This window comes from Telmatherina bonti (genome assembly GCF_933228915.1).
Source record: "Telmatherina bonti genome assembly, chromosome: 14".
NCBI lineage: Eukaryota > Metazoa > Chordata > Actinopteri > Atheriniformes > Telmatherinidae > Telmatherina > Telmatherina bonti.
This window is the reverse complement of record NC_136612.1, coordinates 28,286,605-28,347,552: the sequence shown is the minus strand read 5'-3', so window position 1 is coordinate 28,347,552 and position 60,948 is coordinate 28,286,605. Positions and strand designations below refer to the sequence as shown.

General features: G+C 40.7%; 7 protein-coding genes across 7 annotated transcripts in view; 1 reads left to right on the top strand and 6 right to left on the bottom strand.

Moving 5' to 3' along the window:
* Positions 1–2,855: 2,855 nt before the first annotated feature.
* p3h4 (prolyl 3-hydroxylase family member 4 (inactive)) lies at positions 2,856–10,585 on the bottom strand. The gene is made up of 7 exons (XM_079253586.1): positions 10,097–10,585; positions 9,288–9,437; positions 9,040–9,211; positions 8,833–8,961; positions 8,602–8,747; positions 8,050–8,133; positions 2,856–3,350 (listed from the first exon to the last, which is right to left on the bottom strand). Exons 1-7 carry the CDS (start codon positions 10,538–10,540, stop codon positions 3,201–3,203), a joined length of 1,275 nt encoding a protein of 424 aa, XP_079109712.1. The 5' UTR covers positions 10,541–10,585; the 3' UTR covers positions 2,856–3,200.
* Positions 10,586–12,806: 2,221 nt separating this feature from the next.
* LOC306766009 (peptidyl-prolyl cis-trans isomerase FKBP10-like) lies at positions 12,807–17,313 on the top strand. The gene is made up of 10 exons (XM_079253583.1): positions 12,807–13,066; positions 13,445–13,590; positions 13,680–13,869; positions 13,954–14,099; positions 15,036–15,225; positions 15,308–15,453; positions 15,553–15,742; positions 15,989–16,131; positions 16,221–16,384; positions 16,492–17,313. The coding sequence occupies exons 1-10, from the start codon at positions 12,873–12,875 to the stop codon at positions 16,678–16,680; spliced, it is 1,698 nt and encodes a 565-aa protein (XP_079109709.1). The 5' UTR covers positions 12,807–12,872; the 3' UTR covers positions 16,681–17,313.
* A 107-nt stretch (positions 17,314–17,420) lies between these two features.
* Positions 17,421–21,604, bottom strand: LOC306766016 (cytosolic 5'-nucleotidase 3-like). The gene is made up of 9 exons (XM_079253590.1): positions 21,503–21,604; positions 21,139–21,237; positions 20,982–21,051; positions 20,412–20,458; positions 19,066–19,151; positions 18,869–18,958; positions 18,599–18,761; positions 18,318–18,518; positions 17,421–18,242 (listed from the first exon to the last, which is right to left on the bottom strand). Exons 1-9 carry the CDS (start codon positions 21,503–21,505, stop codon positions 18,132–18,134), a joined length of 870 nt encoding a protein of 289 aa, XP_079109716.1. The 5' UTR covers positions 21,506–21,604; the 3' UTR covers positions 17,421–18,131.
* A 2,159-nt stretch (positions 21,605–23,763) lies between these two features.
* LOC306765804 (kelch-like protein 11) lies at positions 23,764–27,684 on the bottom strand (the record flags this gene model as incomplete). Its single annotated transcript, XM_079253310.1, has 2 exons — positions 23,764–26,929; positions 27,128–27,684. The coding sequence occupies 2 exons, from the start codon at positions 27,682–27,684 to the stop codon at positions 25,345–25,347; spliced, it is 2,142 nt and encodes a 713-aa protein (XP_079109436.1). The 3' UTR covers positions 23,764–25,344.
* A 2,408-nt stretch (positions 27,685–30,092) lies between these two features.
* On the bottom strand, positions 30,093–52,207 carry aclya (ATP citrate lyase a). The gene is made up of 28 exons (XM_079253476.1): positions 52,169–52,207; positions 49,022–49,201; positions 47,060–47,182; positions 45,636–45,698; positions 45,356–45,546; positions 41,223–41,302; positions 40,575–40,705; positions 36,668–36,786; positions 36,050–36,186; positions 35,895–35,956; positions 35,685–35,802; positions 35,411–35,565; positions 34,870–34,963; positions 34,385–34,526; positions 34,132–34,300; positions 33,943–34,047; positions 33,543–33,739; positions 33,385–33,466; positions 33,186–33,296; positions 32,954–33,081; positions 32,743–32,836; positions 31,623–31,777; positions 31,374–31,524; positions 31,114–31,257; positions 30,909–31,022; positions 30,722–30,804; positions 30,320–30,396; positions 30,093–30,223 (listed from the first exon to the last, which is right to left on the bottom strand). The coding sequence occupies exons 2-28, from the start codon at positions 49,178–49,180 to the stop codon at positions 30,129–30,131; spliced, it is 3,279 nt and encodes a 1,092-aa protein (XP_079109602.1). The 5' UTR covers positions 49,181–49,201; positions 52,169–52,207; the 3' UTR covers positions 30,093–30,128.
* Positions 52,208–53,980: 1,773 nt separating this feature from the next.
* On the bottom strand, positions 53,981–58,276 carry cnp (2'',3''-cyclic nucleotide 3'' phosphodiesterase). The gene is made up of 4 exons (XM_079252394.1): positions 58,192–58,276; positions 55,565–57,060; positions 55,351–55,478; positions 53,981–55,264 (listed from the first exon to the last, which is right to left on the bottom strand). Exons 2-4 carry the CDS (start codon positions 57,027–57,029, stop codon positions 54,800–54,802), a joined length of 2,058 nt encoding a protein of 685 aa, XP_079108520.1. The 5' UTR covers positions 57,030–57,060; positions 58,192–58,276; the 3' UTR covers positions 53,981–54,799.
* The window catches only part of odad4 (outer dynein arm docking complex subunit 4), a gene marked incomplete at both ends in the record, with an annotated part of 4,333 nt that continues 1,579 nt past the window's right edge, over positions 58,195–60,948 (bottom strand). The window contains 6 exons of the mRNA XM_079253113.1: positions 58,195–58,266; positions 59,596–59,696; positions 59,855–60,051; positions 60,219–60,305; positions 60,384–60,591; positions 60,671–60,880. Of these exons, the coding sequence (XP_079109239.1) occupies positions 58,195–58,266; positions 59,596–59,696; positions 59,855–60,051; positions 60,219–60,305; positions 60,384–60,591; positions 60,671–60,880 (875 nt within the window). The remainder of the gene's footprint in view (positions 58,267–59,595; positions 59,697–59,854; positions 60,052–60,218; positions 60,306–60,383; positions 60,592–60,670; positions 60,881–60,948) is intronic.

Here is a 60,948-nt window from a genome sequence, read left to right as displayed (position 1 = left end):
TGACACTCCTATCAGTGGTCGATAGGCAGGTTTTTACCTCTAGAGGATCGTCTCTTTCTACTGTCTGCTGCAGCCATGGCTCTGTGAAGGCAGCACGTTCGACACGCATTCAGAACTGTTTTTATGTCGGGTATCTCCAAAAAATGAGCACTTGCCCACTGTATGCACACCTGTTTGTAAATATGTGCAAAAAATATTCTGAATGTTAAATGCAATCTATGAAGATTTATTCAAAGCTATGTAAAAACAAGTTTCATCTGGTTTCTGCAAACATATAGCTCCCTGTCTTACACCACCTGCATCTGCAAACCTCCCCTCTGTAGACGGCGCCCTCCATTGTCTCTCACTGAAAAGAAAATCTTTTGTACATTTGTTGATAGTCCTGAGCGCCGGGTGAACGCCTCGGCCCAGAAACTTTCTACTGACCCTCGCTGTAAATGAGATTAAAAAGATCTGGTTTTGGGGTCCAAGAGGCAGCTCGTCAGAGGTCAGTTTGGTTGGTTTGAGCTTTGCACTGTGGCAAATGCACTATTGTTATTATTACAGTTTGTACAGAGCGGGTATCCAATACAATCGCAAAGACATAAGAGAAAGTGAGATGCATCTTACCCCATATTTTTAGACAGTATCTTTTTGAAGCGAAACAATGTAAAAAAAAAAAAAAGAACTGATGCCTGTCGATGGATTGAAATGAAGGGAAAATAAAACATGAAACCACAAATCTCTCTTGCTCTTGCTCTCGAACCACACTGTCTTGTTTTTATTAGAGCTTAAGGGTTGGACCAGAGACTTTCATAGTTAGGGTCATGAAAGGAAAAACTGTAAGCAAACTAAAATTAGCTCATGCATAGCTATATGTGTTTTATAATATGTTAAAAAGCAGAATGCGGATGTGAAATGTATGTTGAATATGACACCAGAAACACATTTGAAAGGCACTGGTAAGGGTAGAACGAAGACCAGAAAGCTAAAAATGCATAGCTATAATAGATAATGTAAATAAAATAGCTGAGGGTCAAATAAGCATCCTAGAAAGTCTTTTAGAAACTCAAATGAGAAAACTAGAAACTAGAACATTGTAAGAATCAAATTTTACAATATAAATTTTAGCAAATTTGAGGATTTAATGGATTTTGTTCAAGAGACATCTATGTTTATAAGGAGGAAAAACACCAAATAGTCACAGTCTTTAGGTGCTGCATGCATTAAAACTCAAGTAAAACTAATTGCATCTGCTAGGAAAAACATCATAAAATCACTACTAGTGGACACAATCTTTCACTGAGTAAGGAAAACTACCAAACAACATATGGAATAGATCTCTTCTGGGACTGGCTGCATTGCAGATAATACAGTAAAAAGGAAAACTAGAAAAACTTACTCTGTGTACTCCAGGATGGAGAGAATAATCATCCAATTTAATAGCGGACGGCTCAAAAACCAACATCTATGACAGTATGAAAAAGCTTTGGTGAAAGTGGTAACAAAACCAAAACAGGTGAAGAAAACACATCTTTGAAGGCATCGCTGACACTGAACAGCTTATTGAGATTTTGGAAAGACATGCTGCTGTCCTGGTGGAGTTATTACCAATGAAGGCATTGCTGATTTCAGCAAGACATTGTCAGACCACAATTTTAGTCACACAGCTCTGAAACCTGCCTAACCAGATCTGTCACCCCTAAAAGATCCTTTGTAGCACGATAAAATGTCACAGCGCAAACTCATCTTCTTATTTCCAAATATCTAACCCAGGGGGGCCCAAAGTGGGGCCTGCAGGCCAAAATCGGCCCGCCAGTACTTTGCTTTTGCCCTGCTAGTGGTTGTTTATATCGATACCCCACAGAGCTTCATGAAAAGACAATAACAAGTGTCATGAACCTCGATAAGTCCAGACTCAGAGGGACCCTGACTGACTCACCTCAATGACATCCTCACCTTGTCAGGGAGGCAGGTGCAACCCAACATCGAGAAACTGGTGATGTCCACAGACCAACTTCATGTGTCCCACTAAGTATCGGCACCTTGCCTTGTTTCACACACACTGTTTCTTCTTGTCGACTTGTTGCAGTTTAGTGGCTGTAATGATGGTTTCTTGCCCATTTAACTGTGGCTTTATTGTTCTTTTGCCACATTGATTTTTTTATGCAACATTTTATTTGCCCAAATAGGAAAAATACACTCTATTAGCTATTGAACAATAACTAAAATAACTTCATACATTTACTTGTGTTTCATCCTTAAAGCTGAAGTGTTTGGCCTGTGGTTCACTGGATCACTTTCATTTTGGCCCTTGGAAGCCAAAAGTTTGGGCACCCCTGATCTAACCAGACGAGGTTATACAGCAGAGGTCAAAACATGCTCCTGTTTCTTTTTTTTTTTTTTTTTTAAATCTGCTGCTGTATATATTTCAAAATAACTGTATTAAACAATAAGTGGATAAATTAATTAATTATTTGACATATTATGTCATAAGTACTTTCAATTAATTAAATGGTTTTATAAATTTCCATAATCATTGCATTTAATTTTAGTCATACCACCAAAGTAGTATCATCTTCCACCAGTAGCAGACAGCAAATATTCTCTGCTCATCCAATAATTACCCATTTATTTGATAATATCGACTAACCCGTATGATAAACTGAAAATTTTTTTTTTTGCAGCCCTGTTTAGACACACACACACACACACAAACACACACACAAAATGAATAAACTGATCAACGTTACTGTGATCAAATCTTCCTGTCAATATTTTTATGATCCTACAGAGATGACACAAGAAAAGTTATATTAAAATATTATTTTAATTATGAGCAACTCCTCCCAAAAACCACACATTCGTTGGTGGATGACTCATTTCGCATAAGTAAAGCTGTCACCTTCCTTATGCTGCAGGACAGAAGCACTCAGCTTTTATTAAATAAAAAAAGCAAATAAAAACTCTAGAAAAAGTCACTGACATGCATCAGCGTACGAGCCAATGTCTGACTATAGAAGGCTGATGGCAGCCAAGACTGGATATGTCAATCTCCAATTCTGATCGACATGATGCGCACGGCGGGGAGAAAGAAAACAGGAATGAGTCAGTTGTGCTTTTTCTGCTTAACACTGCTGGGAACAAGGAGGTCTGATCAAAAGTCTTTGGTATGTACGAGTCGGAAGAGGATGCTTTCTGCTAAGAGATGAGGACTGATGTCAATCTGCAACCTCTCCAGTGTCCCACTTAGTTTTGGGTTCCTGCCACCATTCAGCCAGGAAGGACTCCTCGTAGTCCCCCATACCTTCAAACTCGGCATCAGGATGTTCTGAGTGAGAGGCGCCCATTTCCTCTGGACTTACCACGTCCTAAAATGTGGAAGAAAATGAATATGATCAACAGAAAGCAAGCAGTTTAGTCTGATGTTCATTCTATCTGGAAAAAATTGGATTTATTTCTTTTCTTTTGCCTGTAAATCTGTAGCTTGTGTACCCTGTAATTCAGCCTGAACGTTCACATTCCTCCCCCCCTCAGGTCCAGGCAGTGTGTATTGCAAGGGAGGGGCTGACCTGAGTTAAATGGATGTGGCACAGTCTCAGTGGCCAACACCTCTCAGCCACATACCACACTGTGCTGGCGGAAAATACAGCCCCCCTCCTCCAACTTCCTCCAGAGGTTTCACCCCTCTTTCTCCCTTTTATCCTCATTCTTCTCTCTCTACATAAACAGCAGCTTGTGTTTAATCTGCAAGTCCTTCTTCTTGCGTTGTTTTTAAGGGTAATTTCATCTTGTCTGGTCATGCAGAGAGCAGATTTTATCCGCCGGGGCGCTGAGACATCTGACTCGGAAACTCCCGCCACCCCAACGCCGTAGAGGTGACTGAAAGTCTGTGTAGTTTTAAAAGAAAATCTCAGGAATGAAATCACTCGAGATGATCAGATGGGCACTGCTTGATACTGCTACTTGGAAAAAATTCATTCAGTAATTCTGTCACTCGGACATAAAAACATTTAAAAAAAAAAAAAAAAAAAAAAACAGCAAAAACACCAACAAACCAAACAGTTAATTTAAGATTTTTTTCCCCTCATTTAACAGAATAAGAGACTTCTAACATGAGTACCAGACCCAGGAAGCTTAAAACAAACAAAAACAATCACATCAGCAAGTGGAACCAGTGAATACACAGTGGCGAATCAGAGCTGCATGTTGGGACTGTCTCCTGTAAGCATTATCATACTATCTATGTGAAAAGGGTTGAAAACCTTCAGATAAGCTACAGAAGCACATTATTTCCTCCATCTAGCTGATGTTACCTTGTTTCATGCAGCTTAAATAAACACGAGAGGCAGGTAAATGTATTCCTTCATTGTCAGCGTTGGTAAAAGTAAGTAAACCTTCGGCGTGAGGTAGACAACCACCTCACCAAAGCAGAAGACCAGGAGAAAGAAAGGAAAGACCTGAAGGAGACTCCGAAATATCGCGGCTACTTTAATAACTGCTTACATTCTGAACTGTGTCAGGTCTGCTGTCAATGTTTTAAAACTTGAGTTTTTAGTAGAGCTTATGTCTCACAGTGTCCTTCAGCTGGAACTCTCCAAGTCCAAACAGGGACAGAAAATAACCAGGTTTAGCTAAGAATCGTTGGTTAAATATCAGTCAGCTCAGTTGCATTACATACATGCATCAATCCAGCATTAACACACTGAACAGCACTTCCCAATCTATCACGTGAGCAGTGTGTGAAGAATGCTTGCCTCTGTCAGCAGCTGGAATCATTGACACCCACTCAAAAGACTCCAATTCAAAGTCTTTATTTTTTTTTGCAGGGGTAAGTATTGGACCAGGGGTTCACCAAACTGTTGTGGATCAGCCTCACCTCCACCAGCAGCCCTCGCCAATGAGCCAAATGGCCCCATTTTAAACCTTCTGCTGCTGATTGGGCCATACCACCTTCCATCCAACAGAGGTGCTTCCCACACAACAAACTACATTCTGAAACAACTCCCTAAATGAATTTTATAAATATATCTAAAATACTTATCCACAGATAGCATAAATTTACATAACTAAACCTAAAACCATTTCCCCAACCTAAAACCCAAGTGTCCTTGGCCTAAGCCCCAACCCATCTGCTTCATGGCCTCTCCTGGAACCTTTAAAAAGTGCTCAGGCCCTTGGGGAAACATTTGCCTGACAACCCATGAAGAGGACACCAGCCAGGTGAGCTAAAGGCCATTACTATCTACCACATCTGCACATTTACACATATCTGCTATTAATCATCAATTCTTTTCCTCCACAGCTATCTGCAAGATAAATTACATCAGTAAATATTAAACAAACATTTGCATGATTTCATAAATATTTACTGTAAAAAAAAAAAAAAAAAAAAAGGGAATAAAGTGCAAATGTGCCTAAACCACAAAACCCAAATGTGCCACCATTATTTACTTTAAATTTTTATTATTTTTCTTTCATTACTTAAAACACTTTAGGTAATGGGCAACTGCTTTGTTACACAGTGGTTGGGCTGCTTGCGTCAGTGATAACTGGCCAGTTAAAATCACTTGCATGTCAATCCAGCCCTTGATTCTCCCAACCTAAGAAGATAAAATGTGTTGGACTGGATTGTTCTCAGGCTTCCGATACAAGAACCACATCAACACTAGCCAGACTGGACCAGACTGTACCCAGGAGCATCATTGACACAGGGAGCCGGGGTGAGAAACAAAGGTAATGGGAAGGCAGTGACACCCCTTTATGTGGCTGAAACATCTAAAAATCACAGGAGGGCTTTTAATAACAGCTACCAGTGCTTTTCAAACCAAGCCACACCACCAGACAGAAACTGGTGCATCCCAAGGGCCCGACTCCACACTAAAAACACAACATAATGTAGGCTGTTCAGAGCTGTGAGGACGCTAATGAGCTGTACAACCATAGACTGCATATAAAGAGATGGATGGAGCCTCCATGACCTCACCCAAAGGTTTCTGAAGAGCTGAATTGAAGCTCAGTGGGCAGTTCTGACCATAGCCATCTTGGCAGAGGCATGCGCGGCGTCTTACCCGGAAAATACAAATATGAGCAAAGAGGTGGAGCTGAGAGGGGGGCTGTGAGCGTGATGGTGGATGATTGACATCAAGTGAACTCCAAGCTTTCTGTAGCTAAAAGCTAACCAAGCTAACCCGGAGATAACAGGAGCTAACCAGCTAATGGAGGTAAACGGACTAAAGCTAAGTCATGTTGTTAACCGGCTAAAAACCACGGTTGTTCTACATTCTTCTGACTTGAAGTGGGAGATCAGGTACCTGTCAATCAAAAGGACACGCCCCTAAATATGCCGAACTTCGACATTAAATTACGTTTAAATGAGTTAGAAAAAAATTCACTCCCCCCCACAGTTGTCATGAAAGTAAACCTGACCTATTAAACTTAAAATGGATTTTTGAACCAGTCTGTAAACATGTTTATTTCTGCTGTGAAGTTGGCCTTTTTAACATGGGAGTCTATGGGAATTAGCTCAGTTTTGCAGCCCCTAGCGGATGAAGGGGGAACTGCAGTTTTATACATTTCCACATAGGCTTCACTTTTTACCGCCGGAGGTTGCTGCTTGTGTACAACACGGAAACCAAACAACAACACAACGGATGGATGGATCAACATCAGAGAACCAACTGATCAGAGTAGGACTCAGTCCTTCATCTGCATCTTAATGATGAAACGTGCTCCAGTGGTTGGTGAGGATTGAGGAAACTGAAAGAAGCTTAAAGTAGAGGTGGGATAGAAGAACCAAGCAACAAGTGCCTTTGCGATGCAGTGGAAAATGCAAATCATGCAGATTACCAGGAATTCTTTCACCCTTATAAATTGCTTTCAGATAATTTTAAAAAAAACACCTTCCGGACAGCGATGGTGGAAAACACCCTTATGTCTAACTAGAGACGTCCTCGCTTCACAGCGGAGAAGGACTGAGACATCACCTTTCCTGCACCATCATGAGCCTCCTTTTAGCTGCCGACAGCTATTCATACCAGCGTAAAGTGAAACTTGGACAATAGTAACTCTAATGAGGTGTCAAGAGGAGCCATAACTTTCATTGATAGATGTTTCACAGGCTACTTAAGTGAAATTTCCCACTATGTCCATCAGAACTGAAGAAGCTCTTCTAGATGAAAGTGAAACCTCATCCAGTTTACTTAACCACTGTTGGAAAGAAAATGTACAGAAAGTTAAAAAAAAACAAAAAAACCCTGTCTTCAGATTAAACATGTTTGATTACACTTACATATGTCGATAAAAGTTAGTGTAGTTATATGACAAGCAAGTCTTTGATTTGATCTGAATCCTGTGAGGAATCGTGTACGATAATATTATCTACTCTCCTTTAGTTCGATGATGGTCTAATCATTTCTTTGTACAATTGTACAAACAAATGCACATTTCTTTGTAAAGTACGACATCTAATCATTTCTTTCTTCTAAATAAGATAAAGGAAATACAGGAGCTCATTTGCTTCACATTGACAAAATTAAACAAGACCTCAGGACTTGATTTGGAGGAACTTTGGAAGTAGCATTAAACCTGAGAAGACTGTTGGATGATGTCAGCTCGTGAGGCTCGTTTTAGTTAAGCCATCTCCACTGGGAGACAACGGGATACCTTTCCCTGACATTTCATAATGGAGGAATTGTGTACCAAAGACAAGGTTATGTTCACATACACTGCCATATTCAGATAATTGATCTTGTCCTAATTAAGACTCCAGTTATGGTGTTTCTACAAGATATTTCATTGATATTGCAGTTTAAATGAACGGCTCACACACACACATTGTATCCCTCTCCATCTTTCAAAACACAAAGCATTACTTACATTCACCTTTAACCCAAAAGTGTCTTTTTTCCCTTTGGTTTAACTGCCACCATCCTTAATGTGCAACAGCACAAACATATACACCATTGTATCTAAACTAGATCTTTACTGTTTGCACAAAACATCTTAGTCAGACTGAGATCTTACAGGACCTTCAGGATGTGTTTGTAAAACCCAACAGTAGGAACGTACCTCATCGTCTGTTTGTAGGTAGCTCAGTGCAAACTTCAGCATCTCTTTCTGTTTGGTTGTTTGGTTGAAATACCTCAGAGACTCCTGAAAAAATGAGAAACATCAGCGCTTGTGTTAGCTGGAGCAGCCGGTAAAAACAAACCGAGAGTTTTACGACACAGCGCTAAAGCTACAAATTTGCCTGCTGCTGGTTGTTTGTTTGTTTGCCGTTTCCCCCCCCGCCTTTGCTCAGTTTTGGGAGCCTTGAAGTATTTACAGCAGCGCCAACTTTATTTTAGGAGGCAAAGGAGTTGATGTGGCTCTCCAGCTCTGTACGCAACTGCTTTACTGAAGTTTCTGCCAAATTTACACTGTGCAAGAAAAGGGAAAACAAGTATGTCTTTACATGACTATATGGGTTTCTAATTACCACCCTGAGATTGTGTTAATGTTCACGCCAGGGTTGCTTTACGTTCTGCTTGAGTTTAACCACTTCCTGCTGCGTCTGTTTCACTTAGAGAAGCCCTGGAGGATCAGATGGGTCAGGATTGATGAAGCTGTAGATTTACTTACAATACGTGGCTGAAAATCTTCTTCCTTAAGGCCCCACTGCTCTTGGTAGAAACGATAGTAGGCCACGTTTTGCTGCATGACCTGGTCGTTGGGGTCAAACAGCATGTAACTGGCTGCACAGGGAGCAGCGTTCTTTACATCATTCACTGGAGAATGTGACAAAATAGTGCATATGTGAGCAACAGTATGCAGAATCTTAGAAAAAAAAACCATTTCCTTCATGTTTCTTACATTTATAATATGAAAACTGGAGATAGTGATACATGGTGGCGACAAACTTTTCCACAAAGAAGCCTCCAACATTCGGTGTCAGGTTCTCCTCACATTTCACTTTACATTTGAGCACATCAATAAAAAGATCTGAGGGAAGCAGGACAGAGGAGCGTTATTTTCTGCCTGAAACATACTGTAAGTGCTCCTCAGCTTCTCTCTTCTTACCTGCCAGGGTTGGATAGAAGTCTTTGAACTCTAAAATCTCATACGAGCCTTCGCAGCCAGCTAAACAGAGGCTGTAAACTTCAAAGAACTCTGTGATGGCCAGCTCCATGTTTCTGGCACTGCTGCTGAAGTCTCCGTTGTTGTAGAGCATTACGCTCTTGAGGAACAGACTCTGCAAAGCAATGATAATGAAGGGACGAAACAGCATGGCTTGTATTGATGCACTGTGGATATGTGGAGCTACCAACCTCGTATGGCTGCTCCTCATGGTCGATAAGATACTCCTCCACGTCAAACAGTGTCTTGTAGTAGTTCATGTTTTTGGTCAGCGATGGATCGTTTGGGTTCTTCTTTAAGAAAGTGTGAGCAGCGGCCACTGCCTTTTCCAAGTTGTTAAGCTGAGAAGAATACACAGCATATGACATAAATATTCCAATAAAAACAAACTTATAAAGTGTTTTAATTTCCAAATACCATTAATCATTCATTTAATGAAACAAATGGGTTAAAGTTAGAATTAAAGAAATTTCTTAAATGTTACCAATGTGGATCTCGTCTGCATTTTGTCTAATGTAATTCTACTTTATTTCAATATTTCTTTTTAAAAAAAAAATAAAAAAAAAAAATAAAAAAGTTTGGTTATTGTCAAGTAAAACCTAGCAGTACTCAGTCTGCAGGCAGAGAAGAACAGGGGGATTGTTTTCAGGGGAACACTGGAGGAAGAGACGTGGCACATGCTCAACTTGCTCTGCAGGAGGGTGCAACAAAGCAGCATGGAAACTTCACTCTTCATCTCACAGACTACAAGTTTCCTAATGTTATGTCAAAGCCCCTCTACCTGCCTACAAGAACCAACACCATTATTACATGAATGCAACAGTTACGCAGTTTTCTGCCAAGGGTTCCCCGGGCCAAATCCCACTTGTAGACTAGTCTACGTCTTCTGGACTCCTAATATCGGATTTATTAAGTTAGGATTTCATGACTTCTATATTTAAGGCCCGGAACTATATTGGGACAGTTTGGCGCAACAGCACATCAAAAGCGTTGCTCTCACCTGGTAGTACGCATACTGAATGTACCGATACGGTATCCTTTCGCCAAATGTGTCCAGTAAATCTCTCCGCGGGTACGAAAGTTTAAACACTGGAAAATCTGCCTTGCACTTTTTAAGGCACGCAGCCCTCAACAGGATGTGGCGCACGACCCGGAGGCTGTTGTCGGGGACCACGGTGTCGTTGTCCCGACTGACGGAGCTGCAGTTGCGGCTGCAGAACGCCTCGCTGTCCCGCAGCAGCCGGTGGAGGCGCAGGCTCAGCTCCAGGTACTTGACGCTCTCTGCCCAGTTCTGAGCCGAGTACTGCTCCAGTGCGTACCCGTACGCGGACTCCAGCGGCATGATGTCCTTCTGAGGGAAACTTTTGAAGCTGTATTTCTCATACTGAGCCTCCGCCAGGGTGAGGGCGAGAAAGGCCACGCACAAGTTTCTCAGGAGCATCATCACCTCCGCCGGCTGCGACGGGAATCTGTCCTTATTTTGAAGACTTCCCCCTTTTCTTTTAGTAGGGATTGCTCATGTCTGGCTGCACGTAGGCTGTGAAACATGTAGAAAGAGATCCTGAGAACAAGGATGCGTGGCTCCGACTGTCAGAGTAAAGAGTTTCCAGAGCTATAGACTTAGAAAAATGTCACAGAGTTTCCTGAATTTCCTCAGATTTTCTGGTCCATTCTTTCTAAGCTCCAAATATAAAGTGTAAGCTAATCAGTATAAAGTGTAGGATATTTGTCAATTGAAACCCTGTCACTGACTAATAGAGTTCTTGGGAACTATTTTGAAGGTAGAGCTCTTTATTTCCGGTGTGAATTTGCGTCTTTTTAGTTGACTTGACACAGGCGTCACAATTTGGACCTCAAGGAAGAAAATGTCCAATTTGCTTTTTTGCATCTTCATCTGTTTTTTCACTTTCAGTATATTCATCAGACCAAAATCCAAATTACTATTATTATTATTATTATTATTATTATTGTTAGTATTACTATTATTATGTTTTAATCAAACCTGTAAGATAGACATTTCTTAAATGATCTGACGTCTTTTATTTTATTCAGACTCAAAAAAGAAGAGGAAGAAAGGGTATATATATATATGTATATGTGTGTGTATGTATATATATATATGTGTATGTATATATATATATATATATATATATATATATATATATATATATATATATATATATATATGTATATATATATGTATATATATATGTATATATACATATATATATACACAGACTCTGAATCTGCAATATCTGATGCTGCAGGTTTAATTTTTAATGCCCTGCTAGAGGAATGTGATAATTGGATGGTTATTAGGACTCATTGGATAACAACACATCTGTCTCAAAAGACAGATATGTGTTAGAAAGAGACTATACTTAAATCTTTAAGCATTTTTTTTTCATATTTATTTAAAGAAATCCAATCAGCTTGTCACTATCGTATGTAATGTGACGTATTTTGTGTTTCCTGAATGCAAACATGGGGTCCGGCCTCTGAGCCAGGCTTTACACGTTTGCAGAATTCCATTAAATAGTAGGTGGGGGCCAGGGGCCACTCCTCCTCTACCTCTCTGGAGAAAGAAAGCGAGTTACACAGAGGCGGAATGAGACCGGAAGTTAGGCTTGTTGCTCAGATACAGTAAAAGCACGAAATAATAGTCTAGTGCATCTTTTTCTCATGTTTGGATTGAACAGTCTCTATAAAAATCATCTGACTGAATTGGATTATTGAAGCTGCGTGACTTTGATAATATTTTTTATTTATTTTAAACAGCAGTGTCACTGGGCAGCTGAGTAGTTTTCTAATTTTCCATGTAGTTTATTTGTCTTTTCACTTATTTTGGAATGTTTTTTTTTTTTTTTATCTATCCACATCTAATAAGATTCATTCATTCATTTTATACGACACTTATTCCAATTCAGAGTCAATTTAATTTAATTTAATTTAATTTAATTTAATTTAATTTAATTTAATTTTTTCTTCTAAATTTTTCAGCAAGGTCAGATTAAGTTCACAATCAGAAAATAAATCTCATTTAAAAATTTTAGTTAATTTTCTTTTTTTTTTTTTTTTTTTTTTTTGGCTTTTAAGTTCACTGCATGACACCAGGAGGATTTCTTTTAAAGCTTAACTCTTAAAATTTACTCACTTTTATTTAAAGATAGTTTATCAAAGACAATTAAAGATACATAAATGTGGCTGGGATTCTTACAGGCATGTAATAAAACAAGCATAATGGTATGCAAAGAGAGGAGAGTCAATAAGCTGAAGGCATTTTGAAACTTTCACATACATAAGAAGCATAAAACAAAGAGGATGAAACCATTCTACCCAGTTACACGTACATTCCACAATATTATGTAAAATTTCTCGTCGTAAACATTGTTTATTGATAAACGACTAGATATGTAACAATGCAAATACCCAACAATGTATTTTTGTAATTTTATTGCTTATTGTCACATGATATATAAATTACATTTTAGAATTGGATGTTTCTTCGCATGTATTTTTGTATATTGTTGCAAAATCCCTGACATAGGCCATGAGTCATACTAAAACATATTTTATTTTATTTTATTGACAGACTATTATTTTGAACTCTTAGACCGGAAGTTGCGTTAGTTATTTCAGGCTACTTCACGTCCGGACCGTTTCAGACTTGTTGCAGCGCTTTACTCCCAGTTTCCACTGCAGGAACCACATCTCCCTGCTGGCTGGCAGCTGCTGCTAGTCTCTCTTCTCTGCACTGCTGTCTTCCTGGTTTCCGGATGGATTTATGGAAATCCTTCGAGCTGCTGTTTTTCTTCCATGTCGTAATTTGCAGTCCTGGGCCGCTGGTGGATGTTGTTGTGGATCGCTACGACATTCCCAAAGTTTGTCCCCGAGAAGTACAAACAGAGGACTTTATTCGGTATCACTTTAACGGTACCTTTTACGAGGACGGGAAGAAGTTTGACTCCAGGTGAAGCTTGAATGAAATGCAAAACTTTAAACGAGCCAAGTTGTTGGTGTTTCAGTGACCACACCAGAAACAGCAGCTTGTGATGTTTGCTCTGACTGACGGACATGATCCAAAATGGGGATTGTGGCTCTCCAGCAGTTTTCTTCTGCTAAGATAATAACTGCAGACGTGTCAGCCTAACAGCGTAATCACATGCATCTCAACAAACACCATTGTTTCATTGTGATTTAGTTTCCACAAAGTAACTGTCGTCCATTTTGATGCTTGTTGCCATGGAGATGGTTGGACTTTACATATGAAAGTACCGCATCCTAACGCTGTAACTAATTTCACATTGCTGCCCATACTTCTGTGTCATCCTACTTTCTGCATCTGCAGCCATGACCGAGGCAAAGCCTTCATCAGCCAGGTGGGCCTGGGCAGACTGATCACAGGGATGGACCGGGGTCTTCAGGGCATGTGTGTCAACGAGCGCAGGAGGATCACAATCCCGCCACACCTGGCATATGGGAGCATTGGAACAGGTGCAGACCTACAACAGCATACCTGCGGCACTTTTGCTGGCGACTACACGATCATAGTTTTGTGCCATCCTTTGCTGCTGATCCCTCAGGTGGAATAATTCCTCCGGATGCTGTCCTGGTGTATGATGTTCTTCTGCTGGACATCTGGAGCTCAGAGGACAAAGTCCAGATCCGGACACTCAGCAAGCCAGCAGGCTGCAGACGCACCGCTGCGGCAGCAGATTATGTCCGTTACCACTATAACGGCACCCTGCTGTCCGGTGAAGCCTTTGACTCCAGGTGAAGCTGCGCTGTAGCCCACTTCTGTCTTGTGCAAAGCATCTCATTTGTTCCATGAAATTTAACCTTTTTTTCTTTATTCAGTTACTCAAAAAATTCAACCTACGATACCTATCTGGGACAAGGCGACCTCATCAAAGGCTTGGATGAGGGTCTTTTGGGAATGTGTGTTGGAGAGAGACGGATCATTATCATCCCACCCTTCCTGGCATATGGAGAGAAGGGCCACGGTACAGACTTGCCTCCAAGATAAACCCTCTGATTGATTTAAGAATATTTTTTTTGGCTATAATCATTGAGACTTGGAAATTTATCATGGTTGGAAATGCTTTTATAGATCCATATTTTCCATTATTAATGCCATAGAGTGTTTCTGTAGCAATGTTTCAGAGATAATAACTATTTGAATTGATTAGATACCTGACACCAATCTGTTAGTATACTTTACACTTTTTGTGGGTGTGCACTGATCCACCCACTTTTACTTCTTAGTATCCAAGCCAAATGGGCTTTGGAACTAAACCACGAATGGTCTGTATTTAAAGTTAGTTGGCAGAGAAACTTGTTGATCAAAATTAGACTTATCTGGGTCTTAGAATACTTCCTGTGTTGTTATGTTATAAAGATATGAAGAAAGGCCATGCTGGAAGTGATCAATAAGGATTGCAAACATCCTCCAATATTCTCAGTTGCTGCAAGTTTCCTGTGAGAGTAAAATGAGTAATCTGCCAGGAAAGACACAAACGAACTTTGGGTTTTGTGTAAAGTCGATCATGTTTGGACAGTAACATTTTGCAACAATGCATTACATTTTAGTGAGATTACGTTTGATAATGTTGAAGGTCCTGGATCATAAGGGGACATTTACTCCCGAGTTGCATCGTTTCATGTTTGAGAGCCGTGTGCTTTCACTGTTGCTATGGATGGCTGCAGGATGGTTTGTGAATCTCTTTTAAATTATAGGGCCTCCTACGTATTTAACCTCAGTGTCTCAGTTTTTGTTTCTAGACTTGTGAGTGGAGAGGATTTTAAAAATCTTTGAAGTGAATATTGATTACCATGCTTAGTAAAAGAAAAGTTATATCATTTCTGCTTCTGTTGAGTTATTGAATCTTTTAATATGCTGTAAATTCTTAATACAGATTAACATGCCTTTGTCCCAACAGGAACTATGATCCCCCCTCAGGCCACGCTGGTGTTCGAGGTGCTGCTGGTTGATGTTTTTAACCCTAAAGATGATCTGATCGTGGAGGTGAAGGAGGTGCCTACAGTCTGCACTCGTAGGACGGTGGCTGGAGATTACATCCGCTACCACTACAACGGGACCTTCCAGGACGGCACACCCTTCGATTCGAGGTAAACCTCATGTTTTTCACATTTAGAAAGGTAAATAAAACAAATTTAATCTGAATCCTCAACGTCACTCTTACTTTAACAGCTATCAGCGAAACAGCACGTACAACACGTATGTTGGCATGGGATATGTGATCAGAGGGATGGACAAAGCTCTGCAGGGCCTTTGCATGGGAGAGAAAAGGAGGATCACCATTCCTCCCCACATGGCCTATGGTGAAGACGGAGTTGGTGAGTTTCGTGGGTGTAAAACATTAAAGTGAGGCAACAGACCACAAGTACTTGTTAATGTTTGTAATGCTGTGTGTTTATTTTCCCGTCTGGCTGCAGGAGACCTCATTCCTGGCTCTGCTGTGCTGGTCTTTGACATTCACGTCATTGACTTCCACAATCCCAAAGATGCAGTGGAGATTAAAGTTACCCACAAGCCTCAGGAATGTAATTTGACCAGCGAAGCTGACGATTTGCTTCAGTATCGCTACAACTGCTCATTGATGGACGGGACCCTGCTGTACTCCTCGTGAGCGCCCTCTGCTGTTCACTTTGCTACACTGCATCCTCCGACTTCATGCATGTAAATCATTGCTGGCTCCTTGTCTGACAGATTTCACTTGGCTTTGGAACTAGACACATAACCATTTATGTATCCATGGCAACAGCACGTATGCTTGCATGGCTCAAGGTTTTGGTACAAGGATGGTTTTCAATCAGCTTATGTCAATTTCTTTCATTAAAAAGTGACAGCAGCTTAATTGTTGCATTGCAGGGACCAGTTTGACTCACCCTCAGTCACAACTCTGGGAGCCAATAAGGTGATCTTGGGTCTGGAAGAAGGTTTGGAAGGCATGTGTGTGGGTGAGAAGCGAGAAGTGGTCATCCCTCCCCACTGGGCGCATGGTGAAAATGGAGGTCAGCTTTTGGGACATGTTCAGATGTGCATAATTTCCTTTTAGCTCATGTTTGATTCATATTTTGTCTCCTCTGATTGATGCCTTTAGCTGGAGTAGTTCCCAGAAGTGCAGTTCTCCTTTTTGAACTGGAGTTGGTGGAGTTGCAGAAAGGTGTGCCTGAAGGTTACATGTTTGTATGGCTTGGAGACACCCCCGATCCTCTCTTTGATGCCATGGACCTCAATCAAGACAAAGAGGTTCCTCTGGAGGAGGTATGTAGACAAGGAAATTCTGCTCCAATTATTCTGCCAAATGCAGGTTTTTAGAGGAGGAAATGTGAAAGCAAGCGGCAAAATGCCGTCTGTGTTTTGTGCTTCAGTTTTCTAGCTTCATCAGGCTTCAAGTTAAAGAAGGCAAAGGTCGACTTCGGCCAGGGGTCGATGCAGAGAGCATTATTAAGGATATGTTTGATCACCAGGACCAGAACAGAGATGGAAAGATTGTGGAAAATGAACTGAACGTGAAGGTGGAGGAGGACTCTAAGGAAATGAGACGAGATGAGTTATGAAGCAAATGTGTTTATGCGACAATAAACGGGCAAATTCAGGTTGTAGTTACGTTGCCATTTCGGCAACTGTCTTGATATTGTTCTGAAAATGTTTCAAAAGTTGCTGAGCCTTTTATTTTTAAAGTTACAGTTTGCTGCTAAATTCGGTACCATTTCACATCTACAGACACATTACGGGGAGACCATGACATCTATAAATCATTAAACATGTCTGTTTTCTTTAAATGTGAGCCATTAAAAGGGCTTTAGCCATCAGTAATTGTATTTTCAAAATTAAATTTTTCTTGTCAGCAATGGCAAAATACCAAGGATGAAAAATCCACATGCATAAAGCTTTAAAAGGAAGCATCAGTTTTCATCACTGCATCAGTGTGGCATACAGGCAGATCCATAATCACATTAATGATCTTGCAAAGCATTTGGGCTTCAACTTCCTGAATAATCCAGCTATTAATAAGTCAAATGACTGCTTAATGGTGTATAGTCTATGTTTTGCCTCTGAATTTCCTCTTCTGACTAAAAACCACTGGTTGTAAAGTATCTTCAGTTGTAGAAAATGATGTAATTCTTATGGAAAAAAAGAAAACTTGTATAATAAAAAGTTGTGATAAACTTCCATTTCATTCTTCCTGTACAAACACAACCTAAAACTGGCAGAGTTTAATAAAATACGCATGAAACCTACATTTTATGATCAAGAGCAACAGAGCTTGAAAGTAAAAGAAAGAAAATCCTCTCCGTAACAGGACAGACAAAACAAAATGAGGTTTATTGGAACCTTTGTTGCAGTGTAGAAAATGACGCTTGGTGACCAACAACTCATTTGAATGACAAACATCAATCTTTTTTTCTTTGTAAAACCTTCACACCTCTGAGGTCGCGGTCTCAACAAATATTACAGCCTCTTTGATATTTTTCCTTTTTTTTTAATCCCTGAATTTAAAAACAGTTGTTAAGGTACAGAGTAATAATCATACAGTGGTGTTACCCAACAGAAACCTAAGCTGAAACATGTTTTAGGTATAGGATGATAATAGACAGAGAGGAGCTTCATTGTTCATAAAGAAGCTGGAAACTGCTTTTAAACTAAAGGCCAAATCAAGGTGTGGCTTCTCCATTGTGCATTTTCCTTTCCCATCATTACATCTTACCAATCAGACATGAAAAGTATGTGTTAGATAATGCATACCCTGTTTGCATAAAATCCAATGTGGTCCAAACCCACTTTTGTTAATGAACACATAGTACAGAGGTGATGTGTGAGGGAGCTGTGTCTTTGAACTGGTGTTAAAGAATCATGTGCCGAAAAGGTGTGAACGTTTTAGTAAAATAGAAAATGATCATGTAACATTCCTAGCTGGTTAATAAAGAATCCCACTGGCTCCATCTGAAAAGTAGTCTCCGTAGCTGAAGGTCCTGGAGTGTGTGCCGACATGGGGAGAATCAGCAGTTCACTTGTTGCCAGTGAGATAGAGGAGAACAGCATTAGGGACATCCAAGGTTTCATCCTCTACTAGCACAATGTCATATGAGTCCAAGTACGACTGTTTCCTCTCTTCAACCTGAAGACAAAATGAGAGTACTATGAGTGTTGCTATGCAAACTAATGAGTAACAGAATGCATGCTTTTTACTTACCTTATCATTGAGGAACCCAATCTTGAGGATGTTTTCCATATTCTGCACTCCATCAGCCATGGCCAGATCCCCAAGGGAGTCTCCCATCAGCAGTACATTGGGCCGTGTCCGTAGCTCCTGGAAATGGCCTGTGTTGAGCAGTGCACCTTCCCTTTTATTGTAGATATGAATCAACTCTCCCTTAAAGGCCCTCAACACTCCCTGCCCAAACAGAAAGATCTCTGTTATTTTTTTAAAACTCTACTATTGCGGTAAAACAGTTTGTGAAGATGGGAACTCACAGACTCGTCAAAGTCCATGTAGTTGGAGAAGACGTTGACATTGGGGTGAAAGACACCATTCTGCCGAATCACCTCCTCCAGGATGTCTCCTATTCCAGCAGAGAAGATGAGCAGAGGGATGCTGTGCTGGTGCAAGTGGTCAAAGAACAGCTGGAAGCCATCTCTGTTAAAACATTCACTCATTATTCAAATATCACATAAAATATTCTAAAAAAAAAAAAAAAACCACTCCAAACTACAATGTAAACTTCAGCTTTGTGATGTTCTTACCTCAGTTTGGCTTCAGACTCATGAACTGCTTTGGCCAGCAGGTCTTTCCTGATCTTCTGCGCCACCAGGAGTTCATGAGCTTTGGTCCACCTGTATATAAGAGCAGCACAATTTTTCAACATGGTGAAGTAGATAAATACCACCTCAAAACTACAAACTCAAAGCAGTGATGAACATAGTTTGTGACGGATACTCACCACTCCACCATTAAAGGTAGCTTCTGCTCTACAGACAGTGAACTGTCAATCTCGATGGGGTAGTAAGTCTTAAGAAGTTCATCCAGCTGAGGAAAACAAAACAATATTCTGAGAACTTACCAACTTGGTGCAGTCTGATCATAGTCATGCTTACTGTCTGAATGCTTGTACCTTTCTTTTCATCCACTAGATGGCAAAGTGGGTCACTGCTAGTGGATGAATGACTGATTTTATGTATGTTTAATAATTTAAAAATATAAATGGTAAATCTACAAAATGTAAAACGCATTGTTCTTTTATATTTCAACAGTGACTTATACATGGAAGAGCAATTCCAACTTTAAACCCTTTGTCTTTTTTTAATAAGATAAACTTTATATATACATTTATACATTTTTTCAAGGTCACAAAGTTCTTCACAACAATAAAAACAGAAAACCTGCAACATGTGGAGGAAAAAAAACAAAAAACAAAAAACAGTATAAATACACAGCAGTGTCACTGAGTCTTTTTGGAGCTAAAATGCCTGAACAAAGATGTTTTTAAGAGATTTTTAAAAGCATCTACTGAATCCAGAGATCCTGGTGAAGCTCATTCGAGAGACGGGGAGCAACAGATTTAAAATGAACGGTCTCCCTGGGTTTTAAAATGGGTTTGTGGGACCATCAACAGGTGTTCCCCGGTCGACCTTAGACTTCGAGCCGGACTGTAGGGCTTAACTAAGTCCTCAGTGTAACTAGGGCCCTGTCCATTTATGGCTCGGAAAGTAAGTACCAGGATTTAAAACGAATACGATATTCAACAGGAAGCCAGTGAAGAGACTTTAACACGGGTGTGATGTGGGCTCTTCTGCTGGTTCTAGTCAGAAGCCTCACTGCTGAGTTTTGCATTGTCTGAAGACGAGCCAGTGCTTCCGTGTTAAGGCATGTCAATAAGCTGTTGCAATAGTCTAATCGTGAGGACACAAATGCGTGTATAATCATTTCGAGCTCTTGCGTAGACATCATTGGTCTCACCTTTGCAATATTACGTAGTTGGAAAAAAAAGCTATTTTTAGCCAACTGTCTTGAATGATGGTCTAATGACATGGATTCATAGAATATTACCCCAAGGTTTCTCAGTTTAGGCTTGGCTGAAGAGATCAGGTTGCCTAGATGTTGCTTTATGTCGGGGATTTCACTGTCTGGAGCAATAATAAGTGTCTTGGTCTTTTTGGAGTTAAGTTGGAGACTGTTATTGCTTAAACACTGTTTTACTTTTGAAAGACAGGACAGTTAGATTATCTGTGACAAATCAATGATCCAACTGATGCTAAACCTGTTTCTGTTCGAAAGTAGCTTTCCAACCTTTTGTCTGCAGTCTTCTGAGATGACGTTGCTGTTGTCAAGAATATCTGCAATTGAAACACACATTGACAAGCTGTAAAACACTGAGTCAAAAATCAACTTTCATGTTTAGTTACAGAGAGAGCATCTCTGAATTAATCCTAAATTTAAAGTGTGGCATGTTCTGGAAGTATATTCTTTGGAAATTAAGATCAACCTGTAGTAGAAAATAAATTAAATAAGCACACAATATCATCTGGAAAACATGCGGGCAGTGAGATGGCATGGTCATGAATGGCTGTCAGTGGCTGTGAATCACTGGTGGTTGTGAATTCAAAATGTGCTCAGATTCAGTCATATAATTAAAAAGAAACCCAAGACTTTTTTCACATGAAGGAGTTAAATGTTCTGCAGTAGCCAAGTCAAGGCCATCATCTAAACTCATGCAAGCCTGCATGGTAAAGTCAGTACTAAAGGCAGCGAAGTCCACAAATAATAGCAACTGGAGACAATTGCATATAAAGCTATTTTTGCAGCAAAAGATGAAGAAGAGAGACAATATAACAGAATGTGACATAAGAAAGCACTCACTGTGACAGGTAGGGCACCTTTTCCCGTTGAATGAAAATCTTGTTAGGGTCATGTCAAAATCTGAGATAATCTGGAAACGTCAAGAATATTGCATCAACCCTATAATATTTTTTCTTATCAGTTTGATCGTTTTAATTGTGGTTGTGAGGGAGGATACCTGCAGGGTATTGGAGCCAGCCTTCAACATAGACTCTATGGTCTTCTCGACCCCCTGGGGGTCTTTCATACACACAGAGGGCTTTGACAGCTCTGGAATCTGTGTAGACAGTGTTAAAATGACAGGGAATTAAACAGCACAGTATGCTAAAATAAGACAGGCAACCAAACAAGATTGCAGCTGTGCTAAAACAAAACTAATAAAACCCCATTATTAGACTCTTATTTAACCTGACCGGTTTAGCTAGCCAGAGTACAGCAGTAAGTTAGCGATAGCCACAGTTTGCTTTAGCAGGGGAGTATGCTAGTTCATTTGTGTTTAGTCTTTATGTGCTGACTGTTTCTGTCAAAGTTTGCTGTATTACCATTTCGGGGGGTGGGGGAGAAATACTGCCGAGTCGTTTAGGTTATTTAGGTAAAAGCCGTGTGGTAGCTGCCCTTGCTGGAATACAAACCCGTGCTATGCTAGAACGGCACTGCTGCTTTCAGGGTCTGTCGAAAGTGTCGGAATTTTTGAGTGAAAGTGTTGGCATCAAATGATAAAGATGTTAACTGCGCGTGCTCATCATATTTGAGTGACTAAAACATAAAGGTTTATCAACTTATACATATTAGCAATTAAAGTCCCTAACTCTAATACATTTATGAGCAGTTTTGATCTGAAATTTCTTTTATCACAAAATGGTAACGGACACTTTAAAGCAACACTTGTGTAACTAGAGGCGCACGGTGTGCAACCTTCCCCCGAAAGCAAAAGCACTAATTTAGGGTTCCTACCCACCACTCAGGACTGTTCTACTAACATCCCACATTCAAAATGAACCATCGATCCAGGAAATACACTGCTCAAAAAATAAAGGGAACACTTAAACAACACAATGTAACTCCAAGTCAACCACTTTTCTGTGAAATCGAACTGTCCACTTAAGAAGCAACACTGATTGACAATCAATTTCACATACTGTTGTACAAATGGAATAGACAACATGTGGAAATTATAGGCAATTGGCAAGACACACCCAATAAAGGAGTGGTTCTGCAGGTGGTGACCACAGACCACATCTCAGTTCCGATGCTTTCTGGCTGATGTTTTGGTCACTTTTGAGTGCTGGAGGTGCTTTCACTCTAGTGGTAGCATGAGACGGAGTCTACAACCCACACAAGTGGCTCAGGTAGTGCAGCTCATCCAGGATGGCACATCAATGCGAGCTGTGGCAAGAAGGTTTGCTGTGTCTTTCAGTAGTGTCCAGAGCATGGAGGCGCTACCAGGAGACAGGCAAGTACATCAGGAGACGTGGATGAGGCTGTGGGAGGGCAACAACCCAGCAGCAGGACCGCTACCTCCTTCTTTGTGCAAGGAGGAGCACTGCCAGAGCCCTGCAAAATGAGCTCCAGCAGGCCACAAATGTGCATGTGTCTGCTCAAACAAACAGTCAGAAACATCTGACTCCATCAGGGTGGTATGAGGGCCCGACGTCCACAGGTGGGGGTTGTGCTTACAGCCCAGCACCTTGCAGGACTTTTGGCATTTGACAGAGAACACCAAGATTGGCAAATTCGCCACTGGCACCCTGTGCTCTTCACAGAGGAAAGCAGGTTTACACTGAGCACATGTGACAGACGTGACAGAGTCTGGAGACGCCGTGGAGAACGTTCTGCTGCCTGCAACATCCTCCAGCATGACCAGTTTGGCAGTGGGTCAGTAATGGTGTGGGGTGGCATTTCTTTGGAGGGCGCACAGACCTCCATGTGCTCGCCAGAAGTAGCCTGACTGCCATTAGGTACCGAGATGAGATCCTCAGACCTCTTGTGGGACCATATGCTGCTGCGGTTAGCCCTGGGTTCCTCCTAATGCAAGACTATGCTAGACCTCATGTAGCTGGAGTGTGTCAGCAGTTCCTGCAACATGAAAGCATTGATGTTATGGACTGGCCCGCCCGTTCCACAGACCTGAATCCAATTGAGCACATCTGGGACATCATGTCTCGCTCCATCCACCAACACCAAGTTGCACCACAGACTGTCCAGGAGTTGGCGGATGCTTTAGTCCAGGTCTGGGAGGAGATCCCTCAGGAGAACATCTGCCGCCTCATCAGGAGCATGCCCAGGTGTTGCAGGGTTATACAGGCACGTGGAGGCCACACACACTACTGAACCTCATTTTGAATTGTTTAAAGGACATTACATCAAAGTTGGATCAGCCTGTAGTGTGTTTTTCCACTTTAATTTTGAGTACAACTCCATATCCATACCTTCATGGGTTTATACATTTGATTTTCATTGATAATTTTTGTGAGATTTTTGTTGTCAGAACATTCAACTATGGAAAGAACAAAGTATTTAATCAAAATATTTCATTCATTCAGATCTACATGTTACGTTAGTGTTCACTTTATTTTTCTCGCAGTGTATATTTTAACTGAGAAAAATGGTTTAAATGATCAATGTTCATAGCACTAACCTACCGGTGTCTCCAACGGAGTTGTAACTTTGTGAATCAGCCACAGAAAGCTCATCTTTTCCCACAGTAATATCCAACAAAGCAATAATACATTACACATGGGTAGATCTTACAAAACTTTAATTGCAAGTGATATTAGCATTTCTTACATCCAATATAAGGACACAATATGAGGACATCACATGCAAAGCAAATACATAGCTTATATCAGTTAATATTTGCAGTGCTATTTATGTTGGTCATAAAGTGGAAATGAATATCATTTCTGCGCTCTGTAACCTTGATGCTGCAGTAAGCAGTTCACAGGCTGTTTCTGAATGTCAGTCAAAACACATTTTATATCAATTCCCTTTTGTTTTGCCTTTAAGTGTGATTCCTTTTCATTCCATCTATTAAGTCTCTTTGGTGAGCAAAAGGAGACAACAAAACAGCATATCACATGTCCAATTTACACCTAACTGGAAGTGAATTACAGCAAAACAGGATTAAACAATACATTTAATGTTTGAAACAATCCTGATCATACTGATTACACATTTGTTCCAAGATTAAATCTTAGTTGCTAGAAGCCAGTTAAAATAAGCATATCCAGAATACAATCACTTTGTCTGATATGACACAAAGGAAATATGTGAAGTCAAAGTGAAGTAGCAATTTAAACTCATATGCTTCTTTAAGACTTTACAATTAGATGTCAAAAAGTGCAGATCCAGGGAAGCTTTAGTCATTCTTTGCAGAGCAATAACTGAACCTGTGCAACTACAACTCTTAAGCATTCCCTCACTCACACATAAACATTTCATCTTTAATAAACTGGATTACATTGATAAATTTAGCACAAAAGTGCAAAAAGAGGAATGATTAAGCCATTGCCAGTGATTTGGAGCTCAATGCAGTGGCAGGATAGAATGCTTAAATGTCACTAATAAAGGAATGTTTTTATAAAGATCTCATCACATCTTTTTGGGATTTTAGTTTGCTCATCACTTCATATCTTCAGGGACCTGGAGAAGCATTGCAAGTGTTACGTAAAGAACAAAAATGACCTAAATACACTGTATAGCTGTTGAGTAGACATGACAGACGACAGATTTTCACAATAAACATCCTTTTCGTGTTAATTCACATTAAAAGCTGAAGCTGTAAAATAACGAGCAGAACCTTCCTAATAAAGCTAGTGAGTAAGTTAGGCTTTTGGACTGAGGTTAGACTTCCATGAGGAGATTGTCACAGTGTTACAATGGAATGATGAGACTTCATTAAGAATGTAGGAATGCAATTATTACTGATGTCACATATTTTTCCCCACTACAGGCGTACAATAAAGGAATGTAAAATATCATAGAAATGTATACATATATAGCTTTAGACTATTTATGTACAAATAGATAAACAGCATCTACACCAACATAAATGGCTGAAGCATATTAAGTTTTTGGCTGCTCAATAACACTCTTATTCACATGTCTACATCCATCTTACCCCTTCCAACAGACCACCAGCTGATTAATATACACCTGCCCACACATTTCATGGCTTACAAGGATCAGTTATCAATACAACACGGCATTAAAGTGAATGCTGGACTGTTTAATGAATGAAATCTAGACTGAAAAAACACGTTCCACTTTGTTTTTTTTCTTCATGTATGAGTGGGTGTCAGTGATGGCTGTGGTGGGATAATGTTTTGCTGTAAATCTTCTGCTGGAGCTGTGGAGCTCCTGGTTGGAGCAGTTGTTGACTTGTTCAGCACTCTATCTGCGACTGGAGCTGCCGACGTAGGGTCAGTGTGCGGCGGTGAAGCTGCTGCATCTGCTGCATGCGATCTCTCTGGCGAGCCAGGTTCTGTGGCATCGGATACCGCTGGCAGCCATACAGGAACCGGTACGGGATGCGGACATGGCAGGCGGTAGCTCGACAGCGAGGCTGAGGCATGGGGGGCAGCAGCATCCAACGCTTCCTCTCAGCACAGTAGCGGTAGGCTTCCTTGCGGTACTGCTTATCCACATCATCGCTGTTCTTCCAGCCTCCGATGATGAAGACATCCTCATCAAAGTGGCAGATAGCAGCACCCTCGATGCTGGTTACCTCTGGAGGCAGGCTCTCAAGAATCTCATCAGATATGCGCACACTAATCTTCTGCCTGGCAACCTCATCCCGCACTGTGTAGCTTTTGGGGCAGCAGGAGGCTGTGTGGTAGAAATTAGTAGAAGCCACAGCCATTTGGAATATGCAGTAGTTATCAATAAGCGGCAACGAATCAACATCCTGCCACTGACGACTCTCTGTGTCATATCGAGTGGTTACAGTCTTCAGTCCATCCTCGTTGTCCGTATCCACAGGTGTGCGTGCCGTGACATACACATAGCGATCCTCAACACTCACTGCCTTCACATCTCGTAGGATCTTGGGAGCAGATTCCAGATTGTGCCACTTGTCCTGCTCAGGCTCATACACACTAACATCTTTGAAACCTGGACTGAAGTTGCCATGACCACCGATGCTGTACAGGATATCCTTAATGCAGGTTAGGCCAAAAGAGTGCTTGCGTGTGGTTAAGTTGCTCACCTGCTCCCAAGTGTTGCGGTTTGGATTGTAACGCTCCACTGTCTTCGCAAAGCCAGGCTCCATAGAACCAGCTACGTAGACGTGGGACTCTGTGGCAGCGATGGCATGGCCATCCAGGTGGTTGTGGATGTGAGGCAAGTTAACCCAGCGATCTTCATAAATGAAGTAGCCCACGCACTCACTCAGGTAGTCCCCTCCTTCTGACACTCCACCCACTACCATGATAACGTCCATATTCTGGCCAAAACGAGGCTGAAATGAGGCCATATGGGAGGACCAGAACTCCATGTCTGCTGACTTGAGGTTTTCAAAACGAATGGCGTGACCCTCTACAGCCTCTGACACCAGCTGGAGACAGGCCTCGTTGGCAGCCACCAGCCGTTCATTTTTCACCACCCTGGTCAGGTAGGTGGGCTTGATCTGGGGCAGCCTGAGGAGACGAAACAGCTCCTCGAAGTAGCGGCTTCGTTCTTCTGGGCTCTTCTGCACCCACTTCACCACAGCCTCAAATAGCACCTCCTCTGAGTCCACCGTGATCTCTGCATCTGACAGCCAGTCACGGACCAGGTGAAAGGGGAGTGTATAGAACTCCTCATCCTGGATAACTTTGTGGAAGTTGCGCCGGATCATATCTGCAGCACGCAGAGCAAGCTGGTCCAAGGTGTACATGTGGGCCAGGCTGTGCACGGCAACACAGTTAGTCAGGCTCAGCTTCTTCTTGAGGAACTCTCCACAGAAGTCTTTCAGCTGAAGCAGCAGGAACCTGGCAAGAGGTAAGCAGAGAAAACTTATTACAGACCATCAGAGAATGAGCACTTCCTGTTTGCCAGAATATAAAGGGCTTTTCGGATTTGACCTGAAAGATAAAGGCTTTGCTTTTGACTACACAAAAGTAGTCATTTAAAGCAAGTGCTGCTACAGAAGGCCTCATGCAAGCTCACGTGATTTATTGAACATATACCTGTCTGCAAGCTCCAGTACTTCGTGTACATTGCAGGTGCTGACGCGGATCTCTCCGGTGTACATGTACTGGATGACGCTCTCCACCGTCTCCGGGTCCGGCCCCAGCTCTGAGCTCCATTCTTTCATCTCCACCCTTCCGGACAGGGACTCGGAAAACTGCCCTCCCAGCAGTGGTGTGAAATAATCCGTGGCAGCAGCCAGAACAGACCTGTGGGCTGAAAACTCGCAGCTCTGGACGTTCCCTGTCGCCGCCCCGCTGCTGAAGGCCAGCGTCACGTCGCAGAACAAGCCCTGCTTCCTCTGCTCGTTCTGCCGCCGAGACAGCTCTGAACAGTGGGAGGAGGAGGTGAAGTCCTCGGCCTCTTCCGCGTCTCCGTCTCCGGCAAGTGCACTGGGCGTTCCGCTGCCGCCGCCACCGCCGCTGCTGCTGCTTCTGGCGGTGTCCTCCGGGTTGGGGGCCGCCGCTGCCATTCTACTGCCAGCGCTGGAGTTGAGCAGTGGTGGGAAATGAAGTAAACTCGCGACGGAAAGGAGGCGACATACGCAGCCACACATACGTGGAGTCCAGGCCGAGATAACCGCTGAAGCACGTTTCGTATTCGTTGCGTCACATCCGTGATTTGAAAGGAACCGTTAGCGTAGTCAAGCTAAAATCCCACATTATTTTTCGCTCTGTCAGTAAAATATTTATGTCATTTACTGAAATATTTTGTTTTGTTATTTGTCCTAAAACTGAACTGTAGCACCCAAACAATGCAAGAAAATATGACGTAGTACACGAGCAGCTACGTGTACAAATAAATTCTAGCCATGACCGCTAATGTATTATTATTATTATTATTATATTATTATTTTAATTAATCTGAGTAGATTAATATGATTGAAACGCTCGTCTGAAAGACGGAAATGACCAACAACAAACGAACTTCCCCATGGTAAACACAGGCAGAATCTTTGACATGCGCACTGGGCAGTAGAGGGAAGGAGCGGCTGGGGGACGTAAGTGACGTTCCCACGTTTCAGAAGCAGAAAGCTGGTATCAGGCATGTGTTTTTATCCTGCATGCTGAAAGTCAGATTGAAAAAAACATCTAATGCGTTTTAACACTAACCACATACTACACTATGCTTCTGCTTTCAACAAAAATAGTCACTTCTATTCAGAAATCCAGGTTTTAATCTTCTAAAAATAAAAAATATCTACCATAATACTTACTAGACATGCAAATAGAAATGTGAAAGTCATAGTCTGTTTTAATAAGTCAAAAGCTCAAAGAGCCTCACAGAAGGATATTACAGATGGATTCTCTACATTAACAGGCCAGGACAAACTTATTTCCCACAATTTACACTAACCAGTGATTTACAAAATTGTACATCTCTGGAGGTGCAGTTTAGAAGATGTGCATTAAATGTTAGGTTTAAGGCGCAGCAGAAACCACACACCCAAACCAACGGAAGCATACAACATTGAGATAAATCTGTTTATCAAGAGAAAAGTGCATGAATAAATAACTCACAACTATGACAATCTTAATTCAATTTTAAACATGTACAGTGTACAGTCTGTTTTATGTATTGAATATGATGGGATTGTGGCTTTTGTTGAATTGTCATAATTTTTTATTGTGATCTTTTCATGAACAAAGTCTTTCTGAAAATTTTAATTAACAGTGGCCCTATATGAAAGCCAACCTCTCAGACACACAACAGTATGGACATTGTAAATAAACACAACATTAATCACATTTATAATATTTAATTTTTCTCAGTACAGTTGCGAACAAACTACAAGTCAGTACAGAAGCACATTCAGTACACTTGAATGGTTTGAAACAAACAGCGACAACAGCAGCTCTGATGAAAGTTTATATAACATTTCTTTTTTTTAATCTAAAATCACCTAAAATAATGGAGCTGATATTGCCTGGCATTCTTTCTTGAACTTAAAGAGTATTTTTGATCATAAATGGATTAAATACTATTTCAAATAAAGAAGAGATCTGAATAATGCACAACCAATCAAGTTATAGGTGGACAAACATATTCAAGATCAGACAAGAAATGACCTTTAAAACCTGACTATAAAGGAAGCAAAAATAAAACTTGAAATTTAACAAAAAATACAAAATATCTACTAAATTAGTGATACAAAAATAATTCTAAATACAAATAACTTCATTTTTCATCTACTTAAAATAAATTAAATTCTCATGCATAGAATCTACTTAAATAATTAGGAAAATAACAAATTATAATCATATATTTATCAAGTGACATTTAGTTTTTGGTCTTACTTGATTTCCACTTGCCCACATGTTACATCAGTCAGCGATGACATTTTCCTGGGCACAGTCAACAGCAGAAGCTTCCAGGAATGACTCATAAAATTGTCTCATTTGTCACAAGAAACAGACTAAAATGTGATTTTTGTCTCATAAACATACAAAAAAAATTCAAAGCACTGGTATTTTCTCAAAGTTTAATTTTCTCTTTTAGTACATTAATACAGAAACAACACTCTGCTCTACAGTACTGATGTTGATATTGATATGTTATTGCACTACATGGTCACCTCATGGTTTCAAAATGGCACGAAGAGAGCTGTACAGAGACACAACACTGATGCAGACACATACGCTCAGTTTACACTATGATGGTGTACTTGGGGTAAATAAAAAGCACTTCATCAATCACTGATAGGTGTAGTCAACATTTAATCTACAATTCTCTCACATACCTGCACATCTGATTCCTTATGCAACTCTCACAAATACACAACACTAAGACCCCTGGAGCAGATTTAGCTGATATTTAACACGACTGCAGCACTGACAGGATTTTAAAACAAAAAATATATTCATAAAGTTCTTCTCCGTATTTGCCATTTACAGCAATAATAGTAACATCTTCGCTTTTTTTTTTGCCACTGCTTTTTCAAGTGACATCACAGTAAGTTTCAGGAGTGATACTTGGCACTACATGGTTTGCTCTCATTAATTACATAGACATGTGCTCTGGGAGCACATAGGAGATGTCATCCCACGGGTGGCGATACAGACCCTGCTTCAGCCTCTTCTGGTCCAGGTAGTGTCCTGAGGAGATACAACGAGGATGGATTCATTTACAGACAACGTAGATTCATTTGCTCCTGTAAGAAATTGCCATAGCAACTGAAAAAAAAAACTCACCAATGAATCCCATGCTGCGTCCTAAGACAAAGATGCCATTCAAGGCACCTATTTCTATGAATTCATCAGCCTCATCTCTGTGAAAACAACATCAGGAAGTCCAGTCTGTCACTTCAGATTTAAATTTAAATTTCATTCAGCGCTAAGTACTAACTAAGTACTCACGTGACGCATAAACAGCTGTTTCTACATGTAGTTAATTTATGATTTAATTATTTATAATGTCATGTATTTTCCCTCTGGAAATACAAGGAATACAAGAAGTTTTTTTTAGTTAAGTTTTCATTTCATGTCGTCCTGTAGTCTGAACGTATGTGCCCACATAGATTTAAGTCACTTAAATATCTCTTTGCCCTACTTGAAGAAAGGTCTGGTAAAACATTAACAAAGAAATCGGCTGACCGTGTAAATCCACCACAAGTCCTTAGTAAGTCCACAAAGGACACACCGATGAAGCCGTCCACATTCAGGATCAGGTTGGGTTTCTGGTCAGCACAGAGAGAGAAAAAAATCATGCGAGATGAATTCCAACTGGGGGTTTTTCCTAACCTTTGGCAGATTTGGCCTAACATGGAGTTCACAGTCTTACTTTAGAAGTGGTGATCTTCTCTACTTCCAGAGCATAGTCCAGCAGCTGGGTGGAGGGGAAGTGCTGCTTCACAAAGTCCTTTAAGATCTGGACTCTCATGTCAGGGTTGTTAATCTGGAGCAGCAGAGATAATGTCTGATTGACAATACTGCTCCAATTCAGTCATTTCCCCGACCGCACAGGCGCATTAGCATCAGAGACTCACCGACTTCACCCTGTGTCCAATTCCCATGATCAGCTTGCCATCCTTCTTCATCTTATTGACAAACTCCATGGGCAGCATGCCGCTATCAAACGCGTTGCTGAACTGCTTTGCTGCAGCATCCAGAGCCCCACCGAAGCGGTCACCCTGCAGAAAAGACAGAAAATTAGAAGACAGGTTTGCTTATGCTGGGTTATTATAAGTGTGTGACCAAAAAAACAACAAAAAAAAAAACATGGATACATAAGGTTCAAGTGTCTCACAATGGTGAGGAGGCCGGAGGTGAGGCTGGAAATGAGATCTTTCCCAGCCCTGGCACAGACGATAGTGTTGTGTGCACCAGAAACAGCAGGGCCATGGTCCGCGGTTACCATCAGACACATCTCGATGAACTGGCACGCATACCTTGGCAGCCTGCACATAAAGTGGTGAAGGCACACATTATGCTTACACAGGTCAACAAATGTTCAAAGGCTGTTCATAAGAACTACTAATTGTTAAAAGAAGCTGACCTCCGCTGGAACCACAGGAGCCCCAGAGTTCCCCCCAGACCAATCTCTGACTTGAAGACCTCAGTGATGGGCATGCCAGCATAGATGAGCTCCTGACCTCTCTCATCACAGATGCTGGTCATGAAGGAGGCTGGCTTACGGATCATACCAAGCTCCTGCACGGTACACAGACAGGAAAGGAAGCAATAACAAGAAATGATGAAGAAATATTTGGTTCACTTTCTTTTATGTTCACACAGTAAAGTGCATCAGCTGATAATCAGTACCGTTGTTATAAAGCTGACAAAAACATTGTATTTATCTGCAGATAAGAGATGTCACTAGCTTTTTTACATTTTGCAAACACAATATCCTGTTCAGAAAAAATGACAACTTTTAACATTTCAGAGGAAGTGTGTGAAAATCTAAATGAAAATACTTAAAAAAAAAAAAAAAAAGTCGACTTATCCAGATTTCATTTCCTTCTTTCCTTTAAACGGTTTATCACACTGATAGAAATGTGTTCTCCTGCAGGTTTACATATATCTGGATAAATGTTTCATTTAAACCACTGAAAAATATGTTGCAGGCATGACTTGGGGGATTTTATTGACAAATTCATAAACGTACACATTAAATGGGTAAAAGAGATTGAATGTGAAACCACTACAAATGATTTGAAAAAGTATTAATGGGAAGGGGTGGTAGTTAAAATACCCTAAAATCAAAAGGGAAAAAAAAGTATTTACAAGGAAAACATACTCTGATGTTGGAGAAAATACACTGTTCAGATGGCAAATCATTTCTAATGTTTTGGTTGATTAATAGGATATCCACACCAGGAACAATGACTAAATTGCTAAGCAACGACATATAGATATGTCTATATTAGAGGCAATAACAGATAAACATCCCAACGTCAATATATGACAGATACTTCCTTCTTTCAGGTTTGTACAATGTTGTCTTTTGTATGACACTATAAGGAAATACTGCAAGGGACTTTGTGCCTGTCCAGGGTGCACTCTACCTCTCGCCTGATGATTCATAGTATGGGCTCCAGCTGTGACCCTTATATTAAGTGGTATCAAGAATGAATGAATGAATATAAAAAAACAATTGCATTTGCTTAAATACTCACTCGTGCCCAGGAGTAATCCATTGGCACAGTGGGAGGAGGAACCTCTTCAGCTGGCTGTATAACCCCTTTAGCAACAAGGTCATCGTACACAGATCTGCAGGAAGATTTATTTGGTAAAAATAGTTATTTGTAGGGTATGCAAATAACCCTGTTTAACTGCACACCAGATGTATTAACTATACAGTAGAAATGACGATGACTTGGCACTGACTTGATGATCTCGCCCAGCTCATCAAAGCTCTTGGGGACAAACGCACCAGCCTCCTTCAGAGCTTTGTTCTTGGCTACTGCTGTCTCTGAGGCCTGATTGGCACATGCTCCTGCATGGCCAAATTGAACCTGATGGCAAAAAAAAAAAGGTAAAGTGCAACATGAGTCAGAAAAAAAAAAGTAGTCAAGTGCCTAAAATAAATACAAGCATTGTTGTACATATGTGCTTTTACCTCTGAGGCGAACATGGTGGCGCAGGTCCCAATGCACCAACACACCACTGGCTTCGTGATTCGACCCTGCTGAATTGCCTGGCAGATCTTGTATTCCTCTGTACCGCCAATCTATTAGGAAGAGTATTACAAAGATTGATACAGGATATAGCAATCAATAACTTTTTAAGGCTGCTGGCAACAGCGTGTTTTTCTTTACCTCTCCCAGGATAACGATCATCTTTACTCCAGGCGTGTCTTGGTAGCGCAGCACATGGTCAGTAAACACAGAGCCTGGGTATCTGCGGAGGACTTCAGCATTAAGCACCAGCTCAGACCAACGCACTTCAACAATGCATTCAAACAGCAGTTACCTACCTGTCCCCACCAATGGCCACACCCTCAAATACACCATCCGTGCTGCGGGAAATGATGTTGTTAAGTTCGTTGGACATGCCGCCTGAGCGGGACACATAGGCTACGCTGCCTGGACGATAGAGCTTGGAGGCGAGGATGTTATCCAGCATCCCTCCTGTGTTGCCGATCTTGAAACAGCCTGGCTTGATTCCACCAACCTGTCAAAAAAAAACAAAACAAAAAAAAAACCACACACACACACACACACACACACACACACACACACACACACACACACACACACACACACACACACACACACACACACACACACACACACACACACACGGCAGTTTGCTGTGATGGGAACAGAAGCAGTACAGAGACTGAAAAAACTCTTGAGAAAAGACAGAAAACTAACAGTTGCTGGACCGATGATGGTGACACCCTTCTCATCCGCTGCTTTAATGATCTTCCTGGTGTGTGCTTCGGGAATTCCCTCTGCGATGATGGCAATGGTCCGAATCTGAAAGCAGTTGAGCAGAAAGGCTTAATTACAGAAGCCTTTAAAGGATTTTACAGCTTGCAGATGCTGCGGGAAGACGTTTACCTGTGGGTACTGCATGGTCTCCATGGTGCTTTCAAAAGCTGAACGCAAAGAGGCAAAGCTGATGAGCACGTCCACGTCAGGATGCTTCTTCATGGCATCGCCCATGTTCTTATAAACCGGGATGAGGATCTCTTTATGGCCCCAGTAGAACTTCTGTTTGTGGTCTCCACTGGAAGGAAGGACGGTTTTTATTAAAGACTTAAATGTAAAACATAGCACATGTACAGCAGAAAGGTCAGAGGAGCACTCCTACGTGAACGGGTAGATCATAGCTGAGACAGATGGTTCATCTCTGGAGCAGACATAGTCAAAGTCCAACATGCCCTGTACGGCTCGTGTCTGCATACCCCACACCAGGGCTTTTGTGTGTTTGCTGAAGAGGGTGGTTGCCTTAACTACAAGGAAAGAAAAGCTGTTAGAAAGCAACTAAAGACAAGGTAGCAAGAGCGGATCCACTCTGTATCATTTTTCAGATTTAAAATCAATATGATCTGTTAGCTTTAAATCTATCTGAGGACTGCCTTCATGAATGAATATAGGCTTTAAAGAAATGTTCGTGTGTGTGAGACATAAACACAGTCACTTTTGTTTCACTGAGTGTGGACTGCAGCCTCCTCTGCTGTCTAAAGAGGGAGCTGTAACACCTGAAGACAACCCAGCTGAAGCACTAGGCTTCTGCACCTCAGGCTGCCTCTGCATGAAATCAGATAAAAGTGTGTGTCGAGTGTGTTTCCTCACCAACAGGAGCTCCAGTTTTAACCTTCTTGGCTGGTGAACCTTCAACTTTAGCTTTGCTTTCCGAAAGAGGAGCCTTTCTCCTGGATGTTGGAGTCTAGAAATAAAGAAAAAAGAAATTTCTTTTATCATCGGCAGCATTTTTTTTTTTTGCCTTAGTGTACTGTGCCTCTATCCGTCTCTGCATTTGTGGCAAAATCAAACATCTGTATGTGCATGCACACGCTCGCTTTGCTGAAATCCTTCACAATGCACATTTTTAATGGATGCCTCAGGGGTAATCTGCGTTGCACTACTGACTCGCAACTATTTGAGAGAGAGGTCCACAACGTCTGTAATGCTTTTTGAACAAAAGAGCTACAAGGTTTCTGATGATCTGATTCACTAAAAAGGACAAGGCAGCTGTAGCTGAAAAGGAGGTTGCGGTCGCCCTCCTCTCACTCTGCAAGGAAACTATACTCCTGCACTGATAGAGCTGATCACAAACACACAGATTGAACTCGATACAACATGACAACGGCTCGGTTGTCGCTGGGTGTCATACCGATGTGCTGCTGCTGGAGTTGAGGAGGAAGTTGGCAGTGTGGGCAGCAACTGGAGGCTGGTTGGGGATTGGTCTGTGACCCAGAGCCATGCCAACAATGGCAGTCATGTGGGTTTCTGTACCAAATACATGAATCGGGATTCCAGTGGTCTTTCCTGCAGGGGAAGTTTTCATCATATTAAATACGTTGCATGAAATTGCAGGTGCTTGCAGACTAAATGAACTCAATACAACTGGTAAAAATGAAATTTAATAAATATCAGGCTGGACATACCAACTTCTCCCATCACTCGGAGACCTTCCTGGTAGTTGGGGCCTCCACGACGAACAAAAATGGTGACTTCATGCTCCTTCAGTGGCTCCTGGTAGTCTCTGATAGCTCGCACAATCCCCTAAAATAGGTTAAAGAAAAACCTTGTGAATAATTTGATGATAATAAATTATGTTAATCTGACTAGAATAAGAAATGCTTGTGCTACTGGACCTTAAAGGTTGCTGCAACATTTGTGAAGTTTGCTATGCTTCCTCCAATGATCAAAACCTTTCCTGGAACACAGCATTATCACATTTTAAAAAAAGTATTTTTATTAAAGCAATGATGTGATTCAGAATTTCAAGATAATCTGGATCTTTTCCCACCATCGGGGTGTTTCTCTCTTGTCATCAGCGACAGGATGGTCTTTGCATAGTCGTACGTCTGCTGTTCGCTCGGTGCTCCTGAATACTCGCCATAATTAGCCAGCTCATCCACCCCACCCAGGTCACAGATTGTATCACTAATCATCAACACGTATAAAGAAACAAATGTGGGTAAAGGGCTAAAAACACAACGTCAGAAAAATTGGCTTCAGCTGAACTGTTTTCATTTACTTCTAATTAATTCTGTACTGTAAACAGTACAATTTAACAGCGCACAAAGGGAGTAATTATTCATGGCTGATGTATCTGCATGTCGCGCTTTACATCCTCTGACAGACGGCACACCACTCATTCCTCCTGACTCGCACCGAAACAGCAACATTAAGGAGTCTAATTTAGCAGGCAGCTGAACGGGCAGCTCGAGCTGCTGCATCATCAGTCTCACAACTGCATCACTGACATCCTCTGCTAACGCTACAACTAAATTATGTGTAGTGGAGTCATATAATGAGGAGAGAGTCTGGAGACAATGCAGCCAACGAGACGTGCATTCTGCCATCCCATTCATGCAGGCTCTGTAATGCAGTTTAATCAGGTTCAGGTGCTGTTGCTGGTTACCTGTACACCACAGAGGCACCTCCTCCTGCCACCATGGTCCAGATTCTCCCTCGAGGATTGAGCAAAGTCAACTTCAGGCTGGCACCACTCTTGGCATCGAGATCGGCAATGTAGGCCTCCTGCAAGGCAATATGGAGGAAAAATAGCTAAACTAATGGTACAGAGGAAGACATCAGAGCAGTACTTAAACAGCAGTGAAAATATTGTGTACATAGTACAAGTGACAGTTGAAGTGAAATGCATCAGTGGTTGTTTGTGACAGCCTGAGCCACAGCTGGTGGCTGAGAGTAAAAACAGCTTCCAATCAAAGGCACCCGCTGTCCCTCATCTCTACTCTCGACTCACCGAAGCCCAATTAGACCGGGCCGTCTGCTGCACAGACAGTGTGTCTTGAACAAGCTCCTACATCCATCAGCCAAAAAGGGAAAAAAAAGCCTCTAATAAACAAACACAGCACAGATCAACATCCTTATTTACAGACACGCTGTAGTTATAATTGGTTATGTAAGCAGCTGCAATGGAGGAAGAGTAGACTCAATTTAGAAGACTGTTATTGTAACTATCCAGTCATGTTTATGTTTTAACTAGGGATTCAACGATACCAATACTGGTATTGGCTCAATACCAAGCGTGTGTACTTGTACTTGGTATTAATAAAAGTGTACTGATACCACAACCAATACCCGATACCACACTAGTCAAGCCAGTGCAGATGTGTTTGATGACATGCTTCGGACATGTTTTAAAAGAAATAAAAGCCTTGAATGTTAAAATGTGACATTTTTTGTTACACTAAAAGCAAGATCTTTCTTTCAAAACCACACATTTTTAGTTGTCTTTAGGTAAAATGAACCATATCAAAATAAAACTTGTTGAAAACTGTTAGGTCTATAATGTTATTATATTTGTATTGGTGAAGTAACTTCAGAAAGGATCGGTAGTTTATTACAATCTAATAAAATCTTACACAGTTATAACAGAAATAAAACCATTGTCACAATAATGTTCACATAAACAGATTTGGTATCTGCAAATATCGGTATCTGCAGATATTCAAATTTCAGATATCGGATCGGAACTCCCAAAAAGTGGTTCGGCGCATCTCTAGTTTTAACTATTCAAAAGACAAACATTTTATAAAATAAAAAAATTCAGTATTCAACAGACTGATTTTAAGAGATGGGCATAGCTATTCATTAATCCTCTACTGGTTCATGAACGGTGGTTTTTAAGCCCTAAGTTGAGCCACTGGGGGGGCAGGATGTCCAGGTTGGCAGTTCAAGCCCTGCTCCTTCCGTCAATCTGCCGCTGGGCAAAAGACTTCATCCACCTTGCCTCTAGTGTCGGCATCGCTGGTGCATGAATGTGAATGAATGCTCTGGTGATGGCCGTGGAGACGGCTGGCATGCATCAGCCTTTCTGTTAGTCTGTGGCTACACATGTAGCTTATCATTGAATGTGAAGTGAAAAAGTAATGGATTCAATGTAAAGAGCTTTGGGTGCCTTTAAAAGAGCTATATAAATCTAATGCGCCATTATTATTGTTTTTCTTGATCTTTATTCACCTCATCAGGCTGCAAATATGTTTATTTCTGCTGTTATTTCCACACGAGCTTCTGCTGGAACATGGAGTGTAGATCATGTAAAAGATTGAAGTAGTCGCTGCTGAATCTGCTATACCTCTGATAGCGACAACATTCCTGGCTCCAACACATTTCAATTGAAAAAGCTTCCAATTCCATCACAAAAAAAGACGATAAAAAATTCTGACAAGGAGTTATGGTGTCATTATTCCAATGAATTATTGTTTTCCCATCAACCAGTAGTAATCATTTAAGAACCAATTCCACATTAATAGGATATTAATCTTCAACGATAAAAATTCATATCTTGACAAATTTAGTATCACTCCAGTTTACTTTAATCTGAACTGGTTATTCTGGCTCCAAAAAGTACCAAAATACAGATGACTCAATGACACTCTTGGCTTTAAAACAGCACTTTACAAAGCAAATGTTGCATGCTGCTGTAGCTATGTGTATCTGTTATTGTGTTAATAAAGCTTTCAACCTTAAATAGCCTTATGATCAATTTGCAATTTCCATGCAGCTTCATGCTTTTGACAAGGCTGTCTATAAAAATACAAGAAGCTGCATACAGCATTTGTATCCAGATTGTTCAGAGTTTGTCTTTTACAAGCACAAATGCTAAAATATGACAATAAGATTGTGTATTTATACTAAAACTGTAAGACCAGCATCTAAAATCAATCTAAAAACAAACATTTCATAACTACACACAAACATATCCCTATAGTGTTTGAGTATAGTGACTCAAAACCCACTACATTCAACCCACGTAGTAGTGACTAAATATTTAATGATGCTTTAAAAAAACATTAGAAAAGTATCATACTTAGTTTACTTAAAAAACTGTCCAAAAATGTGACTCGGAATTAAAAGAGAATCAGATTTCGACACAGTACCGACTTGATAATGAGAAAATCTTACATTCAACAGCAGTATTAAAGGGGACATATTATGGTATTTCAAGTTTTCTGAGCTTTCTAAAGTGTTACAGTGTTGAATCCTCATCAGACATGTGAACGGCACTGTATTTTATCACCTAAAACGCATGTTTGAGTTCCAGCACTCTCTCTCTGTCGTTTTAGAGAGTTTTTTCTACTTGGAAATCCTTGTGACGTCCCGGGGGATAAGGTTCGGTGATTGGTTACCTTCTACTGGTTAACAAGGGCATGTACAAATACATCAGGTGGGTGGAAAACGTCGGATAAAGTTATTTTCAATGATGGCTGGTGAGTTTACCAAAGAGAGACATCCTGCTGCATTCGTTGTTGTGGGTTGCTGTTTTCCACTTCGTTTTCAGGGTCTGATTCAGGTCCCAACATGTAGGGCTGTATGCTATGTGTTGACATTGTATTTTATTCTATTTTTTTTTTTATTGAGTTCATATTAGCCTAATCCTTCTGTTTATGAGATGTTACAATGACGGCGAAAGCAGTTGCGGTGCGCTCTCCCGATGTAGTGCAGAGGCGGGAGGCGGGGCAGGCTGATCCGACAGCTTACGGAGAGGGTCGGTCTGAAGTAAATAAAGCGATTTGTGACAATAACGCGATCAATCCCAGCCCTTTTGGTCTCAGAAATAAAAATAAATTAGCCTGGAATGCACATAATAGTTCCACTTTAAGTTCTCCTGGTAAGATCCTACTCTCTCTTTCTCTTTGTCCATCTCTTGTCAGATAACCAAGTCATAAACATAACCAGGCTATCGGAAGAGGAATCCTTATCCTAATCCTAAAATGGTACTTCTGTCCCAACATGCACCACAGACTGGCACACCTTCACATTCTCTATATTTGAAGATCGTTTCCTGCTCAGAATGAGTCATAGATGTTGGTTGACTGGGATTCTGCTGTGCTAGTAATGACCATCTTACTAAACGGGGCAGGAGTTGAGACAGCTCAGCTTTACTTTTATTCCTTTTCATACGCAACACTTTTCTCCGCTCTGTGATGCAATAAAACCATTTCCTCAGCATAGACTGAACCAGGACATTGATGTAACTACATGTGATGAGCAATAGGTGGTCCGGTTTCATGGTACTTTTACTTACAGGTCAGTTTGCTTGAATCCGTGACCAACATGGAACCAAAAGAATCTTTTAATTATACACTTAAAAGTTTTATTTAACACCATATTGACTGTAAAAAGCTTTGACCTCAATAAACTGATTGAACATTTGGGAGAAATTGAATTAAAATTCAGAGAAGGAGACGGCCATTTACTCATCTGCAGTTTTTCCTCAGAGAACAGCAGCAGCTACTAAACGCTGATAAGTTTAAACTTTATGCACCGTTTGCTAGCTGTTGTTTCCAGTACTTCCTCACCTCAGGATAAGCCTCCCTGCCGAAGGGGGGAGGAAACTCCACATCACCCCACTTGGATTTGCAGATATAATCAGCTGTCGCATCAATCTTTGCTGCCATGTCCAGGACATAAACTCCATCTTTTGTGACCACTATAAGAGAAGAGAGACACGTCAAGACCTACACTTCTTCCTCATTTATTTAGCATCAGTGTGTAAGCAGGACGTATAAGCTTTTCATGGGATGCATTTAAATTTAGAGAGGTTCATGTTTAGACTGAGGTGATCCACAATGTTCCTGCTGTCCCAGAAGGAGGTGGAGGGGGAGTGAAGATGGGAAGGAAGTGGCCAAACATCAGAGCAGCAAACATGAACAGATGCCAGAGGGTTTGTACTGGTGCCCAATTACTTCATTACAAACACACGCTGCCTTCATTAAACAGCAAATGCATGAATTATTGAATGATTTCTTCCCTCAGTGTTAAAAATATAGCAGAGTAGACTTCTATTGCTGTATTATGTAATGATGGTTTCCTCTTAATTCCCTTTAAAAGCTTTCCTAACATGATAATACACTAATGAACTGGTAAGGGAATAAAGTGTGAATCCCCTTATTATTGCTTTTTCAGAAACTGATGTTAAAGTGACTTTGAGAAAAAGGAAAACGTACCCAGAGGGTTGATCTCCAAGTATGTGAAGAAGAGTTCTTCATACAGGTTGAAGAGTCCAACAATGAAACTGGCAAGAACACTGGAGGAGAAGGCATGAAAAGGTATGAAACAAATTTTTTTCAGATGAGATACTTTTAAGTTATCTCAGAACACACAGATACTCTCTGTTACTTCTTGGTTTCTAAATGCAGCAGACTGCACTTTGTACTAAGTTAATTCTTGATATGAAACATGTTTGATACAACGAAGGTAACAAAATGCTCTGCAGAGGCAACAGCTACAGCGTATAAAGGTTAAAGCTTTGTCTCTTTAGCGCTTGTGGAAACACACTGACTCACATGCATGTGATAAGATGGCGATTATAACAAGCCTGAAACAAAAGTTCTCTTTGCAAATACATTTTTTTAACACAGTAACAGAATGTTCACAAGTTTCTTGACATTTCTTTAAACATTGACAGTTTCTCAATAAATTACTTTTTTATGCGAACACTGTTTTTACTTTTTGCATGGAAACTTGTCTGCTGTTAGTTACATAGAACATAGCAAGCTCATGTCATCTATACACACACTTATTGGCAACTTTATTAGGTCATCTAAGTACTGGGCTGGAAACCTTTCAGTCATTAGAGCTTCTTTAATTCTTCATCACAAAGTTTTAACACAGTAGTGGAAACATTCCTCTGAGATTTTGCACTATGCAGACATGACAGCATCACACACTTGCTGCTAACTTATCAGCTGCACATGCATGATGTGAATCTCCTCTCCCACCACACCCCAAAGCTGCTCTATTGGATTGAAATCTGGTGACTGTGGAGGCCACTGGAGTACAGTCAACTCATTGTCATGTTCAATAAACCAGTTGTAGATAAGCCACACTTTGTGACTTAGTGCATTATCCTGCTGGAAGTAGCCTCAGAAGATTGAACACTGTGGTCATTAATGGACAGACATGGTCAGCAACAACACTCAGCGAGACTGTGGTGTTTAAACTGTGTTCAACTGGTACTAAAGAGCCCAAAGTGTGTTAAGAAAATCCCCAAGACCACTACATGACCACCAGCAGCCTACATTAATGATACATGGATGGGTGGATCCATGCTTTTGTGTTCTTTACACTCAATTCTGCCTCCCATCAGAACATTGCAGCAGAAATTGAGACACATCAGACCAGTTAAATGTTTTTTCCCATTTTCTATTGTCCATTTTTAGTGAGTCTGTGTGAATTATAGCCTGTTTCCTAGTCTGACATCAACAAGACATTTTGATCCAGAAAACTGCTGCTCACTGGATGTTTTCTCTTTTTTTGGACCATTCTCTGTAAACCCTAGAGATGGTTGTGTGTCACAATCCCAGCTGATCAGCAGTTTCTGGACTACCAACAACCATGCCACATTTTAAGACACTTTAATACCATTTCTGCCTCTATCTGGAGTAAACCTTTTTTTTTTTGTTGGGGTAATTGTGTATGGGTTATGGTTTACAACAAACCAGCCATCACTTTATATATATTTGGGTTATTATATAATTTTCTCTATGTTGTATATGGTGCGGCTTTATTTGTGCAAAACTAGGGTGTGACGTATGTCCCCCCTGCGTTCTTACGGGCTGGATCCCCTTTCAGCCCAGTTACTGTTGTTAACTGGTGAAGCTGAGCTGGTGAGTGGCGATGCATCAAAACATGTTTATTTCACAAGAATGTACATGCATCGTGTCACATGTACGTTATGATGTGTTGTTTTGTTTATCTTTGTTTTCTCAGTTATTTACCTGGCAACGGCAAGGCTACGTGTGGAGATGCTAGTGTAATTAGCATTTGTGTTGCACGTATCTTAATAAATATAAGCAATGCAGTAACCTGTTGTTTGAGTGAGACACTGTTTCACCAGTCAAGCACACCCGTTACGGTGGGAGTTATTGGACTAACTGTAATTAGTGTAATAAAACTGTACACTGAGGCTCCTTTTGATCTTCAGTAAGCCATCTTGACCATGTCGACATGACTAAATGCACCAAGTTGCTGCCATGTGATTGGCTGATTAACCATTTCTATTCACAAGCAATTGAACAGTCATACCTAATAAAGTGGACGATGAGTGCATTTTGTATTTTTCAGGACGACTCTTTGCAGTCGAGCAGTTGAAATGTTCAGTCGTAGCTACAGGCAATGCAACAGATTTCCCCTGCTACTGTCAGAATCTCTGCATATTGCAAATGACAAACTACAGATGCAGGTTTGTTGAGGCAGAGCTGGGCAGGAAACAGTCCACCTGTAAATTAGCTCCTGCAAGAGAAGGAAAAATCTAATTTCCTTCCTCCATCACATGTCACAGCAGAAAGGTGGGGGTGGAGATTTGTTTTGCTTTCCCCTCTTGCCAGTCAGTTGTGCCGGCAGCTCAGAGACTCTATAACCGCATCACCCAGTTGTCAAGTCGCAGAGTGGCCCGTTGGGGAAAACTGTGACAAAAACTCAGAACGACTGAGCCTCGCTGTGTCTGTTTCTGATGGGAGGGCAGGACAAAAACAGCCTCTTCTTTTGTAATCTGGAGCGCGCATCTGGGGTGAGGGAGGTGAGGTGGGCTTGGCCGAGTGATTTCCAGGGTTACTTCTTCAATGTCAGCCAAGACAGTGAATCCAGCCACAGTATGCTGTCACAAGAGCGCCACTGGAGAGATAGATAGGAGGGGTTGGCAGAGGGTGGGTCGCTGCACTCTCCCCATCAAAATAGACGGACGTGCTCTGAATAGGGCTGGAGATTAAAAAAGGCAGCGGGTGGAGAGTTATCGGAGAAAGGCAAAGCCAAGGAGGGAGATGTGATTTGTCTAATGGAACCCCTGCGACCATCTGATGCTCCTCCCTGACATTTACTGCCAGTATGAGTGTTGTCTTTGTCTCCCTACGTTTGCTGCCTCTCACTACATCATGCAAAATATTACTGAAAGTGATGAATGTGGACTAGTTTCATTATTATTTACGTATTGTTATATTAATCATCATTAGCTTTAATAAAATGTCTGTTTTTTATTTAGAGGACACCTCAAAAGCGTAGCACTGATGTAGAACAACACAAAAGAAGTACATTCGCTGCTTTTATTTCTATTTGTACACATGAGGTTTATCTAGGTAAAGGTGACGTTACACTAGATATTTGTTAGAATTTGATGGTCTGTGGGTGACTCCTGGTGGACTAGTTAGATGTTTAAGGTGACCCTGTTCCCCACCAGGCCATCCCTCTGGCCCTGTCCTTGTCGGTATTTCCAGATAAGCAATACACACAACAGTGCAACAGATCTGCACAATTATTCTTGACATTTTTAAGGTGGACACACAGGACACATAATCTTGCTTTCTGTTCCAGAGTTAGAGACATTTAGGAACATGAGAAAAAGATAAAAGAAACAGTTTATGAAAAACGTTGTTTGTAACATTGGGGGTTGACCTTTCGGACATAAAATACATTTTACTCCAATTATTTTCGCATCGGCATTATACAGTTTTTATGAAATAAATCAAGAAGCAAGTTTACAATCCTGTGATGGACTGCCGACCTGTCCAGGATGTACCCTGCCTCTCATCCAATGATTGCTGGGATAGACTCCATCTTCCCGATACCCTGAATTAGACTAAGTGGGTAAAATGGATGGATGGATGGATGGATGGATGGATGGATGAAAGTCTACAGTCTGGTGTTAAAATAAAATATAAGTTTTTAGAAAATTTCTCCAGTCATGGTAAATATGACAATTTGGCTATTTATATTAAATTGTACCTTGTTTTCTTAAGATCCAAGTGACTTTGACCTTTTTTAGTTAAACCTTGAGATCACTTGAAGATCCTTTGCAAATTTAAATGAATTCTTTTAATGTGCTCCTTACATATGTGGTTTTCACAAGAATGATTCAGACAGACAGTAATGTCTGCCTCCAACCCAGAGGTATAAAGACAAAGTCCAATACATATCATTCTAATAAAATAAGACATTATTATGGCACTGTGACTCAATGTTTGCAAATAGTTCCACCTAAAGACATGTGTACTGAAATCAGTTCCGTGTATTAAGTAGGACATCCATATCATATCCTCCCTTTTTCCTTTATACATACACGCTGACGTTCTGCACTTAAACTTACGCTTTCTTGTCGCTGGGAACCTTAGTCAGCAGTCCTCTCTTCACCTGGTCTTCACTGATCTTTTCATCCACCCCAATTAGCAGCTTCTGTGCCTTAGCATCCACGTCTCCAACATCCACACCACCCTCGTGGTGAAACAGCACGTAGTCCCCCTCCCGTGTGGCGTAGATGCACACATAGAACTCCTCTGCCTGAATATTTAAATGACAAAGATGCCAATCAATATAAACGTCTGTGGAAACGTAGACATTTTGTATCAGATGAATGATGAGTGGTTTACCTGCTTATGAGGCACAAATGGCTCAATCAGGAAGTTCTTCAGAATGCCCTTGGCTTTTCCCACCTGTGAGAAATATAATAAAGAAGATCGGTGAGCACAAGCAGGATCATGTCAGGATCTCCAACTAGTAAACAACAATAACAAGGGAAATAAAAAAAAATGCAAATATTAGGTGTTCATAGCCCTCACTCATTTTAACATGTATTTTATCTGAATAAAGATGAGGTGGTCAATTAAAATAACGAAGCCCGGCCGCTTGACACAAACGAAGCGACATTCCAAGAGGAAAAAAAGAAAGCGTCATGTCGAACTCGGGGCAAAGCCGCGCTAACACACAGCTCATTTAGAGGAAGCTGTCAATGCTCCCCTGTAAAAGGCCAACGGGCACAAAGTGTAACCAGGGACTGGCTGAGAGCAGCCAGCCGGAGAGAAAAGAAAAGAGACAGAGCTGCCATTTCAAAGAGTGGAGCTAAAAGAGGAGGTTGATGACGGTGGCGGGGACAAAAAGAAAAGCTATTTAACCAGAAATCCCACAAGGGGCTCAGATTTATCCAGATAAATGAGGTGGCCCTTACATTACTGCCTCAGACACAAACAGAAATGCCATTCTAGTTAGAAAAATGTCATGAATGGCACAGCTTAATATGATTATTTAGATAGATGCTTTTAACTGCTGCACAAAATGACCAAGCAAAGATGCCTACGAAGAGGAAGAAAGACTTTGATGTGATGCTGATGGCGTGGAAAAGGCACTCAGTTCTTTACCTAAATACAAGTCAAACATAAAGAGACTATGTACATAATGCCTAAATCCCATTGTATACTAATTAAATTAAGTTATCTTGTAATAATGTTTTGTTCGGATAACTGGATGGACGACGTAACCCAACAAGCTGAAACATAGCATACTTCATACAAATACAGCTGCATTCATTCTTATTTACTGCTACTACAGCAGCGGCTGACAGCTCCATTTAACCTGGGAGGAGATACATTTATGATATCTCAGAGCTGCTGCACACAAACACACACTTGTTTGTGGATTTATGAAGCAACCAAGTCTCTCCACGACTCGCCTCCATGGTTTATGGGGCAAAGCGGTGTCTCAGAGCTAAATTGACGGAGTGAATGTTTCTTCACCGGCAGCGCTCGACTCAGCAGACTGGACTGATTGACTAGCAGCCAACTCGCAGTGGAGTCAGCAGCAGCTGTTCAGAGAAATGCAGTGTTCAAACCAAACATATCAGTGTAAAACGGGGAGGGAGGGTGGAGGAAGGGGCAGAAGAGGAGGGTCAAAGGAAAGTGAAGGGGTAATATTGATTGGAGGAGAGTTCATGTAAGTGCTACTCTCAGATGGAAGGGCTGAGGGGGGGAGTAATGGTCTGAGAGACATGAGAGTGGGAGAAAGAAGGTGGATGACGTACCGACACCTCTTTCATGAGGCGAGGCTTGAGCCACTCTTTGACACCTTTCAGGTCCAGGTTAACGCCAACCAAACCCAGCTTCCCTCTCCTCTTAATCAGTTGGTCCGGCTTCACCACCAGTTTCTGCAGGAGGAAGATGAAGATGTCTGTACGTTAGCATGTTAGCAGCAGCCATCATCATGCACTCTTCTTCAAAAGCAACAGTGAGGCAAATTACTCGGTTCAGTAAGCTATGCACTGCCATTCGCTCAAGAGAAAATAAATATATAATTTAATAAATATGTTTTAATATATTGTGTCAGCTTAATTTTATGTACCAGAAAAAACACATGATTATAGCTATATGTATATGTATTTTTATAACAGATTAAAATACATAGAATGAATAAAAAATAAGATTAAAACTAAACATCAGCATTAGTGTGCATGTCAGCAGAAATAAAATATTTTATATTATAAAAAGAAATTCATGCTTGATTGATAAGATTCATGATTGATAAGAATGATACTTAATGTAAAACTGTAGCGTTTGACTCTTCCATCATCTAGAGAACATGATGTCAACAAGAGTCAGATAATCTGGAGACATGTCCAGGTGGGAAATACACGCCTGAAAATAACAACATTAGATGATTTCTGAGTCCTCAAGCAGCACTGGCTTAAAACTCACATCATTTTCAGTTCACTGCAGAATCGGCAAATGCAAGTTAAAGCTCTACTGTGCACAGAAGCCATATGTGAACATGATCCAGAAAAGAGCCAGATCTATTTTAATTTAATTTAATTTAATTTAATTTAATTTAACCAGGTATAATCACTTGAGAATGACTTCTCATTTACAATGATGACTGAGGGAAAGTGGAAAGTTGTTCCGTTGTCACATAATTTCAGTTTTGAACACACGCTCCCATCCAGACACTGTACTTCTCAGGGAAAGCCTTGCATGTTTCAGCAAGACAAGACTTAACCAAATATTGCATCTATTACAACGTCGAGGCTTTCACATAAAAGAGTTCAGCTGAAGACATTTGATACGTCATATAATACAAAACAGGAAAATATCCAGAACTGTTGAGCAGATAACCATAAAAACTTGATTCATTATTCACAACCGTGCAAACGTGTTTTTTTTTTTTTGCACTGGAGCATGAGGCTGCAGATTAGCTTATATAGTGATGTCACTTCTCAGGAAGTCCTTTGCTCATCAAACAGAATTTAACACCTGAAAGAGGAACTGCACATTATAATCTACCAAAAAACATCGGAGATGCAAGAGCAAAAATATATTCAACCCCCACTTCTGTAGCTCACTTCCTCTCACTTGCAAGTAGTATAAGGAGAATGACTTATAGCTGTGGAGCCATTACTATCTGGGAGCTCGCCAATGTGCAAGAGAAGCAAGGGGAAGGGGGGGGGGGGAAGTTAATGTCATTTTCTAATCAATTCCATAGCAGCATGCATCTCCATGGATCTGCCCTCCACATCCTTTTACCTTCCAGATAAAAACCTTTAGCCAAATGGAAGAGACAGAGAGAATGGCATGTTATCCTGCAAGATGGGTAACCTGGGTAATTAGATTAACCTCTGAAAGAGAGAATCTATCTGTGACAACTTGAGGGTGCAATGAGAAGAGGGTAAAGTAAGGATTAATGAATGAAAGCTTTGATGCAACAGGGGACAGACAAGTGAGAATTTCTTCCTGTTGCTTCTTCTGCTTTTTCTTGGCTTCATTTCCACTAACAGAGCTGATGGATGGCTCCTGCCTGTGATGTCAGCTAACAAGCACCAAGAGACCGCTCTGCTGCCAGCCTAAGTAATTGTCTCTAGAAAGAGGAGATCATTTTCCACAAGCTAAAGAGGGACTGTACTCACAGATTTATAGTTTAAATGCTCAGACAGCTAAAGAAGAGCTTACCTCACCATCAGCATATATTTAAGTCACACCCACTTCTCCTGTCTCACCTCTGTGAGCAGCCATTGGTGCTGCTGCACCAGTTGGTCGAAGTCAGTGTCAGCCATAACGCTGGCGTAGCGGAACTTGTTCTGGACCGCAGCCGATGTGCAGATGTACTTGTAGAGGAACTCCTTCCCCGTCTGTTCAGAGATGGCTTTGGCCGACATGACTGCTCAGGTTAGACTGATCTAAGAGGAGGAACAGAGATGGATGCTTAGAAATGAGCAGAAACATGAATGAATGCAGGACAGAGGAGCTTGATGTGGACTAATGGGAAACACTTTGAAGTTTACATTTATGTTTCTGCTTCTAGGACTTGTGCAAGATTTGCTGCATATCAGATGATTTTAACTGCCAAGATGGCAGAGAGACAACTTAAAAAAACTTCTCAAATATTTATTACTAAGTATTACTTGAGGTCAACCAGAAAGACTAAACAAAAATGATCAATAATTAATTTATAGATTTAATAAAAGTGTACATTTAGAAAAGCTATCAGTCATACTGGGGAAAAAATTCATGTAATTCCATTTTACACTTACTTAAGTTCTCCTTGTCCCATTTTACTCACTTTGAACTTCCGAACCCAATAATTATTAGCATCTACTTAATTATCGGACTGTATTTCCAATACTGTCATGACTCAGATGCATTAACTTCCTCCCTTTTTTGATTCGTCCTTGTTTTCAGGTACACGTGAGTTTTCTTTCTCCTTGTATCTCTGTGATTTGTTCCTCTTACATGAAGGCGAGACAAAGTATCACCAGCAGTTCACAGTGTCTCTCAAAGAGCAGCAAGTGTCGTTACAAACTCTTTATCTGTTGACCCACAGTTTGTCCAACTCCCTGCAGACATTTTCATGTTAAACTAGACAAATTAATTTCATACTGATTAAAATGCAATCTGTTGCATCTGCGCCTTTAAATGCTGTTAACTGCATTTTAAACAAACCTGAAGCAGAAATATTTGAACCTCTCCCACAATATAAATCATGTGCATCAATAAATACGTTCACCTGCACAGAAAAATAAAATAGGAAAAATCTTTAAGAAAAAATTTGTTGCAGATGTTTTGTAGGAGTTTGCTTCTAGTATCAGCAAAGCTCATTTTAAAGCTATTATTCTCAATTTGTGGCATTTGCTTGACAATTAGGTGATGGGAATATTTCTATTAAAACTAATCACATCCTGTTGAAGCTTCAGCAGAGCTACACCAACCACAAACCACAACTAAACCCCAGCCGATCAGATGGTGAAGCCTTAGTTTCACTGTAACAATGGAAACATGCACACAAAAAAATGTGCAAAATAACCTCTCTGGTTCAAGGCTCAGTTTCCCTCAGTAGCTGTGTGGGACTGAAGACGAATAAAAATGTATCAGATACAGCATCTATAAATTTTTACTGCTGAAGGGCGGAGTTGTGAACTTTGAACTTTATTTCCTTTACTGACCTGAAAATGCCCAACACACACACAGCTTACAACAGCAATTCAGAATTAGACCATAAATAATAAACAATGTTTATATTATTTTTTCATTACAAATCACTGTCAGCATGGTCGATATCGTAACAGGTCAGTTAAAGCATTAAAAGTTGTATGAATCCTTTCAGGAAACAAATTTCTCTTCCGTTACCATAAAGATTTTTTTCTTCCTGCAGCTGTAACATTCGGCACAATATGCATTGTTCTGTCAGTATTAAAACAAAGAATAGTTTTACTTCCAACATGAATGCAGATACAAGCATAAAATCCTTTTCCCTGTGAGATCTGTTTGACTCTCATGCCAGCAGCATTTATTTAGATAAATATAAAACAACTGTCTAGTTTAAATTTATTATTAAAGCTAAAGACCATTATCAACTGCAACAAATTACATGATCAGTTAATGGTATGAAAGATATTTCAGAAAAAAAAAGACTCAACTGTGTCAACTTTCATCTAATTTTTATTGCTTTTCTCTTTCTCTCATAACACTGTTAAATTAATGTATTTAGGTTTGAAGTAATTGCGACAAAAATAGCAAAATATTAAGAAACAAATATTTTCTTTGAAGAGTGTTTGTTGGCATCATTTGGATTTCTAGAAGTATTTTGTTCATTTTGCTTAATTAATCAACATATTAATTTTTGTTGTAGCTAAAGTGTTGTTGTTAAGTCTCAGCATGATTTACAATCTCTCCATCACTCATCTTGGACCACTAAACGGTCTCTTCTGCATGAACGGACCAAACAATAATACCCCAGTAAAAACTCTCTCATTCAGCCAGCTGATTCCTCAAGTACTCGGACACAAATATTATCACTGCATTCACATAAAATTAAATGGAAATTGGTTTTGACAAGTTAAAGCAATGATATAATACATAGACTTTAATTAAGAACCATCTCTTAAAGCTTGTCGACCACTCTGTGTCATTTAACCTTGCAGGGATGGAGCACCTGCCCTGTCTGTTTCTGTGTTTCATTAAGCTGAAAGCCCTGATATTGGCTCCATTTCTCACTTCTCTACCCTGCAAGCCAGCCAGCCTTTTTTTTTAAATGGATTAATGGTACTGCCATGGGCCTCTTTCATTATTGATTACTATGATTCTTGAGTCATCACAGAACTGGTTCTAGTCCAGGCATATGTGGTTTATCTGAAGCGCCCCAAGTTCCATTTATCATCCCATTTATCTGTGCAGCTGACCTGTCAGAGGTATTCAATATCCCTGCTCCACTTCCCGGGCAACACTGGTAATAAATAAATACAGTTAAAAACAAGAGGGTGATGGATGGATTTAGATCACACATATATAAATAAAAACAGATTTGAATCGTGTCTAACAGGTCGTGAATTACTGGTCTGTATGAGAAAACTTGCTTGATTGCAAAAGCATTGAGTCACACATCCTTGCAAAGAAGGATTCAGCCAACTTGTTTCATTCATTTACAAACCGGTCAGACAGCACTGCCATGCTTCCAACTTTCCAATAAAAACTGTACCATAGTACTCAAAAGTGAATATACTCAAGTCTCGAGAGTACAAATGCAAAAAATATACTAAAAGTGGTTTAACTTGTTTAGCATCTTTCATCAAAGAAACAAAGTTAAAGGAAATTAAAAGAGGGAAAAGACAGTAAACAATAATTTAAAGTACACATACGGAGTTATTTACCTTGGGTTTAATTGTTTGCTTTTTCCACAGATGTAGAAGTATGTTGCGGGTGTCTGTGTAGATACCCTGGGTTGGTGAAGCCCCTCTCTCCGCCTGGGTGAACTTGTCTGGAGCTGAAGAGCTGAGCTTCCGGGGACCTCTCTCTCTCTCTCTTCCTCTCTCTCTCTTTCTCTCTCTCCACCGTTCGTCTGCCGACAGACCACTGGCTTCTGATTGGCTCATTCTTCTGCCGCCTTCACAAACGGTAGGAAATTTCATCAGGAAGCAAAAAGCCCTCAAACAACTAATAAAAAATTTTCTTCACGTTGATACACAGTCTATAATCTTACCTCTATTTATTTGATTAAAGCCAGTTAAAAAAGCAAATAAAATATAATTAATTAGGTTAATTATTATTAATAACAATGTGGAATGTTAAACTTACAGAATAAACTAATACAAGAATATCTTTGTGCAACATACCCTTTTAAGTATCAGTAATGAAAGTGACTGGCACGACAATGTCAGGTTGTTCAGATGAATCAAGGTTTAAATTTATTAGTCTGCTGGCCCTCTCTACACTTCCCACCATCCTCCCAGCTGGAATGAGGCTGAAAAGGTGGCGAGAAAGGAAGAAATCATTTATGTATTAAAATTGTAACAAGGATGTTACAGGATGCAATATTAAATTTTATTTCAGTTTAACTTAATATTATGAGGTCAATTTAAGGGCATCCCCAGAGAACAAACTATTCCTTTCTGTATAAAAGTCTCACCCCTGTCATGGGTACAAAAAGCAGACCATCCAGCCTTGATGCTTGTAACTCATGTCGACCAGTACACCCATCCTCTCATAATTTACATGATGAAATAGATTACAAATGACTGATTTTTTTTTCTTTCAGTTTCCTACTTTTATGCTTACAGAATGCTCTAATAGAAATTTCCAAGGAGTACATGATGGTACCATCACTTTTAACACAAACCTCACACATGGAGGAGAAAACGTGGCAATTATCCGTCGTTGACGTTGATTGGTTGTCTCATCCCTTTATGTGACTAGCAGCCAATGAGCCAGCACTAGATCTCTCACACTTAGTTTGAGATGAACTGCTTGCAAGTTGCATCGTGTCCTCATCCTTGACCTAAAACTGACCCGTGTTTTAGAGACTCACATGGTATTTGCGCCAATGAGATTCTAGTTTTGACAGTAAAACCTCTAGAAGTTTTCGCATCTTTTAGACTTACGTAACAGTGTGTAAAAAACAAAAACAGCAAGATACATCATGTTGCTAATTCGTAACCAGAATTTTTTGCTGCACTTCTATGGTGAGCAGATATGCATCAGGTAGCTCACACAAGGTGCGCAGATTTAAATAAAAAATAAAATTTAAAAAAAAAAAAAAAAACCCTTTCACCATATTAGCTAATGCATGGACAAATTGACAGGTTATCAATTGTAGCAATATAACTTTTGATCTAGTCCACAGATGCTGTATGCTGACTTTTGAGTATCAGGTATTTACTTAGGACTCCCTTTGAAAGACTGAAAAAAATAGGGGTTAGTTAGCGACTTTACCATATTTTTTGTCCTTACAGCAGGAGACAGGTCAACAGCGCCTCTTGCTGGTTAAAACAGTCAACTACAAAGCTCACACTACAATAAAATAGGAGAAAAAACTGTCCTGGTTACCACAGTTAATGCAAATGAAGGTACAAGAACAGAAATTCAGATTACTCGAGTAAATCCTGTTTTTATGATTTTATTTTCAGTTTTAAGTGTACAAAACAAGTGCAAAAATAGTGATTCATAAGAGCTACAGAATAAGACCTGCCCTTCAAGAATTACAGTCAGAGTACAAATTTAAAGTAATACACGAAGTGCTTCTCAAAAAGGTTTGCGTAATAGAAAAGGGTTGCTAAACATGGACTTAGCTTCACAGCATTTCATAAGTGCAAGCTGCAGAAACAATGCCAAATTTATCAGAACTCTCCCTTTTAAATCATGCACAAGGCTGATTTTTAAGAAGGATCTCTATAAATGACATGTATTCTAGTACTTACAAAGATTACTTTGGCCCATGTGGTATCAGTCATCTTCCAGACTGAGCAAATAGGAATACAAGCATGTCAATATTGTGTAAACTTAAAAACTATGTCAAAGGAGACGCCACACAAATTTAGTCAGTGGCAGAGCTACTTTTAGCAGATTAGTAATGTATAAATATTGTTAACCAGAAATTCATGCAATAAAAAAGGTACCTAGTTGTCACATCTAAATATTGAGAAATACTGGTGTAAAGAGGAGGAAATCCTAGCAGTAGATAACAGAGCTGTGTGAGGAAGATATACTACGTAGAACTGCTGCTAACAAGACCTCAGCAAACAGCCAGGAAGTTTAATTCTGGCACTGACAACAAAACACTGAACCATGTAACCATGTTGACAAGCCTAACAGCTGAAGGCATCTTGGGTTGTGGTGCAAATCAACATTAAAAAAAAAAAAAAAAAAAAAAAAAAAGGCACACAGCTTGTCGATTTCGGGTGGCAAGAACTGAACCCCTAAATGCTGCACAAATCACGCACAAAGATCTTGCACAAAGTAATCCTAGCTCTTAATTCAGAGACCAGACATCCCCTTAACATCTGCATCTACAGTATGGTGCACTTCTGCTTCTTTTTCTTCTCAGGATCTTTTTTAGTTGGCTCAAGCTCCTTGCACCTGTAGAAGCTGGAGAAGCAGGCAGGTGCACGAATGGGCTCTCTCAGGCTGAGCAGCCACCTTCCTTCGCCGTAGTACGCAAGCGAGCCGAGCTCCATCTCCTCCACCTGCTCCCCCTGCTGGCCTTCCTGTTGCAGGGCCAGGATTTGGAGCAGATCCACACCCGTTTGAACCGGCTCAACGCCCTCCGCGCAGCCGAGAGTGACATGGGCGCGGCTTCCCAGAGGCATGGAGGCAGCTGACGGGACGTCGGCCTCTACCTGCTTTTCGGCATCGACTGGCCAAAGCTGAAGCTGCTCCTCGGTGAGGGACACTCTGGCACCAACAGTGCGAGGAGTGACAAACAGAGCCGTCATTGACAGCTCGAACACAGAACCGTAGGAGTTTTTAACAGCCTGTAGAAGGAGGAAATATCGCACGATAAATGCAAATGAAAGTCTTTAAAAGCCTAGTTTTAAATGAAGAATAAGTATTTTCTTACCGGATTCTGTGCATACTCTTTGGCCCCCTGAGCCTTTCCATAGTCACAAAATTTTGTAGTGCAGTGGAGGGCTCCTTTGGCTTCAAAGTACTGCTCCAGGTCCACCTCCTTATCAGGTTTTCCAGTGACTGCGATCAAAATGACAAGGTCAGCATCACCTTAAATCAAACCAAAGATGCTAATCCCCTTTACGGCATACGTCAAACAAACTCACAGTCACTCAGGCATTTCTTGAAGGCATCCAAGGTGTCCAGGGTTTTCAAGAAGTCCATAGATGTGCAGCGAACTTTCTCTTCAACGGAAGACAGCAAAAACCAGCCAAAGTAAAGAGGAAGGGACGTTTCCTCAAGTGGCGCTTTCATGGCTTCCAGTTGGGCTTCTTCAAGTCTGCGCTTTGTCTTTTTTTTCAGCTGAGCTACATCTCTGCTCCATTCGGTTTGTGGCTCCAAGAAAACAGGCACGAGGTGGTGTTGTTCAGCGATCTCCGCCAGACGGGCCAGCCGATTGTGGGTGTGGTTTGTGTCATCCACCACTATCAGCATGGCAGAAGCAGTCCCTTCACTGCAGCAGGCCACCACAGCCTCATCCAGAGTCTTGTACCCATCTGCAGATGACTCTGGATCTTCTGGTTTTACACCATGGTCGTCAGCACAGATTACAAAACACCGATTCTTGTAGGAATCGGCGATTGCGCGTGCCAGAAAGCTTAAGCCACTTCCGGGAAGCCCTCTGAGGACAACAAGGGTACGGGACATTTGCAGGGTGTCTTTGGTTTGCTGCTGCTCCAAAAGGGCAAAAGATAAGGAGCCAGTTGAAGGGACAACATCTTCATCTTTTTGGGCTTCAGCTTCCTGCTCAGATTTAACATCTTCAGCCTCAACTGCTGGCTCAACTTCCTTCGGAGCAGGAGACTCTGACGTATCAGGGTTTCCTTCCTTCTCATCCTGTGTCAAGTCCCCACTCCCAATCTCCACCGATGGCTCTTTTTCTGCTGTTGCTGGTACTGGTTCTGTTGGCTCATTTGAAGAAACTTCTGCCATCAGCACGGTTTCTGTTACCGTCACTTCCTTCTTTGCCTCAAGCTCCATGGCAGCTTGCAGTTTTTCCTCGGTTTCCACTTTTTCCAATACGTTCTCCTCTTGGCTCGGTGGCTCCACATCAGCTGGCTGCTGGACTGCAGCTGGTGCAGGGGATGTTTGCTCTTGTAGTTCAATTTCTGGAACAGATTCTGCCAATTTCTCTGGCTGCGGTTCAGGGACGCTCTCTGCCAGAGGCTCTGGGTTATTCTCTGGCACGGGCTGCTGTTCAGTGTTTTCTGGTTCTGCAGTTAAAGCTGCAACTGGGTCAGGGACATTTTCAGATGACTCATCTGGTTCTGCTGGTGCCATCTCGCAGGGTACTGACTCCACACCTGATTTTTCCAAGCTGTTCTCAATAGTTGTCTGTACATTTTCCTGTGTCATGTTTTCCACTGCAGGCGGCTCTTGTGTTTCTTTCATGTTTACTACTTCAGTAGCATGACCACTCACTGCCAGCTGCTCAGTCTCTTCCACAGCAGCTGGTGGATTCTCAGGCTCACTGGATTCGGCAGTCATCTCCAGTTCTTTTTCCATTATGGCCTCCTCTGGCTGTGGCGTCTCTGACACATCTAAAACTTCAGCACTCTTCTCTGTATCCATGTTTGTTCAAACTTTGGACACTACCATGAACCTAAAACACAATTGGGGGAGGGGGTGGGGGGATGACTGCATTTGATTAGTCAATAATATTTTCAAAATAAATTGCTATCAATTCTGGTAACTTTAAAAAAAAACAAAACAAAAAAAAAAAAACTTATTTAGTTGCAAAGAAAAAACATGCAAGAAAAAAAAATCTGTCTGGATTGTGGTAATAATGCCACTTCTAGGAACTGTTTTTTTTTTGTTTTTTTTTTTAAATCTAACTCTAATATTTAAGAGAGGTGTTGCAAGATAAGGACAGCTCCAATATATTAGATGATAAAACAAAAACTGATTATCCAGGATAAAAAATCTCATGATCTCACCACCAACTTAAGCTGTGCTGAATATTTGTGTCAGTCTGGGTGTTTCATCACTTTTCACACAGAGGTGGAAGCTAAATGTAGAAACAGTTCCTTTTATTCAAAGTACAATTTCCAATTTTGCGTTTACGGTATGGATGGATGGGTTGAAGCTGCGCCCAATCAAGCCAGCAACTAAAGTGTAGCTAAAATGGTGCGCCAAACGCGGGGTATTAACAGATGTTAGAAACCATATTGTGGGTTTTTTTTTTTTTTTTTTAAAACTAAAGAGGAAGAGCTTGCAAGACAAGTGAAAGCAACAAAGAAATCTCCCCTCCGTTAATCCCCATGATTTTCAGCTATTACTAAACAACCGAAACGAAAAAAATAAGTAAATTTGAAGAAGATTTACAAATATTTATCCCATTTTTACATTTTGGTAAAGCACGAGTAAGTATCTATAGTTTTCGTTTCGTTTGACGCAACAAATTCATGGCAGAGAAAATGTATTGTCTAAATTAAGCGTCGTGGGCTGAATTCAGGTGCGCTAGAATCGGTCTTTAAACAAAGAAAATAGTTTGAAAATGACTAAATCTACATTTTACTCTGTCGGGAGTGGCGTGCAGCTCCCGTTAGCATGCTAGACAAAAACAATTCATCTTCACGCCAGACTAATCTCTTCATTTGGCTTTAACCAAATGTAACCAGAACACTGTGGGGGAAAACAATTCAGTGTGTGTCACCAGGACAGCTACATTTACACTGTGTGCACAGACAAAATAAACAGTTTGCAAACAATGTTTGCCAAAATGCCACCTTACCAGTCAGACTGCAGAGAAGCTGATAGTGCTGCTGACCACGCGTTTCCCTCTGAATACAATGACAAGGCAGTCCTCCTACCGGACACGCACACGGTCCTTTTTAAGAAGAAGAAGAAGAAAGCTGGGGGGGAGATACCGGGAACGCGCATTTGGGCGTGGCCACAGACACGCCCCTGGCGGAGAAAAGGCGATCGTCATCTTTAAAAGGGAAGGAGATGTTGGATCATGCTCCAGCCTATAGCCTTTCACAGTTATTATAATGGTTACAATGTTCACGACTGTATGCTTAACACGCAATGTGCATCAGTGTGGAACATTTATATATATATGAGGGGGAATAACTACTGTCTCATATGCAAAGCTGCTGTAAAATCCAAATGAACTGTGATAACACTGCTTATTTGCATCCACTATGGCAATCAGTTAATTACTTTTTATGTATCAAAACAGGAAATCAGCTCTCTAAAAAAGATACTTTTCTAAATGATCAACTATGCTGTCAAACATCACAACAAATATACCATAACCTGATATTAGCAGGAGCCCTGCAGTTATTTGTATAAAAATTACACCATGTATGTATTCCTGATGGCAGATGTGACAGAGCAGGTACAAGGGGGAAGTTTATGCCACCATAAAACATAAATTATACCTGTACATTTTTAAGATACCAATGAAAGGTCATAGCTGCCAGGATCATTGTTTTATATAGTTTTTAGTGCAATTTCATGGTTTCCCTTTTTTTAAAATGTATATTTTCTTTATCGATATATACCAGTTCCTCAAAGAACTTTCTTGAATAAAAAATTTAGGAGTCATATGTAAGTTGATTTGGATAAAAGTGTCTGCTCAATGACTTGAGAAGAGAAAAGAGTCAGACTGACACTGAAAATAATAATGATTAAAAACAAACATTATTTGCTATTCAGAAATAACATTTTAAAATGAGTAATCTTTTTTTGATAAAGACAGAATAATATACTTCCATCGCAATTCCAGAGCAACACAAACATCTTTGATAAAATTGAGACTTCAGCACTTTTGCTTACATATTTAATTTTTCAAGGAACACCACTTCAGTTCAGTTAATGGTTGTCTGCTACCCCAGCACAAATAATGACCCACAGATTTCTGATATAAGAATCAACACAATTTCCGGTTTGTATATGCGATTCATTCAGGTGTTTAAAATGAGGAAGACTTGACAAGTTGATTGGTTTTCTTCTGGTTTTTCCCCAAGCTGTTCTCTAATGTCCTGCCAAAAGACATTCTCAGCATCCAAGGTGTTGCTTTACTTCATCAAGGGCCTGAAAGAAAGATGCTGAATGTCAGAATTGGAAAAAGAAAAAAAAAAAAACATTCATATGGAACTAAAAGGCCAGCAGAAAGAAGATTAAATTGGACCTTCTGGATGACATTCATGGCAGAGTCATCTTCTTGAAGTCTGGCATGGATCAAGGCTTCCTCAAAGTGGGACACAGAGGATTCAAAGTTTCCAAGCTTCACTGAAAAAAATAAAGAAAATGGAAATGACTTCTAACGGGTAAAGTAGGAAGTACAGCAGCATCAGAGCCTGGAGTGGTTAGAAAAAAGAAACATTTTGCTTCTGAATCTCTGATTATAAGAGCAATATCAAGCAATAACCAAACAAACAAATAATTACATTCTGACTGTGCTACCAGAACATTGGCATTTATTAGCCATTTCTCATCAGCCAGTTCATCAGCTGTAGCAGCTGCAAGGACGCCGTAGTCTCTGGCTTCTTCGTAGCAATTGAGCTCCATGTAACAACAGCCAATCTCATGGAACAGCCAAGTCTTCTCCAAACCATCACTAACCAAGGAAGTTCTCCTTTTCCAGCTAAATTGCAAATGTAAAGGAAGACAAGTTAATCCAATCTTTTTAGGTACAACTCACTCTAAAATGTTGCTGGTAATGATTTCCATTAAAAAAAAACATTTATGCAAAGTTTGTAGATATTATTCATTTCATATGTATGACTGATCGTTGGTTTTTTATTTACTTACAACTCAATGGCCTTTTCAAACTGTCCAATTTGAGCATAAGTTCGGCCTATGTTGTCCAGAGCCCTTGACTTTGCTTCTGGAAGTTTGCTGTTGGTAATAAAGATGATACATGTTGGTCTCTTGTGAAAATATCATTTCAGTGGTATGGTTGATTTAAATTCTAACCATTGTTTGGCCAAATCCAGGTCTTTTTGATGATGCTCTAAAGCTTTCTCCATGTGTCCCAGATCAAACAAAGCATTTCCAATGCAACTGTGCAGGCTTCCCAAGAGCTCGGTTTTATTAGGAACATCTTTCTCTGACCACCTTTGCACTATCTTCATGACTTTTTTAGCCTTTGTCAGACTACGTTCTGCATTTCCCGAAGTCAGCTCTAAGATGACAAAAAGTGAAAATTCTTTAATTGACTAGACAAGTTGGGAGCTGCGTGTTTAGATAAACGCATATCATACCTGCATCGATATCATTGAAGCTCTTCAGCAGAAATTGAGCATGTTCCGAAGCTGCCCTGCTTTTTTGTTGTATATGCTGATGGTTCCCTTCTTTCGGAGAGATTGGTTTTTCCTGATTCCAGAACTCAGCGCAAGTGTCGAGGGATTTGAGGCAGCTCTGAATGATGTCCTGCAGTTGTTCCCCACGCCTTGTCCTACCTTTTACAAAGTCTGCAGATTTTTACATAAGTGACTTGGTAAGGAGTAAGATGACAAAAAACTAACTAATATCAAGAACA

Coding starts and splice junctions, on each gene's coding strand:
- cnp (XM_079252394.1), bottom strand. CDS start 57,029: ATGGATACAGAGAAGAGTGCTGAAGTTTTAGATGTGTCAGAGACGCCA. Junction 55,479..55,564: donor CAAGAAATGCCTGAGTGACT/GTGAGTTTGTTT, acceptor TTTTGATCGCAG/TCACTGGAAAACCTGATAAG. Junction 55,265..55,350: donor AAGAGTATGCACAGAATCCG/GTAAGAAAATAC, acceptor CTCCTTCTACAG/GCTGTTAAAAACTCCTACGG.
- LOC306766016 (XM_079253590.1), bottom strand. Junction 21,052..21,138: donor CTGGCTCCAATACCCTGCAG/GTATCCTCCCTC, acceptor TGACGTTTCCAG/ATTATCTCAGATTTTGACAT. Junction 18,959..19,065: donor CTACCTTTAATGGTGGAGTG/GTGAGTATCCGT, acceptor TCTTATATACAG/GTGGACCAAAGCTCATGAAC.
- p3h4 (XM_079253586.1), bottom strand. CDS start 10,540: ATGATGCTCCTGAGAAACTTGTGCGTGGCCTTTCTCGCCCTCACCCTG. Junction 9,438..10,096: donor TTCAGTATGCGTACTACCAG/GTGAGAGCAACG, acceptor TATTCTTCTCAG/CTTAACAACTTGGAAAAGGC. Junction 8,962..9,039: donor CTTCTATCCAACCCTGGCAG/GTAAGAAGAGAG, acceptor TGCTTCCCTCAG/ATCTTTTTATTGATGTGCTC.
- LOC306766009 (XM_079253583.1), top strand. CDS start 12,873: ATGGATTTATGGAAATCCTTCGAGCTGCTGTTTTTCTTCCATGTCGTA. Junction 13,067..13,444: donor GGGAAGAAGTTTGACTCCAG/GTGAAGCTTGAA, acceptor CTGCATCTGCAG/CCATGACCGAGGCAAAGCCT. Junction 16,385..16,491: donor AAGAGGTTCCTCTGGAGGAG/GTATGTAGACAA, acceptor TTTGTGCTTCAG/TTTTCTAGCTTCATCAGGCT.
- aclya (XM_079253476.1), bottom strand. CDS start 49,180: ATGTCGGCCAAAGCCATCTCTGAACAGACGGGGAAGGAGTTCCTCTAC. Junction 41,303..45,355: donor GTTCCCAGCGACAAGAAAGC/GTAAGTTTAAGT, acceptor CTTCTCCTCCAG/TGTTCTTGCCAGTTTCATTG. Junction 34,048..34,131: donor AGACCATGCAGTACCCACAG/GTAAACGTCTTC, acceptor AACTGCTTTCAG/ATTCGGACCATTGCCATCAT.